The sequence below is a fragment of the Actinia tenebrosa genome, unplaced genomic scaffold (genome assembly GCF_029948245.1).
Source record: "Actinia tenebrosa isolate PJP-AT-01 unplaced genomic scaffold, QUT_ActTen_1.0 PGA_scaffold11__36_contigs__length_13525064, whole genome shotgun sequence".
Classification (NCBI taxonomy): Eukaryota; Metazoa; Cnidaria; class Anthozoa; order Actiniaria; family Actiniidae; genus Actinia; species Actinia tenebrosa.
This window is the reverse complement of record NW_028292571.1, coordinates 83789-136721: the sequence shown is the minus strand read 5'-3', so window position 1 is coordinate 136721 and position 52933 is coordinate 83789. Positions and strand designations below refer to the sequence as shown.

At 35.9% G+C, this 52933-nt stretch overlaps 4 protein-coding genes and 1 long non-coding RNA gene across 5 annotated transcripts; 3 read left to right on the top strand and 2 right to left on the bottom strand.

Annotated features, from left to right (window-relative positions):
* Window positions 1–282: 282 nt before the first annotated feature.
* On the top strand, window positions 283–9389 carry LOC116292221 (uncharacterized). The gene is made up of 7 exons (XM_031699489.2): window positions 283–529; window positions 771–1001; window positions 2702–2887; window positions 4919–5473; window positions 7051–7270; window positions 7830–8053; window positions 9176–9389. Exons 2-7 carry the CDS (start codon window positions 776–778, stop codon window positions 9361–9363), a joined length of 1599 nt encoding a protein of 532 aa, XP_031555349.1. The 5' UTR covers window positions 283–529; window positions 771–775; the 3' UTR covers window positions 9364–9389.
* Window positions 9390–9765: 376 nt separating this feature from the next.
* LOC116292230 (uncharacterized) lies at window positions 9766–14723 on the top strand. The gene is made up of 7 exons (XM_031699508.2): window positions 9766–9835; window positions 9889–10067; window positions 10155–10275; window positions 10775–10816; window positions 10890–11069; window positions 11462–11635; window positions 14004–14723. The coding sequence occupies exons 1-7, from the start codon at window positions 9766–9768 to the stop codon at window positions 14069–14071; spliced, it is 834 nt and encodes a 277-aa protein (XP_031555368.2). The 3' UTR covers window positions 14072–14723.
* A 2749-nt stretch (window positions 14724–17472) lies between these two features.
* LOC116292223 (uncharacterized) lies at window positions 17473–21029 on the bottom strand. Its single transcript, XM_031699490.2, has 2 exons — window positions 19921–21029; window positions 17473–18838 (listed from the first exon to the last, which is right to left on the bottom strand). Exons 1-2 carry the CDS (start codon window positions 20852–20854, stop codon window positions 18249–18251), a joined length of 1524 nt encoding a protein of 507 aa, XP_031555350.2. The 5' UTR covers window positions 20855–21029; the 3' UTR covers window positions 17473–18248.
* A 149-nt stretch (window positions 21030–21178) lies between these two features.
* On the top strand, window positions 21179–33287 carry LOC116292222 (uncharacterized). Its single transcript, XR_016119262.1, has 2 exons — window positions 21179–21442; window positions 33257–33287. It is a non-coding gene; the product is annotated as an uncharacterized LOC116292222 (long non-coding RNA).
* Window positions 27504–46506, bottom strand: LOC116292228 (zygotic DNA replication licensing factor mcm6-B). The gene is made up of 22 exons (XM_089027267.1): window positions 46370–46506; window positions 45925–46068; window positions 45039–45149; window positions 44572–44734; window positions 42223–42362; window positions 41961–42073; window positions 41831–41894; window positions 41683–41764; window positions 40261–40408; window positions 38745–38886; window positions 38293–38434; window positions 37108–37215; window positions 36943–37023; window positions 35013–35087; window positions 34653–34733; window positions 34067–34114; window positions 33539–33605; window positions 33299–33393; window positions 32541–32643; window positions 29148–29333; window positions 28771–28904; window positions 27504–28464 (listed from the first exon to the last, which is right to left on the bottom strand). Exons 1-22 carry the CDS (start codon window positions 46459–46461, stop codon window positions 28366–28368), a joined length of 2418 nt encoding a protein of 805 aa, XP_088883393.1. The 5' UTR covers window positions 46462–46506; the 3' UTR covers window positions 27504–28365.
* Window positions 46507–52933: the final 6427 nt, after the last annotated feature.

Sequence of the window (52933 nt, the reverse complement as noted above, 5' to 3'; positions counted from 1 at the left end):
AAATGTTTAATATTTTCCTTTTAGTTTTTCTTGTCTTTGCAAAATAATGTATAATTTAGGTTTTCTGGGGGGAAAACGCCAAAAAGCGTAATTCCCTGTGATGATATCATAATTTTTTTTTGCTAGAGCGGGTTGTATTTATCGTGATCTCGAAAACCCCCTTCGTTTTTACTTTCCTGATTTGAAATTAGCTTAAAATTTAGGTTTAAGAAGTTGTGATTCGAAAATCTTGGATTCTTCAAAAATAATGGATTTTTCAATATAACAGTAGGCAATCAAGCATTTCAAGGATACAGATTTAAAAGTTTTTGGTCACCCTGTGGATGCAGGTGCCGTTCACCGGGAATAGGGGACCGGAATGGAGTCTATTTCTAAGCAACCGCTGGTAACGTCACCGCTGGTCGAAAGAACTGTTTAAAATCATTTCACTACAATGTACACGGGCAGAGATCATGGAATGACGATGGGACTTTCCCTTTTTTGAAGAGAGGAGTAAAGTAAAACTGTCCTTGACAACGACTAATAAAAGGTAAAGATAGCTTTTTTTTGTCTGATACTTACAGTAAGCTTAAAGAGAAAACCTTGAGAGTTTTTGGCTAGGCGGCAATTTGTAAACTATACCTGGAAAAAATATAAATATTCAGTCTAGTGTCCAGTTTGAAAATATTTGTATAAAATTCCGTCCTCACCCTTGTCTTCTTACTTTAGTCATTACTGAACTTTACGACTTATATGGTGATGTTTACTTTGTGAAATTTTTCTTTACTTAGCTTAAATGGCATCCATGTGCAAATGCTGCAGGAAAAACGAGAGAGTCCATGATCTGATTCAAGTTAGAGAAGCCCTAAATGTCACCCCACAGCCAGAACAGCCACAAGAAGAGGTGGCAGAACAATATGGATGCCTTACGAGATTTCTCATATATGGTCTACTAGGAGGCTCTGTAATGATAATTCTAGTTGTGGTGTTATCAGTTGCATTGACTTTGGAAAATTCAAAAGGTGAGTTTCGACGTGCATACAGTGCATGTCACAAGGAAACTTTTCTACGCCACAATCTCGAGCGATCGCCGCTCAAATTTTATTTAAAAGCTATTAAACTATTATATATGCAAAATTAGTCTGATGCTAGCAATGTAAAATGTAGTAAAAGTAATTAACATCTCAAATATCTGAAGCGAAAAAAAAAAATGGCGACCTTCGACTGTTTCGCACGGTTCTATACCCTGTTCTTTCTTTGTCGAGCTTTTTTTTTCTTATATGAAGTGTGTTCTCTAAGGAACTGAAGGAATATTTTTACAGCGTAATCAAGTTTTTCTGGTCTTTAGACTACTTCTTCTCAGAGCTTTGAGTTAATGTACATTTGAACTTTCGATTTGAGCTCACGATGTGCGCGCGCACAAAACAAATGGATAACCTTCAATAGGGCAAAATCCTAATAAGACAGGAGGAAAATTGGGGCGTCCCTAGCTCGTTTTCCATATAATGAAAATTGAATATTACCATATGCATCTTAACAAGTTTTCAAAAGAAATATGGTGGAAACCAAGCTTCACACAAGGTTATTTCATAATTGAAAATCGTTTTTAAACGATATCAACCAAGGATAAGAACGGACCGGTAACGGACTGTCCCGGTAACGCTTTTTCTATAGAACTATTAAATTACGTTTTTTCCCTTCAAACTTTGACAAAAGATTGCCGTGTAAAATTTTACGGTTTTGATTTGTTGCAAAAAAACTGTGGCCGTATCACGAATAATATCCGACCCCAGATCATTGCTGGATTTCAATCATTCCCAAGAGAATGAAATAACAAAATACACCGCGGCCATGTTGGGTGATATAACAAAAGAGACTTACATCAAAGAATGCCGCCTCATTATCACCTGATATCCATTGTTTTTAATGAGTTCGGTGCATGGAAAGTTCGACGTTTGCCCTAGGCCTAAAATGACGAACCTATTGTAAAATTCATCGAACATGGCGGCTGTGACAACCTTGACCACTTATTGTTTAAGTGTTTTTTCATGTTTTATTCTACTCTGGTTCCAGAGGCTTGAGGAGGTCGAGGAGGAAAATTGCAAACTATCGCAACAACTTTACCAAAGATTACAAATATTTTTCTGAACACTTCTTTCCTGTTGATCAAACAAGAAATTCAATCTAGGAAAAGGACTAATTCAATTGGATAGCTTTTAAACACGGTCATTGAGTTACTAGAACACAGTCACGCACGGACAAGTAATGTAATAAGTTTAGTTTAGATATGATTACTCGTGACATTTGAGCTTGTCAATTAATTACTTTCATATTATGAGATTTTTTTAAAAAAAGCTTTCGTGACATTTGAGCTTCTTGTCAATTAAATTACTTTCATATTATGAGATTTCAAAAAAAAAATGCTTTCGGATGGGAAAATGTAATAATTTTCATAGTTTTTATTTATTATGCTCACTCAATAGAGGATACATATAATACTGAGTTATTTTTTGTGCCAAAATTTAAAAATCTTCTAAAAAATGCTATTATTGGTCAATAGTTTGCGATAGGCTATGCGGAAGTTAAGTCCACACTCCTTAAATCGAAAATATGCACAGTGAATTCCTCTTTTATTTTATTTTTATCATTCTGATTTTCAATTTCTTGGCATTTTATTACAACATTTATCCAAACTATTGGTATTTCTTACCTTTTATTAAAGATCTATCAAAACAAAGAGATGAACTGCCAATAAACAAGTCGTTAGAATGGTCAGAATGGGGAGTATGCAGTAGGACATGTGGCAATGGTACTCGTACCCGCCAGCTTGACTGTAGCACCACCACAGGACCTTGTAATAGCAGTATCCTCGATACACAGGATTGTAATAACTATGTGTGCCCAACAGGTAAGAAAAACAGGCTTCTCCGTCTCTAATTGAGGACTCTTATCAAAAACACTAAAAAGTAACTCCTTAATCCCATTTTGAGCCCCTTCCTTCACTTGATATGAAATCCTTTTAAGAAGTTATTATATCATAGTTTAACTATAATTTTAGACTTGACCATATGAAAAACGAGCGTTATAAGACTGGTAACGAGCACCACGAACAATTACTGGTTTCAAAAATATTTTTTCGATATTACAAGAAAGACCATGTTCAAATTAGTAATATCGAAGAGTTCTGTTGTCGTATATTAAAATCGAGTTATAAGCAGACCTACTATAGGTCCTCATATCTACCAAGAACTATAGAATTATGGAACAGCCTACCCGGCAACTGAGCTGAAAACCACGCCAATGTCCTTGGCGAAATTTAAAAAGTTAATTTCTGAACACTATGACCACAAATTATCATCCTATCAGCGAACTCAGTAACTCATTGTTATAGCTTTTAGACCATTCCTCTTTTGCTATTTCATACTAATTTTTTCATAATGCAAAATTGTTCTAAAAGTACTTCCTGGTATTTTTTCAGTTTTTATCATAATAACCTACTTCTTTTTCACTATTTTTTCCTTTTTGTCTCTATACAACTATATTTAGCTCACTTAATTTATTAGTATAGGAAATCGCACGATCTTCTCGTACAATTTGGAAATTAATAGACACAAGTAATGTTTTAAAAGTTCTTGTAATTGCACGAGCCTTTAGGCGAGTACAATTAAAGAACTTTCAAAACATTACGAGTGTCTATTAATTCCAAATTGTACGAGAAGATCGTGCGATTTTTTGTTTATAGTTCACTCAACAAAATTTCAGTAAAAAATGCGAAGCGACGCCGTTCATCTTTGTCTATTTGGCGGCCGATTTCCAGTCCATCGTGCAACTGAAATGCATAAAAAAGATTAGTTCTTACGGCTTTAAAATTTCATTTATGCTTTTTAAGTACAAAATGATAGAAAATAATTGTTTTGACATTGTTTTGGCCGTGTTGCCATAGCGACTTAATTTGGTACTCCTACGGAGTACAATTAACGCTATAATTGTACTCCTCTCGACCAATCAGAGTCGAGTAATTTTGTTGAGTGTACTATAAGATCACATATTGTACCTCAGGTTGTAAATAGTGACGAATAAACTAAACTAAACTAAACTAAACTAAATGTACCGAAAACATCACAGCGAGGCTGGTAGGCCCTTTTTTTCCATACAAACCTTTCTAATTTCAAACAGCTGCAGCTTTTTCTCATTTAATGTTATTGCACTAAAATGTTAGAAGATCACTAATTTCGATATATCTTTGTAATGAAAGCATTGTTGTCTTCTATAACTGATGACCTAAGGTATCTCAAGGTACAACACCTTGTTCATATAGTCTATAGAGTGTACACACACCGATACACACCGAATCGAAAGATGGTGACCAATTTGAATAACTACTGTTCTGCACTGACTAGCGACTGACTAGCCTGGACTCATACATGTGAAAGCGCTTTTGTGTTATCCGCGTGAACACGAGTTACAGCATTGCTGATGTGGTCGAGTATAAAAGCTGTTATGACGAATAATACCATTGTAATCCCTGAAGATGGGTGCTAGAATGCCCGAAAGCTCGGAAAGACATTGTTTTTCGTTGAAGAAACATTTATTTCACAATTATGAAAAAAACCTATAAAATAACACTAGACCTGATTTGTTAAAATAGGTTTTCAAGTTGGTCGCCATATATTTCGATACGGAGTATTTCCTCAATTTGAATATCATTTTCGTAAAGATATTCAAGTTTTTAATTTTCTTTTCTCTTTTTGTGGGGAAGGGGTGGGGGGAGGGGTTAGAATTAGCAAAAAGTATAGAAAAAAAAGTTACATACATCATGCGAAGTTTATGCAACTAAGTATTTGCTTAAATTCCGTTATATACATCATGCTATGGTGAAAGGTGAAATGCACTTTGTCTAGAGTCAATACTAAATCAAGGAAACTGCTCTATATTTTAGACTTTAGTCAGTGGGGCCTTTGGTCATCGTGTAGCGTAACATGTGGAGGAGGGTTGCAAGAACGTAATAGGACATGTATTGTTGAAGTCTGTTCAAATGCCAGAAAAGAAATCAGAGCTTGTAACCAACACCATTGCGACTTTAGTCCTTGGAACCTTTGGTCTTCGTGTAGCGTATCATGCGGAGGAGGGTTGCAAGTACGTAATAGGACATGTACCAATCAAGACTGTTCTGGGGTAAGACAAGAAAAAAGAGTTTGTAATGAGCAAACTTGTGACTTTAGTCAGTGGAGTCCTTGGACTTCATGTAGTGTGACATGTGGAGAGGGATCTCAGTCGCGTATTCGAATATGTAGGATTCAGGCATGTTCAGGAATCAGTGAAGAGAACAGAGCTTGTACTCAGCAACCTTGCGAGTTTGGTGATTGGGGCCCATGGTCTACTTGTACTGCCTCCTGTGGGGGAGGTTGTCAGTCGCGTAATAGGACGTGTATTGTTCAACAGTGTTCAGGAATCACACAAGAGAACATGATTTGTAATGAACGATCTTGTGAAGGTAAGCATAAATCAATAAGTAAGGTAAGTAAAGGAAAACATCTGCAATCAGTTTCAACGATCTACTGACTGAAAACTATGTTTGCGGATGATTCAAAATGCTTAAAGCCTTTTTACTCAATATCTAATTGTATGGATCTACAAAACGATCTATATGCCTTAAGTGAATGGTCAATCAACAATGAGCTTTATTTTCAGCCTAGAAAATGCGTAAAAAAAACTTGAGTATTTCGCGTAGGCGCTATAGCCCTCAGCGCGTTTATAATGTTAATAGTTGAGATTCCAAAGTTGTTACGGTGGCTAGAGATCTTGGAGTGCTAGTCTCCAAAGATACTTCTTAGAAGGAACTTAAAGAAACTACCCTGCAGTAGAAAACACTAAGGCTCTTACCTTACAATATATTGAAGAAATAGAAAAAAGCGCGCGTGTGCTGTGTGTAGTTATAAAGCATGCGGGGGGTTGGAAGAACACTAGAGAAGTGTTAGGAGAAGCACGACATGTAGCGGAGTGTTTCTCGACACCTCTCGACTGTTTTGCCAATCCCCAAGTGCTTTATAACTCAACACAGCATAGCAGACAAGTTGTTTTTTCTTTTATGAAGTTCAAATTGCAGGAACGACGAAATTGAAAGTGCGCTCGCGTGCTCTGCGCTCTCATAAAGCACGCGCTCCTAACCAATTAGGACGCGAGATTTAGAACAGTTATTTTATGAACCTCTTTACTAGAGTCCGCTCGAATTTATGCTATAATTCTCAACTCTGGGGTTCCCAGACGGTTATAAGTGATGTCATTCTCATTGAGAATGTGCAGAGAAAAGCCAGCCGCTTTATTTGCAAGAACGCAAATTTATCCTGTAATGAACGCCTTATCTATTACCTCTTAACTACTGGTTTGAATATCTAGATTTAGGTTATTTGTTTAAGTGTAAGATAGACCTTGTTAAAGTTAACTCAGAATTAAATAAGTACTACTTTTGTTTTATTGAGGGACGTTCTAGTCGCACACAGTCTGGATTTTACTTAAATACTCTGTTTACCTGATGATATAAAAGCTTGCCACTCTCTGGAGTCTTTTGAATGTTAACTCAAGTTTTTTTGTTTGTTTTTTTTTGTTTGTTTGTTGTTGTTTGTTTTTTTTTTTTTTTTTTTTTTTTTTTTTTTTTTTTTGTTTGTTTTTTTGTTTGTTTTTTTGTTTTTTGTTTTTTTGTTTGTTTGTTTTTTTTGCTTTAAAAAAAGTATTTGATGGCAATAATATTAGATCCCTCAAAATAATTTGTTCAAAATGCCGCCGCACTAATCCTCAGCCTAATTTTGCTAGACAACCCCACGCATATCTTTTAAAGTTAAGTTTACGCTAGTATATATAATTTGGTCTTTTTTTCAGCTTTAGTTATGCTTTTTCTCCTCAATTTATAATCTTATCGTATCTTCATAATATATTTTTGGGTCATTGGTTGAGAAGGGGGTGGAATAGTTCTTTCGTATTAGAGGTTTGGTTCGGGTGAGTAGCCTTGTAAGGGACAAATAAACATATGATTGGTTCATACTTGAAAGTGACTGTCTTGCCTTCTTTCGACAGGAAATTTAATTTGTTCAAGAAAAACTCTCAATATCTGTTCAAGCTACCTAAAAACCTGGAAAGTTAGGGAACTGAACCCAGCTTACATTACATTAGATAGGTGCACTCTTGATGATATGTCTGATGTGTCAGAATTATTACTGCTAGTTGGCCGATCAGAAAATATCGATGACTATGGAAAATACGAAGTCGTCAAAGTAAACACGTGCGCTGCGCGAAGGTATGTTCTTTTAACAAACATGCAAAATTGGGCTGAGAAAGTCTTTTTATTCCTTTGCTTGGTTTCTCTCTTAAGCGACCATTTTCAGTGTCTGCTTCCCATTGATACTTCAAATTTTTATCGAACTCTCACGAAGACTGTAGCGACTGTTGTAGTGCCTAAACCGCGCGTAGATAAGAAAAGCTTGCAATTCCAGTGGAACAAGTAACTTGGACGGTTTTCTTGTGTAGTTTGTAAAATTCTTTATAAATTAAGTGAATGTTAGATGTTTTGTTAGCTTGGCACCAATGGCCAGCTATCTCTAAATCTATTCCTTTTTGTTGATCTCTTTTGAGATTCATAGACAGACGTAATAAAGGAATCCCCCCTTTTTTAGAATCGCTTAAATAGTGGGCATTCACCTTAAAGATTTTTATCAGCTGATTGATGTCCATCAGTTACACCACCTTCCCCTCCACCAGAAACATTGCTTTATCGCTAAAATAGACCATTTACTTCCATAATTTCTTTTCTTTTCTTTTTTTTTTTTTTTTTTTTTTTTTTTTTTTTTTTTTTTCAGTTGTGTTGTTCCTTTAGCTTCCCCATTATCCAAGCTGTATAATTTATCAAGTAAGCCATGTGAAATCATTGCTCAGGGTCTTGTCAAATTTGACAATGTAACTCTGACGCACTGGTGTACGTTGACTTGCCATACACAATCGGGTTCCTTGGGAAGTATTCTGGCTCTACGAGCTACGAATATGATAATTGATAGCACTTCACAGATAGATGTCACTGGAAAAGGTGAGTAGAAAGAATGTGATGTAATAGTATGATATACATACTTGCTAGCCATAGAGCTACCTTTATCTTGACTCAGTAAGACCGATTTGTTCTGCCGTTCACCCAGTCGAATATCAGATTTTCAACTGAACTCTACTGATCATGTCCACCTTATTTCGTTTTTAGTGATCAAAAAATAAACGGAAAGAGCGCGCGCGCAAGTTGATGACGCAGACGGGGTAGGGGTAAGGCGAAATTTAAACTGCATCCGGTTACTAAAAATAGCCCAACAGGGAATTTACATTGCGAGCGAGTTATTAAGAAGTTTCCCTCTTTTATTTATGCTCTCTTGCACTTGCAAAATATGATTTTAATGACATTTAGTTTAAAGAGCGTCTTTTTATCTATCTAAAAGTTAGTTTCATCGTTATTGTATCTCGGCTACGCCTCGTGGATCCACACTACTTTGACAACGTGATGACGCAATTTATCGTCAATGGAGAGTTTTAGATTGACTTTTTCTTTCTCCCCGCAAACGGCAGACGTGACCACGTTTTCATAGTTTTCCTTTATTTTACTTTACCTTTTACAAACCTTCTCACCAAGCGCAAATACTCTTTTGTTTTTGTACTACTTGGACTTTTTTGCGATTCTTTTTCAGTATTTAAAATGATTTTTTACTGGTCAACTGACGTTTGACGTTTCCCGTGAACGTAAATCTAAAACTCTCTAATAAGAGGACAGACTATATGTTAAATCTCTCCACTGTTACAAAGTTCGTTACTTTATTTTAATCCTCTATCTGTTGGTTACAAACTTACAGGATGACTTAAAAAAGATTTAAAAAAGACTTCTGGTATTTGTATAGGTGTATTTTTAAACATTTCCTGACGAGCATACCCGATACTTTAACCCCGGGGTTCCCCTCCCCTTCCCCCTTCCCCCTTCCCCCCTCCCCCTTCCCCCGGTAAATATCGTTACTTTGTGTTATTCACTTGACTAACGACCCGGATTCGGGTTTCCTGTGTTTATGCCAATGAAAAAGCATAAAAGTACAACATTCACAAGATTTGCTTCATTACTCAGGTAAGCAGCTCACTGATCCTCAACTGTTTATTTATCTATGCCGATACCGAGTCTTAGGTTTCATTGGAGGAATTGGAGGAGGCACTGACGGAAGCGGAGGTCATGGAGGAGAAACTTTTAGATGTCAACGTGGATATATTGGAAAAGGGGGAAATGGTGGTCAGGATGGAGGAGGAGGAGGAGGAGCTGGGGACGGTATGCACAATATACATATATGTTATTTACCGGCCAGGAGGTCCGGATAGGGAAAAACTGTGCCCGTGGTCTTGAATTTAAGAACCGAGGCCATATCGGGTTTTTTTTTTTTTTTTGTTGTTTTTTTTTTTTGTTTGTTTTTTTTTTTGTTTAGCGGCAAAGGATACCGGATCGCGAGCGCGGGCAGATATTAACAAAATACCGCCCGATCAAACAGCCAATCAGAACGCACGATTTTTTAGGATACCGGACCGGAAAAAAATAATTAATAATACTTATATACGCGCATTACAAACTAAAATAGAAATATAAAAATATGAATTACGATCTAAAAAACATACCATGTAGGCCCTTTGCATCAGCCCCAAAGCAGTGTAACCAGGAGGGCAAGCAACGAACTAGCAAGAATCTCGAGACATCTATGTTCGATGGCAAATCGGGTTTTCGGAAGCATGACAAAAAATGAAGCACTTGATCATGGGAAAGGAAGCTTAGCTGCAATAAACTTGATAATTTATAGCGGTATCTATGCACAGCACATCATTTAGCAAAAGCGTTTTTCTTTTGATTTCAAGGTTTACAGTTTGGAGGTCCAGGAGGCGATCACGCTGGGGGCGGTGGTGGGGTCTCAGCAACAGATAATGACGGTGCTGGGGGAGGAGGTGGAGGAGGTCATTTCTCTGGTGGAGCTGGGGGAGGAAGTGGAAATGGGTGTGGAGGGCCTGGAGGAAAAGGTGGATTTGCTGTGCAAAAGGTAAAGTACTTTTCATGTTTATTTTAAGAAGAAAGCATCGAGTCAATAAATATTCCGTCTCCGATGCTACTGTTCCTTGATTTGTAGATTGGTAGGTTTGCAGGAGGGGGTGCTGATGAAGAATGCCTTCTAGGTCATGACGGTAGAAATAACACTCACATTCATGGTGGTCGTGATGGGACAAGCCAACGTGGTGGCAGAGGAGGAGGTATTGATGAAATGACTGTAAAAAAACTTAACTCTTTACAGATTATAAAAGCAGCATGGTAGAGCAGCGGTCTGGAAACCCAATGGTCGTGAGTTCGATTCCCACTCAGCCCGGATTTTTTCAATTTTTGGTTTATACACTGGTACACTTTACTGACTTGGCTTTAGTAGGAGTGTCCTGAGGAGTATTTCAATTTGACAGAGATGTGTCATTATGAGCCTTGTGCTTTTTTATTTACAGGACGCTCTTCAATAATCCCTTACACAGTTCCCTCCGCCATCTTGAAAGGTAGCCGTGCCTTTGCATTGAAGGGAGATGAACGGTGAGCTTGCAATGATAGAGATCTTTTTTTAACACTTGGACAATTGTTCACATGTCTCTATCATTGCAAGCTCACCTTTTGTCTCGCTTATTAAAGGCACGGCTGCCTTTCAAGATGGCACAGGAAACTGTGAAGGGGACTATTATTGCATGTTCTTTATTATCATTGTATTGATAGATACCAAAAGAGGATCTAGCTATGGAGCAGCGGGCGGAGGGGGTGAGTAATAACACATACGCTATATCAATAATTAATGAATAAATTAGACTAATGTTATATCCATCCCGTGAAGATGGCCTTCAATATGGCAGTCTTGATTTCGAAAACAAGTTAGGTTATGGCGGAGGAGGAGGTGGGGGAGGTGGAAGCGCCTTTGGAAATGGCAACACTGGTGGTTTAGGAGGAAATGGAGGTGGAATTGTACTCCTGTTTCTCAAAAGGCTGACATTAAATGGCAAGATAGAGGCAAATGGTAAGATACGGTTTCTTTTCCTGTGTTTCACTTTTTTACTTACGTTTTCGTTCTTTGCCTATGTAAGCAAGTCGCTAATTTTTTATTTTTAGATATTTGCAAGCATTTAAAACTGATAATAAATCCTCCCAAATGTAATAGGAAAAATTTCATCCTCTTTCTGTCTAGCCTGTGCATTTTAGTCAGCAGTTTTTCCCCACCTTCCTTATTCTTTCCAATCCCATTTACCTTTCCAATCCCATTTGGATCGTTGCGCAGGTTATCCTTTGCCGGTTCAAACGCACATCCACGTCATAGGTCACTATACCAGTCTTCTGAAGCTGTGGACTTGTTCGATAAGTGTAATCCGCTTCATATCGTGCTGCATATTATGAGATTATTTTTTGTTATAGGTGAAAAAGGGCGGTGTCCATATGAAATGACAACAGTTAAGTCGGGGTCAGGAGGAAGTGGTGCTGGTGGAAGTGTCGTAATATACACTGATAAGCTGTATGGAGATCCAAGTACGAAAATACAAGTCAATGGGGGTCAACCAAACAACGATTGCGTATTTGGTAGTGGGGGAGGTATGTACATTTATGCCGGCTACATGCACGACACCTTGTGCAGCTCTTGTGCAGCATAGCGCTTCTCACATCCCGGCAAGAAATGTCAAAACTATTTAACGCAATCATGTCAAGTATAATATCGAGTCAGCACAAATAAAAATTGGTATGCTGATTTACTATACGACTCACTCGATTTTCCGTGTATTACGACCATTTTCGAGTGAAATTATGGAGCGATATTATAATACACTTACTGTGAACCGGTTTTGAAGGGGTATTTTTGCTGATGTCAGGGCGAGGAAATTTTCTTCTGTTCCTTAGGGTTAGGGTTGGAGCTCGCGACTTTTATGTTTGCTTGATTACGAAAAATGGTTGTCTTTCAGACTTTCTTTATCAGGTTACGCTGCTATAGTTGTGTATTACGGATAATATTACTGTGAAGCTGTATTTTTTGTCGCCCCCACGGGGCTCGAAAAAATACGGCCGCTTTCACTCTTAAAATAATCCGGCTGTAATCCACAACTATAGCAGTGTAATAACCTCTATGAACTGCTGGCCAGAACTTCGATGCTTGGTTCCTTTTTAACTGATGGATACACGAAGCGTAGTGAGGGGTCTGAATATGCAAATGTGTTAGTTACTCGCTCACTCACTACCATAGCACTGACTTTTGCAATGAGGGAGGTAAAAGTTCGAGTTACGGGCTTCGAGTTACACACTCCGGCGGACACACCATTGCTAAAGGAATGCAAAAAAATAAATTATCACGATCATTCCAATATATTTTTAAAAGTGTAATTCGAAAAAGTATTTTTCGACTTTTAGGCATCATAACCCGAAAATTAAGTTTCAATCTGTCGTTTTCTAGTTACTCTGTCGTTTTCTAGTCTAAGAACTTAACAAAGTAGATGGCCGATTGCCCATATTCCCGTTTAGATTAAATGCATTTAATCGAGGAAATACTTTGAATCTCAAGTATAGGCAACGGACTTCTGAGGGAGTTCGACATACGGCGCGTAAAATTTTTCTGTGTCGGGCAGGTTATTTTAAGTTATCGGTTATCCATGAAATAAAATCTAAATAGTTACTATCTAACAGTTTTTTATTTAGTGACTATCACTCAACTGGAACAGCTTTAGTAACAATACACAAGGGAGACCAAATACTCAAGACAATAGAATAATACTTTGTGTATTGTTACTAAAGCTGTTCTAGTTGAAAGATAGTGACTAATAGTCGCTAAATAAAAACTGTTAGGTAGTAACTATTTAGATTTTATTTCATGGACATAGTGTAAGCACTCTATTTAATTTAATTTGTCGAATGATTCTATCGTGGCCTCAGCTTCATTGCCAAGGTGTGCTTCTCCTCCCGATTTCTGTATTAAATGACTGGCGTTTTTCATCTTTTGAAAATAAAAAAAATGTAAAATAAAATAAAATAGGTTCTTTACACACTGATAAAATAAACACTCTTTGTTTTCCCAACATCACTATCGTAATATGTTGAATTAAAGTGTTTAATTATACAGCTTCTCATTGATTCCATATAGGTAACTGTCCATGGGATTAATTAGGCTGCTATATGATTAATAGGTAATGGATTTCATGCTCCCCAATCAAGAAATAATTAGACACGAAAAATTCCTCTGACTGCCAAATTGGACTCGGCCTACGGTCTCATCCAATTTTGTCAGTTCTCGGAATTTTCCTTTCCCAATTATTTCTTAATTGCACAGCATGGAGTCCTATTACATATACTAATTTTCCTGCATGATTCAACTACATCTTAGGGCTAGGGCAAACGTCGAACTTTCCATGCACCGAACTTAATTACATCAAAGAATGCCGCCTCATTATCACCTGATATCCATTGTTTTTAATGAGTTCGGTGCATGGAAAGTTCGACGTTTGCCCTAGGCCTTAGTGAGCGAATGAGTGAGTGGGTAGTGTCTGAGTGAAACATTTGCATATATTCAGACACGAGTTAAAAATAATAAACGTTGTTGTTCAAAGCAATATTTGAATCAATAAAGACCAAAGGTAACCCAAAACAACGGCTAGCTTGTGATTTAGGCATGCGAAGTAAACTTTTACGGTCCGGCCGGATTCACCAACTGGAACTAACTCGAAATTGGTTATTGACGACTCTTAAAACTCCATTGTATGCGGGCTTCACCTCACTTCTGAGGTCGGTAAACAAAAGCAGAAATTAGGATATCAAAACAAGCAATTCCTGGATTCGAGGCTAAGCCCGCATACACTGTAGCGTTTAATAAGAGTCGTCAACAGCCAGAGCAGCTCGTTTCTCGGTACTGGCCAAGAGGAACGTGGGCTCTGGGTACGAGATAAACTTTGGCCCTTAGTTAAAATATTTTGTTTTGCAGGGGGAGGTGGAGGAGTTGGAAGGTGGGTCATCAAGACTAAAGACTCTCTTCTCAAGTCGGGTGGTTAACGCTCATGTTTTCTGTACACTGCACCCTGTCGGCTATGCCATTAGTTCCGAGAAAAGATATGCAATATATATGTCTTCAATCTTTATACACGACAAAAAACTTTTAAAAGAATTGGGAGAAACTGCGTACGATTTCATATCTCGCTGACAAAACTAATATATCTGTACCGAAATTTAGCTCCTCTGTGTGCCGTAAGGTAAAAATTGCTTCCTATGGGTGAAAATCCTTTTACGGAAATCCTCCAATCACAACAGGTAGCTAAATCCTTTCCCACTCATACAAAAAAATCGCTCTACTACAACCTCCGAGTACTTACCATTGATGCATGATAACGAGGCATGTCAGTGGAAATGCCCGTAAAAAAACGCACCTTATTGGAAAACGTCCACTTTCAACACTTTTGAGTGAGTTGGCCTGAATGCCAGTCTAGATCCTTTACCAGAAAGCAGAAAAACGTTTCAAATCAAAAAAGGGAGGAATGTCCAAAATTCTAACAAAACATTCTTCAAATAAAAGCTTTGATTATTACCTTGATAATGGAGTCAAGATGACTCCGAAACGTCGGATTTTTGCGTTAATTTTCATTTCAAAAACATTCTTCAAACTTTTTATTTTTTATCATTGATTAATAAATCTAGTACTTTAACATAGTGCTTCATTGTTGTTTTTTTAAAATGTGCATTCTGTTTTTGTTTTTGCCTTAGCGTTATGGTAAGCCTTATTATGAAGGCTTAATAAGTGATTTCCTTTTTCTAATTCTCTCCTCTTTCATAATTTCCTTCAATAAAAAAGTTTTTAAGCCCTGCTTTTCATGTGATATAAGACACAATACGACAAAAAAGCGACAAAAAGCAAAACAAAAAACGATATTTTGGTTTCCGGTATGCAAATGTTTTAAATAAATTATCTTACAGGTCGTTTTGATTGCTAATTTATTCTAATGCTAGGTTTTCACAATAAACATCGTGATGATATTGCTACAAATTGCGTTGGCAATTCCCTGATGCTGATTGGCCGGTCACATATTTGTTTACTTAGGGACGACCAATAGATTTTTGAGGTGGGGGTTGGGCAAAACCCCAAAACAATTTCGAGCACAGCTTTAAAGAGTGAAAAAAAAAATTGTGCATAAGAGAAGTGCCAGAAAAAAATTCCAAATTATGTCCAAAAAAAAATTTCCTGCACAGCCATGAGGCGTAAAGAAAATCCTGGACAAAATAAATTGCCCAACCCCCCTCAAAAATCTAATGATCCGTCCCTTATGAGTCGGCGCGACTTTTAAGATAAAATCGCATGCGCTTCCATTCTTGTGGTACAATTAAGGCCCCGTCCACACGTATCCGGAAACTTTTGTATCCGCAAATTATTTTTTGAAAAGATTTAACGAAGCCATCATAAAAACGTGATAGCATAGAGAAACTGCAGGCGTATAAAACACAAAAGCCATGAATAACGCAAAACCCAACATATCATGACAAACAACTAGCCATGAAAAGATTTTTAAAGTGCTTATAAGCCTTTACACAATATTTTCAGAATTGATTCTTTAGATAGTGAATAGTTGATTGTGAAAATATTTTGTCATTTGAATGTTGTGTCTTTAAGATACGAAGGTTTATATTCCCAATATGTTAATGACTATGACGTAACATAAGGGATCATTTAATATACAACACTGCACTCGTTCTGGAATACAGTATTTTAAAAGCATCACCCTTTTACTTGTGACTCACGTAAAGGTTCTTACAAATTTGTTTTCAAAAATTGTCCAGCGTTCAATATTAAAAGTTGCCACAAAATAACTCAAATCCCTTATGTTACGTCATAGTCAATAACATATTGGGAATATAAACCTTCGTATCTCAAAGACCCGACATTCAAATGACGAAATATTTTCAAAATCAACTATTCACTATCTAAAAAATCAATTCTAAAAATATCGTGTAAAGGCTTATAAGCACTTTAACGAAACCAGCATAACAAAGTGCAATTGAAAGAACAGCAAACTCATAGCAAAAACTGCATGCGTAAAAACACAAAAGTCATGAATAAAGCTTAGCCAAACATCTCATGACAAACAAAAACTGGCTCTGGATAGATTTTTTAACGAAGCCAGCATAACAAAGTGCAAGTGAAATCACACCAAACGCATAGCAAAGCGGACTGCATGTGTAAAACACAAAAGTCATGAATAAAGCTAAGCCAAACATCTCATGACAAACAAAAAATATTGAACAGAATTAAACCACGGAGTGCAGAATAAAACAAAACTGGCCGAAAAGCAAGCATTGACAAAAAGCAATGAATAACGCTGAGCCAAATAGTTCATGACCAAACACAACTGGCAAATATTTTAAAACGACGAATGGCCAAAAGTGACCAACAACTGACTAGCAAACATTACTATTAGAACTACAAAACGTACAAACCAAGGGAAATTTACTGCCACCGTAAGGAAAGTTAGCCAAGGTTAAAATCGAGCTACCGAAGAGGAACATACGTAGAAACTGGGTACAGAACGTGGTTTCTCACTGTTTATATACTCGTGTGGCGGAAGACCGCTGAATATAGTCCCGTGTACCTCAGGTGTACCGAGGTGTACCTGTAACATCAGCTTTAAAAACAGTGGTATGCATCGAATGCGAAACTGGTGTATACACGAACAAAGGTTGCAGGTGGATTCAGAAAACGAAACCGAATGTTTTCATTTTACACTAAGTAGGTACATTATTTTCTCTATAATAAGTAAGTAAGTATAATGATTTCTAATAAGTCTCCTCCCCTATTCTTCGATTGCACGTTACGTCATCGCGGCCATGTTGGTGCCATTTAACAAAGGATTTCTCATTAGCACCCATTGTTAACGGCACCAAAATGGCCGCCATGTTTTTGTCTTTTGACTCTATAGAGAATACTTGCAACCATCAATTAAGGCCGTCGTGGTCCTTTTCCCTAGGCAGGCCTTTCCAAGTCATTTTACCTGTCAAGACTATGACATGAATAAAGTAATCCGTTGGAAAATACGGTCAAAGCCTGGTTCTATTTTTAATAAACCTGGATTTATTTTTTCCTGTTTTTAATCCTTGCCTTTTGTTGTAAAATGCAGTAAATTTACTTGGTCCTTCGAAGAAAAACGAGGTAAGTTGACCAAATTAAATATGGGTAGAGGCAATACCCACAACTGGTAATTCTTTGAATGTTATCACGTTCTTGCACTCGTGTCAAGAGATGTCGCCATCAACTGCACAAGTTCAATGCTAAATTAGCTAAACAGATAAAAACTTCAACTGGAATTGATTTACTACAAAGTTATTAGTTTAGAGGTTGCAATCAAAGTTAACGAAGGCGTTTGGGCTGCTCATTATAATTATGATCATAGTCAAAATAATAGTTATCCATCTATTTGTTTACTTTTTTATTTACAGTAATTTCACTTTTGTTTTGTAAATTTTCTTTCTTTGTTTCTCTCTATATCCTATTACACCAATATTTTGTATAAGAACTAATCCAAAAAGTTACATGTGATGATGTTATCCAATGATTTGAAGCACTCAATGGCACATGATAGTTAGTCTGGACAAAAATTATATACAGTAGTATGTTAAAACATATTTACACTATTATATCTAAAGATCATTTAACCCTTTTTAATAAATACATTTTTTGCTACTTTTTACTATCATGAATATTTTAGTATTCCAGTGTGGGCAAATCCAAAAACAGATTTATCATAGATAGACCTATTTCATACAAGTGTGACATTACAAGAGATTTTTTTAATGGTAAAATTTTGGTAAAATTGTAAAGTTCCGTAAAGATTGACCTTAAACTGAAGAATATATGAATCTTTGAAACTAATATAAGCATCTTTGCACAGCAAGCCTTTTTTTCAGGCACATACGTTTCCTTGTTAAAAGTTTCACAAAAATACATAGTTTCGAAAATTCATATATTCTTCAGTTTAAGTGCAATATTTTCGAAAATTGGCAATTTAATATAATAGATATGGCAAATTTGATAGACTCTTTTCCACAATAAATCAAATATCTTATAATGTCAGGCTAGCATGATATAGGAGTATTTATAAGTGCCAAACATGTAGCTAATATTGATTTGTTTAAGAAAGTACAAAATCTGCAAATATTACAAAATGCATCTAAACTCTTGATAGTTCAACTAGCTTGTTTTATCGTTGTTACTTATTGTTTTTACTACATACACAGCTTCATTTGGTCCTTGAAATATTGAATATTCAAGAGGTGACAATGGTCTGCCACTCTCATCCCTCAGGCTGCTAATTACACTACTTTCAAGTTCCTTTATTTTAGACTTCAATGAAGCAGTCTCTTCAAGAATAGCTCTTTGTTCTTCTAAAATTCTTTTCTTTTCATTTTTCATCAATTCAAGGTCATCACCAAGAGAATCAATTACATCAATCTTGCGCTTTCGACAGATTCTTGCTGCTTCCTTATTTTTACCTCTTCGGCGTACTTCTCGAACAATCTTTGCTTGTTCTTCTGACAGCTTTTCAACAAATATGTTAAATTCACTGACTGGCATCTCAATTATCTTCTGCTCTGATAATCCAAAAGGCATATCATCATCCCTCATTGATTTGGTTCTTGTAATTCCTTTAGATTCTCTCTTTGCTTCTTGCTTTCCATTTATTTGGAAGGAAGACAAAGTATTGACTTTTCTTGTAGTTGATGGTAATGAAACAGTAGCAGATTTTATGCCATTATCAGCAGTTACAGATGTTGCAAGAGCTTTAAAAAAGAGAGATCATGGTTAATAACTTACTTACAAAAATAAAAGAAGTGCCATTTCTATTAAAAAACGTTTTTCTAGGGCCATCAATTAATATTGGTCCCTTCAGATATACCCACTCAAGTTTGGTAATTACAAAATAACAAAGAATAATTTTGTTACTTCTAAGATTAAAGGAAAACATGCCTTGTTGACAATCCATCTTGGTATGCTAATCCCCCCTCATAGCCAAACTCATATTAATATTGAGGGCTACATATTTAAAATCTATCCATGTTTTTATAAAATTAATTTATTGACTTATTTCAGTGTTTAATCGTTCTAGCACCACTACATTCAATATCCTATGCATACAATGTTCAACTAAAGCCGAATCTACACAAGTTTTCCATGACAAGTATCCTTAACAATTTTCATTGCTCGTGTAGACCACCATCAGTGAGTTTTCCTTGACAATTTTTCCTTGACAAGGTTTTCTTGCTCGTGTACATGATGAACAAGTTTTGGCTGTGTCTGCAATGCCTTTTAATCAGTGGAGTATTAACAAAAAATTGGTTCCAGTCTTTATGGATCAAAAATCAAAAACAGCTTTATCGCTCCAACTCATTTTCCTTTTAGCTGCCATTTTCTATGTCTCTTGACAGGAGAGCGCGGAAAGGCTGAGAACTAAACTCATTAATATTCCTTGCCACATTTTCCTTGTTGTCCATCTACACAAGCAAATTTCAGCCTTGACAATTTTTCCTTGACAAGAAGGAAAAGCTAGCATGCCAGCTTTTCCTTGTCAAGGAAACATTTTCATTTTACTCCATCTACACCATCGTTAAGGAAAACTTGCTCATGTAGATTCGGCTTAACTTACACAGAGGGAAGAAACCAGACTCTCATAGCATGGGAGAACACATAAAACAAACTCAATTCACGTATGGTGTCAAACCAGTGACCTGAACGTTTGGAACCACAGTGGTGAAAGACGACACATTAGCAGTGTATTATATATGCAAACCGTGCTAGTGTGTCGTCAACCATAGCATACACACAAGATAGAGTGAAGAAAAATTACCATAAGGGAATTATCTACCTTTATTTCTTGTAGTTACTGATTCCTGAACAGGCTGGCTAATTTTGTTTTCAATATGATTGTACGTCTCCAGTGTGGGGTTGAGGATATCTAAAGGTAAGCCTAAGTCCAATGAAGCAAGGGAGTCTATTTCTGTTTCCACATCATCATCAAATATTTCATAAGAATCGTTAGTTATAGTATTTCCAAAGTCAATAGTAAATGGGTCAAAAAACTTGTTTTCCAGTTCCATTTCAAGGGGATCTTGAAAGTCACTTCCATCTGGAGATGTTTTGAAATCAGGCAAGTACAACAAGGTGTCACTAGGGCTCAGTTTGTTTGGGTAAGAGTTTAGCTCTTGCTTCCCGTACCCAGAGAAATTCAAATGGTTTGAATCTTGAACGTCCAAAATCCCTTTATGAGGTTCAGTAGTTTGAAAAGAGTCTAGATCAACATAATTTTCAAATGTATTAAGTAGTTCAGTAAGATCGGATGGTGGGGTGTACCCAGCTGCACCAAGTTCAGATAGATCAAGCTCAGAGTAGCTGGAAGTAGACAGGGGCGACTTGGCATCTTCGGAGCTGTACCCACTTTCAGAATCTAGTGATCCAAGTTGGTTCCTTGGGGTGGAATCACTAAAAATCATTGCTACAGCATCATCATTAAATCGTGCATCGGGCATCCAATTCAAATACTGTGAAAGTGGGTCTAAATCTATCCCGGCCGTCATTGCTTCTTTCGGAGAAAGTAAGTTGTCAAGCTCACTTTTAGTTCCACTTGATGTACCGAATGCTAAGCCGGTTAAATTATATGGACTCGAGCTGACCGTCACTGGACTGATTGACGCTTGATCCAAAGTAGTGATCTGTTCTTGAAGATCTGGTCTTAGAAGAGAGAAGAACAAGGCCAAATAAGCCATACTTTCAGGGATCGAGGCCCTTCTTTCGGCGACCATTATATCCAATTATTAGTTAACGCGGCTCTAAATACTTAGCAGACTTGTGAAATAAAGATCTTGTGTTCGATAAAACTAATCAGAAACACGATTTCTAGCGTTTTTTTTCTCAACAAAACAAGATTCAAGATCAACAATAACGCCAGCCAGATACGTGAAAGCGAATAAACATGGCAGTGACTCAGCGAAATCGGCTTTTATAATTCTTGAAAACTTACTTTTAGAGATTACGTCTGAATACATTATGAAAAGATTGCCCAATGAAACTACAGTATACGACAACATACTACAAACAGGCTATTTATATCTAAATTTCTGATTGGTGGTCTTTCTATTGACGTCACTGCCTTAGGATAAGGACATGATATGTGAGCCGATGTTCATGGTTCAGCAGAGAATAGCTTAGAATTTCAAGATGGCGTCCAAAGGACAAGGAGTGACTGCTAACGAGGAAAAGATATTGAAGCATGCCGCACAACAAATACAGAAAGCAAAGATACCACCAACTTATAAAAGAAAGAATGCGTTTGTCTTCATAGGGCTGTTATCCTCAGTCATCGGAATATGTATCCTTGAAAGTACTGTTACGTAAGTACTGTTATATAATATGATGTATATACATATACATATAATTACGTTATTATATATTATATTATATACTTATTTCAATAAAGTTAGCCACCAAAAACCTAGAAAGCTGTGATCGCTGAGAATCATGGGGAAATGTTTTATATCCAACAAGTAAAGCTTTTGACACAGACTTCAACAGTTGAGGATACTCAGAGGAGGTTAACTTATCTCAAGTCCATCAACAGTTATCAAGCGGTTGAAACATGTTTATAAAATAATTGGGATACTACGCGCGCTATGATTGGTCGAAAACCATGTTTGATGAGAGTATCAAAACACGCTATCGTCATTTTTAATCTATCGCGCGCGCTCATTGGTCAGTTTGAATAAGACGGCACGTAGGGAGAATTTACTTAGACTTTGCTTTTTTTCGATCTTTTCGTGTGTTTGTTATTTTATGAAACAAATCAAAAACAGTTTTCTGTGTTTGATACTCTGATCAAAACACTTGGGATGTTGGGAGAACACTCGAGAAGCTGGAAACCACTCCGCTACGCGTCGTGGTTTCCTACGCTCCTTTCGTGTTCTCCCAACATCCTGCGTGTTTTGATCAGAGTATCAAACACGGAAAACTGTTTTTGATCTGTTAAAAAATGTATCTACCCATAATCCTTGTCGGTCTCAGCTTTGTAGCTTTTCGGGTGACTAACTTTATTGAAATAAGTGTATGTATATACATATACGTAATTATATATATATATAATATAATAATAATCTAGAAATTACTAGACTTAGAAATTATGGGATAGGTGACTAATAATTGTAGTGTATTCTGTTCCTAGATTTTATACTCTTGGCACTTGTAATATGAAATAAGAACTCAGATATATATAGAAGGGATTTGAATCGCATCTGTAGCTCAGATTTTTTCTGAGTTCTTGTTTCATATGGTTATGCCACTCCATGGAATCTACTATTAATTGCCATATATTTTGCAATTGATTGATTTTGTAATTTTCAATATGGCTATAAAGTGGAAAGAACAAGAAAGACAAGCAGCACTACTGTATTTTGTATGTGCTGGACTGTTATGCCAAACAGCAAACTATTGCGATATGTAATATATGCAGTAATTAATGCATGAACTAGTGTTTGCGTAGTGCCAATAGTTAAGTATTTCCTGATGCTCGTAATATCATAAAAGTGAAAAGGTTTTGTGGATTTTGTTTAAAACCCTAAAACTACTTTTTGGTAGCCCACCCTTTACAAACCTGCTTTTTGCCCCCCCCCCCCCCCCCCCCCCCCATGAATTGTAGAAATAATTGATATAATATGACCCCCATTTTTGTGGCCTCCTCAAAATCCAATTAGGTCCCCTAATAAATTATGAATGGTGTAATGATAATGGAAATAGAAAAGTTTATTAGTTCATACACAGGGAGCCCAATTTAGATTAAAGTGGATGGTGAAAATAAAATCGGAAAAATTAAATAATTAATTATTTTTTAAATTCGAGATCAAGTGTCCTCCGTATTGCAAAAGAGTAAAAAAATCAATGAAATAAGCACTAGAACATTTTTTCGCGCGCGCCTTTGTTTTCTTATATAATTTCCCTATGGTATCTGATGTTGATCTTATGTATATATACTATGACAGGGGATGAAACTTCAGTCGCCATATTTGAACAAACAACTCACTTTAAACCATGATTTCATCGTCTTTTAAACCTCGAACTTCACAAAAATCGATTCTTAATTTTTATGCTTTTTGCTTTAGGAGTCCTGAATGCAAATGAAAATATTTTAATGAATGAATTATCAGCTCTCACCAGTTTGGTTTCATTGTTTCTAGGGCCTGGCAAAAAATAAATGATTCAATAGTTGAGTAATCAAGCTCAGGAACGACGTATATCTTATGTCCAGCTTATTTTCTGTTTTGCTGCTAATAAAGTAAGCTTAGGCCTAGGGCAAACGTCAAACTTTCCATGCACCGAACTTAATTACATCAAAGAATGCCATCTCATTATCACCTGATATCCATTCTTTTAATGAGTTTGGTGCATGGAAAGTTCGACGTTTGCCCTACGCCTTATCTATTTTATTACTTTCATTGCAGTAAAAATACTAAAATACTCTATACAAAAACAAAACTAGCCCTGTGGGGTGGCTGGTGGTGGGTTGTGTACACGTTACAAAAATCCTGTGCAGGAGAGTAGTAAGGTCGAAATTCGTTCTCGCCCGAGTCTTATGCAGGACGCAGGTAGTAACCTTGACATAACATGGCAGAAAATTTTCTGTAAGCGAAAAATTTTCTGCACAAAAATTTCACTCATAGAAATCTTGGAGGTAGAGCCAAAAGAGTTTTAAATAAATGAGTCCCCCATGATAGGCATCATTTTGATCAAGTTTTTTGTGGAGTTCGTGGTTTAAAAGACTATGAAATTGTCACTTTTAAAGTGAGTTGGTTGTTTAAATATGGCGACTGAAGTTTCCTCCCTTGTCAGAGTATATATACATAAGATCAACATCAGATACCGTAGGGAAATTATATAGGGAAACAAAGGCACGCGTGAAAAAAATGTTCTAGAGCATTTTTCATTGCAGATTTTTTTGCTCTTTCGCATTACAGAGGACATTATCTTGATCTCGAATTTAAAAAATAATTAATTATTTAATTTTTCCAATTTTATTTTCACCATCCACTTTAATCTAAATTGGGCTCCCTGTGGCTCATATACTTGAATGCCATTTTAGGTGTCATTTTCATTCAGCTTTGCATACTGCTGTATATAATAGACTATCAGTATTCAAAAACATGTGACATATCTTCATGAGTGTTTCCTTTACTGAAAAAAGATGCATATTCTATGTATTCGATTAAGCAAGAAAAGATCGACTTTGATAAAGATTAATCTTGTAAGATTACCACTGGAAAAAGGAAGTAAAAGAAGCCAAACAGAACAGGAGTTTTTTTAAGTACTCAGATGAAATAGTACATTTGAAAGAAAGCATTTTTTTACCACAATACTATCAAGGACAGAAAAAAAGAATATTCGTGCCCTATGTTGAAGGAAAAAGGAAAATTATACAACTATATAATGATCTTCCTGCAGTAAATTTGTAAGATTTTCTTTTTTTTTTTTTCATGGTTTATTCAAAAGAAACTTTGGTGGAGCGATATCTGCAAAAGTTTTTAACATTATAAATAATATAGCAAGGTTTTTTGGTTTTCACACTTAAATAAATGGAGCTTGACATTTTGGCAACACTGGTGGCTGCCTTCATTTGTAAAAATGGTAAAAAAGTAGAGCAGGAAGTGATAGGTGAGCAGAGGAGTAAAAACAATAAATGTGAAGAGTATTGCTGTTTTATTTTTGTTTTATTCAAAGATTTGCCCAAAATCAGGTGAAGAGTACAATAGCACACTCTTTGTTACCTACTAGATATTAAACACCTAACTGTCCCGTCTCGATCCCAAAATAAGAATGATTAACCAAACCTGAAAAATCCCTGGTATATTTATAATGGAAAAAATGATAAATAAACAATAGAAAAAGGAAAAAAATCAAGAAACTATCCTACATAAAAAATTACAACTGGCCATACTATTAATACAACATTTCACACAAATCAACTTAAGAGAACAGATATTATTTACTATATTCTTTGCTCCGCTATGTTGGCAGTAAAGTGGTAAGTAGTAAGTGGAACAAAGTTGCAGTCCCTTAAGAATCCCTGAGAGATCTATATTGCTTAATGCCAGGTTGAGGTAATTAACTGAGTCATTAGTTTATGCTTGAGAAGGTTAAACCTTCATACAAAAAATTTTCCCAAAAAACATCATTAATCTCATCATTATTGTTCCTTATTTGCTACAAGGGAATACTAAACAAATACTTATAAATTCTGTTTAGTGTATAATGTTAATGAGTGGGAAAGGGTGGGGATAAGCCTGAGTTTATTATGTATACTCAATTTTTTCTATTTTTTATGATAAAATATTAATAAACTTGCAAAAATGTACAAACATTGTTTAAGATCAGTAAGATGATAGACACATTGATGTGACTGAAAGTCTGGTAACATTTGTTTATTTAATTATGTTATATTTATTTCAAAATATTTATACAGAGACATATCATCTCATTGAGCAAGTTAGTTTCAAAAGAGCCATGTATCTATGTTATATATATTTATAGCAAATGTGAACTAATTACTCTTAGTCAAATCCAACTAGTGGTTTATTGTCGATGCTGCATTCTAATTGGATGAGCTACTACTAGTCTATATAGTTACTAGTAGCAAAAAGCGTGGGCTTTGAAAACCCAAACATCTACATGACTGACTGGTTGAATTTGACAAAAATCCAACTTCAAATTCAACTAGTGGTCTATATGAAAATTGGAATTAGCATATGACTTTTGGATTCTTTTTGAAAATTGCTAAGCTCTTTTATCAATCTGATATTTAGGAGTATGGTGTTAAGTGTGTGCTATTGTAAGGTGCATACACTAAAGATAGTTTCAACAAAACTGTAAGTTGAACCATAGTTAATGGAGCTGAATGGTTTGGAAACTCCATAGAACAAAGCTATTGTTTTGCCTTTGATGTTGAACTGTACCATCACGTGTTACTGACGGTGCACAATGAAACAAAGCAAGTATAGCTGAAAATACTCACTTATTATTTTTCATGTATGAACATTTTGAAAGTGAAAACTTTCATTCAGTGATCAAAAATCATGTTGATAGATATTTCTGCAACAGATGATAAATAAGGAAGCATGAAAAAAGGCAATTCCCTTTTCAATAAACAATATTAATCATATAGGATTAATTAACAAATTACAATTTTAAAACGATTTTTAGGGGGAAAAAACTTCTATATTCACTAATACTGTGAAAACATGGAGCAGCTTTTCCTTATCTGTGCAAGGTCAACATGATATAACAATAAATTAATAACAATAATAAGTTCTTATAAAGTGCAAACACTATATCCGTGAAACAATAATTACTAAATTGTTCAAGATAGTGCTAATTAAACAAAAGAAAACAATAGAATTAGCATAAAATAGTGTAAGTTAGTATTACTAATATTTCACGGATATATTCTTTGCACTCTATCGCGTCCTAATAAATCTCGAGGCACTTTACAATTTATTAACTAATTTTTGTATATGATATATATACATATATATCTACATATAAATAAATATGTAGATAAAACTAAAAAAGTTGCAAGGATTTAAGATATATTAATTAATTAATGAATTATTAAAATGGATAAAGTTGAACAAAAACCTAGAACAATATATAATAGGTTTCCCAACCATTCCGCTCCATTAAGGTAATTCCCTTGTTTTGTACTGCGCATTAATTTTTTCTGCGCATGCAACTAAATGCATTGAACTAACAAAGTTTAGGCATTTTTCTTTCGGAAGCTAAATGAGTCAAGAAACATGTTCAAAACCAATTTTCTCTTTTTTGAGTAGAGAAATTGCGATTTTTGCTGACTCGCCCCAGTCTCCACTCGGAAAAGTGTCATTTTTCGACTATTTTGAGATGCTTTTTCAAGATAAATCAAAAACAATAATGGTGACCCCCATTTTTTATTTCAGATTTTTTGATAAATGCGATGCTTGTCATTATATATCAAAATATGAAGGAAAGTTTATTGGATAGTTTTAAAAAAATTTTGATGGGAATAGTTGGCACGTTCAATTTTTGGATGTTCGTAGAGGCAGGGAAGGCAGAACCGGGAAGCCGGGGAAGCACATGCTCCCCCAAAATTTTTTTGGGGGGAGCCTTTTACTTCCAATTTGTGGAAAAACTAAACCTGTTTTTTAACTGATATTAATTAAACTTTCTTTCTATGTACTGCTTATTACAAAGTTTGTCTGCATATCCTTTCCCCCATAGTTTAGCAAATCTATTTTTAGTAAGTGAGAAAAATGCTATTTCAGGTATTTCATTGATCTTGTTTACAATTATGGTTGCATGCCTGTTGAGCTTGTCAAGGTATGTTGTAGACAAAACCCAACAGCTATCTTACACATTTGCACAACAGTTGAACAGAGGTAAAAACATGGCATTTTATTAAGTGATATAGGTGAAACTTGGTAAGACTTTGTGTCCTTTGGCCTGTTCCCTCCCTATTGAGGGTATGGTTTTTTTGGCCAAATACTTTCAGTGAATTTTACATTCAACAGAAATCTGTGCATACCCACATTATTTTCACTTTTCAAATTTCAAAAAGTTCATGAATGAACAAAACGTTTTTCTTATAATCAAATTAAAGTAAATTGTAGATATCGGAGTTACACTCTGTTGCCTTCAAACAATTGTTTCAAGTTGAGGCATTTGGGTCAATACAATGAAATGTATAAAAACTGACCCAAATGTAACAATTGTCTGAAGGCAATATAGTGTAACTCCAATATCTGCTATTGATTGGAGAATCAATTTCAAACTTTCAAACAGCCAAAAATGCAATTTCATGCCAACGTTTAATTTTATTTGGAAAATATTCCTTAACTTCCAAGCAACAGTTATTAGAACCTTTATTTAAAATCATATAGCAATTTAAGCCCTCCTGAAACGATATTTTCAAACCACATGAAACATTTATTGCATTAAAGTTAGAAAAGATCATTTTTTAAATTGTGATTACTCTTTATCCACTGCAACACAAAACTCCACATCACAATGAATATGACAGAAATCAGTATGTGGTATGGAATTCACCATGTGAAATTGAATTCACCATGTCTGTCAAATCAACCGCATTCAAGACTATTGCTAAGGTAAACTCTACATTAAATTTTATGTACAAAAATAGCAACACACAACTAGCTTCTAACAAAAGCTTTTTTCTTTACTTGGTAAATTTTTACAACACTGTTGAAAATGGGCCTTTGGGGTGAAATTGTTCTTTCTTTCTTCAATCATCACAATAGTTTGGATGAACAACTAAGTATGGATCCTCTGGTTCAGAAGCCTTGTCTTCTTGATATTCTTGTAAAGCTAGAATCACTTTATCCTACAAAAGATCATCAGAATATTTTTTAAGGAAGGAAATATTTTTTAGGAGCTGTAGAGCACTTGTAAAGCAAGAGAAAATGAGGTCACCCCATCATTACCTGTGAGCTGTGAGCTGTACTGTATTCACGAATGAGGGATGTTAGTTAATAACGTCCCTCAAAAGACAATGGATTTCAAGGAGATCATATTATTTTGTTTATATTAAGGGTTTAAAAAGTCATGATTTAAGACCTTATTCATGGATTTTTTTCTATAGTAGGTAGCCACCTTAAATCAAGGGTGTTTTAAAACTATAAATACTCACATGATCAACCAGCCGGTCAAGTACTCTATCAACCAGGGTCTTTTTTTGACTCAACTCCTCTTCACTTTCTATCTCACTTTCAATTTCTTTCAGGTACCAGTTAACAAGATCGCTTCGACGAATTTTTTCCTCAGCTAATGAAGGAACACAATCTTTGTCAAAACTAGATAAATTAATGATAAATTCAAGGAGTAAGAGCTTATCCCATTGTTTATCATTCTGATAGCCCAAAATGGGATTTCAAAAAAAAGACTAAATTTCAACAAGAAATCTAAATAATAATAATTGGTTAGATTTTATCAAAGGTACATGTTCAGGAGAAACTATATAGTCAGCATATTGAAAAAGCCTGAAATCCTAAGTATACCAGGACATACCAGTTTCCGACTTTTCTTCTTCCTTCCTTAGACGTCTGATGAGCAGTTGAGCTAATCTTTTATACTCTTCATAGGAGACTCTCAACAATGATTTGCTTGGCTGTCCAGTTTCACCATTCACCATGTCATTGCTTGGTGTTTCTGTCTGTGCACTGCTTCTATCTTCATTATCGTCAATGTCCATTTCTGGTTAAAAGCATCATATCATTTAATAAATTATAATCATAATAAAACCTACTAATTAAGGTAAAATATAACTTTCTTTGACCAAAGGTCTCTGGCAGGTTTGACCAAGCCAGATTGGTTTCAGGGGAGAGGTAGGAGGGTTGGGCTGAGGGCTAATAACCCACTCCCATAAAAAAAGTTTATATATTATATAGACTGGAAAAAAAATTGACCAGTAGGTTTGTATGTTTAAAAGGAAGTTGGGGAGAAGAGATATCACACAGTCAGAATACTAATGTTAAGGCCTTTTGCGACTCATGACATCAAGTAAAAAAAAAACATGGAAGGACATAGCTTGAACATTTCAATCAATAACAACTGGACAAAACATCATGTTAATAGTCTTAGCTTTTGACAGAATAATTTTATTGTGTGTTGTAGTAATACTCATCTAAGGAGACCACACCATTTTGTACATCCACTTCAAATCCTTTATTTTAACGACAAGGCACCGAATGCTACCGAATTTCGAAAGCTTTTAGAATGGTTTTGTTGCATCTCGCAACTTCACCATTGCTGGCTGGCCAGTAAGGAACACCCTTCAGGTGGCTCATTCCCAGGTGGTCTAGGAATTGTTCAAAGTCCTTGGATGTAAAAGGGGGTCCATTGTCACTTTGCACAGACAGGAGTAGACCATGCGTTAAGAATATAGCTTCCATAGCGGCAATAACGTGCTGGCTGTCTGTCTTTTTTAGTTGGATCACCTCTGGCCATCGTAAGTAATTGTCCACTACAACCAGGGATTTATTCCCAGTCACTTCCACTATGTCAACTGCAAGATCAATCCAGGGCCCCTTAGGCAACTTGGTGGACTGTATTGGCTCTGGCCCACCTCTAGGGCCAACCAGCTGGCAAGGGTAACATGTCTTGATGTATTGCTTAACTTGCTTGTCCATCTGTGGCCAACACACCTTTTCCCGGAGACGAGCTTTAGTTCGTGCCATGCCTTGATGTCCATCATGCGCTAATGTGACCATTCGCTCCCATAGGCTTTCAGGCATTACTATGCGGTTTCCTCTCATGACAATTTGTCCTATGACCTACAACTCATCAGACAAGGCCTTGTACATTGTCCCAGACAAACGGGTCCAGTCTCCAGTGGCAACTGATTCACGAATCATTGCCAGGCATGGGTCTTTGGCTGTGGCAATCTCGACTTTTTTTGCAGTGAGGGCAGATGGTACAGCCTCCTTCACTACACTGCAAGCATATTCTTTACTAGCTGCTGAGTCTTTGTGCAGGGGTGCTGCAAAAGGTAGTCTACTCAGGGCATCAGCAGAGTTCTGCTTTCCTGGTATGTGATTGACAATGAAGTCAAACTGTTACAAGTACAGGAGCCATCTCTCAATTCTAGCTGAAGGTGGTTTAGAATTAGTTTCCTACTTGCATAATAGACTGGTCTGTAGTCCCTGTCAGGTTGCTTCTGCTCTAGGATAGCTCCAAGGTCAACTGGTGAGGCATCTGTGATGAGTCGGGTCTTGGAACCTTGTGAGTGGTAAGCCATCACTGGTGCCTGAGTAGGCTTTGTCTTCAGGGTCTGGAATGCGGCCTCCTCCTTTTTTCCCCACTTCCACTGTGTGCCTTGTATGGTTATGTCCCACCAAACATGGCAGTTTGTCTGGACTAAGTGGCCTGAAACCATGTGGTGACGTTATGCCAGCAGCTAAATGTCCCACTTTATCACATTTCCAGCATTTGCCGCTGAACCTTGTTTTTGGAGTTGGTGCCTTGACACTGTTTACACTCACTTCAGGAAGAAGGAAGAGTGCTTCTTCGTTATGATAGCTGCTGACAATCTCAATCATTTTGGTTAGGGTTAGACTGTCCTTACGGTATAGCTTTGCTTTTAATGCCTTATCAGCGATGAACGTTAACACACGATCTCTAACTTGATTGTTTTTTTCATCCTTGTAGTTGCAGTGTTCAGCTAAGCTCTGTAATCACATTATAAAATTATTAATCCTTTCCCCAGGCCGTGGGATTGCTGTCAAGAAAGCTTGCCGGGCCATTGGTACGTTTTTCTTTAATGAGAAATGTCCTGACAAAGCTGCCACTGCTTTATCGTAGTCTTCTGCCGTTCCCTCAACCGATCCCGCTAGGTGTAAAAGGAGTGACCTTTTTTGAGTGGCGTTGCTTACTCCTGATGCAATCATAAACCGTTCAAACTCTGATAGCAAAGTTGTCCATCGCTGGCATAACGTCACCACATGGTTTCAGGCCACTTAGTCCAGACAAACTGCCATGTCTTTTCGTGAATGAAAATAACCAGTTTTGTACTTTTTTTCTTAAATTCTTGTCAGTTTGTTGTTGATCCTTGTGGCCAAATGTAGTAATACTCATCTAAGGAGACCACACGATTTTGTATGTCCACTTCAAATCCTTTATTTTAACAACAAGGCACCCAATGCTTTACAAGCGCATGCCATTACGCAAGAAGTGATTGGCTCCAAGTAATCTTTGATTGCACCGACATGACATGACATCTCAGAAAAGCTGTTCGGTTGTTTAGAATTAATTTTATGAATTTTTAAACATTAGCTTTTAATGGTTCTGGTAAAGATCAAATAGCATTTTTGATGGTTTGTGTCGTTAATAAAGTATTTTTTCATTCAAAAATTATGGATATTACTGATAAGGAATCAACACAGTAAGCCGGAGTTACATCAAACTCAAAGGCAAAGAACTGTATTAGCCTGATATTTACCAAGTGAGCTCATAATATCATTTCTTCCCAAAAATTTAATGGGTTAGGTTTCTAGATGTAGCTAACCCAATTTACCTGTTGACTGTAAATGATTACTATTTTTATCATATACAGGGCAAAATTACTTGACGCTGATTGGCTAATTCGGGGCCGAATTACTAGAAAATGATTGGTATTTCACTTGCCTAGAAACGCTCATAAACTGCAAACTTTTCTTTTTCAAAATGTCTTCCCGTTTTGCATCGGCCGATGAAGAAAGCATTAGAAAATTAAAAAGTTCAAGGGAAAATCAGAACACTAGAAAGAGTACAGGTGTACAGTAATTGCTTTGTGACTTGGGCAATTTCAAAACTTTGAAAACACTAGTGAAATTAATCCTTAATTTTACTCAGCCCCATACAATTACCTATACTAATTACTGCACTCAAAGACATTTATTTTATTTCTTAACCCATTTACTGTACCTTCATTGTGGTCTTCTTCATCAAATTGTATATCTGGTGTTTCTACACGGATGATAGATTTGTTGAGAAGTCTAAAAGCCTCTTTGACATGCTTTGGCTGAACCTAGAAGTGAAAAAGGTGAGTTATGAACCCATTTACCACCACTAAATCCTATGCATTATTTATTTCAAAAATAAACTTATTTGTTCACAAAGACAATGGTGTGCATTGTGAGGGGTCTGAATAATATACAAATGCCTCACTCGTCACATAGTAAGGTATAGGAGATTGATACATCATTGTGTGCTGGATATACAGTACTAACACTACCTGAATTTACTCTTGGATGTAATTTTTATATCAAAAGAATAAAGAAAAGACGCAGATTGAAGTAAAATTATAAAATAAACATCTAGAGTCAAGTCTATCTTCATTTGAAGTGAGCGAACCAAATAGTTCATAATTATACAATATTATATTATTGTAAACATTGTTAAGATTGTCTGCTGAGTTTCACAGAGCCTTTAAATCTAATAGTTTACTCGCCACTTAATTCTTATCGTATTATTACTTTTAAATACTCGTAGGTTGAAAAATTTATAGCAAAAAGAACTTTTCAGAATCATAAAAAAACAAGACTGACTTTGCTTTTTAGAAGAGTTTACTGCTTAAACAAAGCGACTAAAGTAGTCTTTCCTGAAGTCTTTCATTTCCTAAAATGTTTGAATATTTTCAGTTTATACAGCTGTTAAATACATGTACATGTAACAATTCACACCTCATCTGAACAGCACAGTCTTGCCATGGCTTCTGATAGACGAATCATGCTTTCAAGTTGCCTTACAGTAATTCTCCAAGCAGACCTTGCAGTACCTTTAATTATGAAAAACAGAAAAATGAGAAAGCAGTGCAATTACATAGGACATTGTTTAGTGCCAGAACAATAAAGGTAAGATGTTGGTATAATAAAACCCCACAGAAAATGATGGGTCTAATTCTTTACTATTAATGTACTCACTTGAAGTATCTCTTTCTCTTAGATGCTTATAATGTTCAACCATGAAGTCTTGTGCTTCTTTGGTTATCTAGTTCATAAAGTAAAGATTTGCATTAAAAATGGATGTCAAAATCAATAGATACAAGAACATCCCAAATGTCCTGTCAACAGACTTTTGAAGGTAATTTTTGACAGTAGTGTTTGACAGTAGCTTGTCAGGCATTTGACAGTAGCTTATTGGGCATTTGAAAGGTGTCATTTTTTTTTCTATTTTAATTATAGATTTTCAGGACACCAAAAAAAAGGTGTTGCAAATAAGCACTTGATATTAGTATATTAGTGACACAATAATATTACATATGACAATGAGTTTCCTATTTTATTTTTATTTTTATTTTATTCATGTTTTTATTTTTCACTGGTCATTTCTGCAGGCTTCATAACACCTCACTTTTGCAATGGCTAAATATATTTCTATATATGTCCCTATTTCAGATCAGGTGGAAATGGTTCACAATGCAATTAGTATTATGTGAAGTAGGTACTTACTGTGGGTTTGAACTGCCTGGCAAAAGTAATGTAGCGTTGCACCTCATCCTGGAAACAAATCATCAAACCAGATTAAATTGTTGTTACTCAACAGAATAAATGGCCTTTGAGTTTGAATGACATAACGATGCAATTTTATAAACTACAGCTGTGTTTATACTTGGACTTTTAATAAGGAAATATACATAACCATAGTTCAAAGAGTGTTTCATCCTCTATGCAAACACCTAAACATTGGCTGCAAAAAAAACTCAACTCACTTGTGTTTGAAAATCAGATGTAACATTCTTTAACATAGTACATAAAAGGGATAGCATACATATATGTACAGTATGTTACTATCTGTATGTCTAATGTGTTTGCGTTTATGGAAGAGTGCGATTGCACTACCAAAGCGCAAAGGCGATTACAATCATGTGGAGTGACAGAGTGTCGAGCGGTACTGTACATCCTTGAAAATATAAGTTTCCCAGCCATTATGTATGTATATAATTATTTTATATAGTGTGTTTGTGTGTGTGTGTGTATGCGTGGGTGTTTAAATGGCAAAGCTAAATAAATAAATGAATAATGAGTCTTTGCCTACCACAGAATAAACTCTTTCCACAGACTCTTCTAACCGTCTATGGAGGTCGACTATCCTCCTTGCAATGGCATAATCTGTTACCTGCAATAGAAAATATCAAAGTACCAGTTATTAGAATGCGTTATTATTCACAAGTAGATTTCCGCAATATTCCACAATATTTCCACCTGCAGGTGGTCATAAAACTGGTAATAAAAGTATACAATCACATTTTTACTGTATGACGTCAACCCAACCAGTGCATTAACACCAATTTGACAGACAGCCAAACCTGTAAATAGTATGTTAAGCTGTAAAAATTGATTTTATACAGTCTAACTGTAAGTTTTATAAGAAGCTAGTGCTGGTTAGAAAACTCACCTCATTACTCTCATCAACTAATATGAAGAAAAGATCAAATCGAGACATGATAGGAGCTGACATGTTTACATTTTGCTGAAATTTAAAACATTTAAAGTTTATCTTCTTTGAACAAAATTAATTACAACAATATTAAAATCACAAAATAAAGAATACCATATAAGATACACCATAATCCTATAAGAATTCAAGTTTTGAAATGGTTATTATTTTTAATCTGGAGTCTTCATGTTCTCAGAAAGAATAATAGATTTCAATAATCAAATACTGAAACTATTAAAGAAATCTAGGGGGTAAGCTTGAGCCATTTTGACTGTAAGCAATTCTGGGTATTAGTATTACACATATTATTCCAGATTTCATCATCCAGGATTCCAAATTTCCAGATTTTAGACAAACCTCACAAATACTTAATTGATGGTTATTTATTTACCATTATTTCATGCATTGATAATCCTTAAATACGTTTATTGTCAGCAAAGTTTGCTATGCTGCTCTGAATTACTGTCAAGTCGACCGAGAGTCAAGTCGCCTGGAGTTGTGGTCAAGTTGCCCACAATGTATGGTCAAGTCGCCCGGACTTTTTTACTTGAAGGAATTGTCAAACCAGTAACACAAATATAACTTATTTAGCAGTAGTAAAGCTTTTGTAAGGCATTTGAGACTAGTTTTTGACAACATTATTACGATGTACAACCCCGATCAAACAAAGATCCAGTTTGTCATGATCGACTCTAAAATATTCAATTTGTAGCTGACTTTTAATCGGCTTCCAAAGTTACAAAAAACTCTGAAAAAACTCTAAAAAAGGATCAGGTGTAGTTTGTGGCTCAAACACATTAAATGCACACTCGTAAATTTAACTGTTGTGAGCATTCAGTATTAAATAAGCTTATTGACTGTCTTTATTATTACTAACCATGACACTTCTATCGTGTCTAGATTTCAGACGAAACCTTTCAGACACATAAAAAAGAGTTTAAATGGTCGAAAATCAAAAATTTTCTACTTAATAAGCCGTTCAACTCTATTCTCTACTACCTCTGATAGATTTTCTTGATTCCCTTTGATTATTACCTACGAAATTAGAAAGGACTGCAGCCATGAAAATTTCTTGCATCTATCCCATTGTTATAAAGACAACAGTTTTAGATCGCTTAGCTTGGTGACGCCAATACCAAAACCATGCCTAAAAATTTCGGGTATCACATAGCAGAAGTTAATGGTTTCCTCTTTCTTCAGAATATTCGGTTAATAAACAACACTTTTGCGCTCTTATATGGAGGAATTTTCTTTTAATTGTGATTTGCCCCTCAAGACATCTCAAATAAAAACAATGTGATGCGACAGTACAACGAGGTGTGACATGAACACTTGAGTGACTGCCTTGACTACCGAAGTAGCTTTCTTATGAATATTATATGAAAATATATATGGTATATTTAAATGGCTTACATGAAATTTGCACTTGACTTTATTCTGATATATCCCATCATAATAATTTGAGAAGAAGTTTAATAGGTGTTCAAAAATCAGTTCATCTAACTTCTGACACTTTATAACATGTATTGTCGAGTCCGGGTGACTGAACTCATGTGTGCCTTTACGGATTGTGAAAGCGGTAGATTTCATGTGTTTAATTGTACGTTGTAATAACTGCCGAAAACTAATTTAAGATGCCTTACAAATGTTTAATAAAGCTTTACTACTGCTAAATAAGTTATGTATGTGTTACTGGTTTGACAATTCCCTTAAGTAAAAAACTTGGGCGACTTGACCACAACTCCGGGCGACTTGACTCTTGGGCGACTTGACCGGATACCGCTGCTCTCTATGAAAGCTAAACTTTCCACGGTTATCAGTCATCCTACATTATATAACAAAATACAACTGTTACAACCCATCTCAAATGGGACCTCAAGTACCATACCTGTAATGACTTGCTTCTGTCATATCTACCACCAATGGGATTAGCTGCAGCTAAAACTGACGTTCTTGCATTTAATGATGCCTTTTAAAAAATGAAACCAACCAAAATAATACATAATTCAAATGAGTCAAATGGTGTTGGGTATCGTTTTTCAATCTTAATTACCTTGACACCAGCCTTGGTCAAGGAAATAGTTTGTTGTTCCATGGCTTCATGAATAGCAACTTGATCCCTGGGATCCATCTTATCAAACTCATCAATACAGCAAACTCCCTAAAAAGTGAAAGAAAAAAATGAGTTCCATAAGCAAAACTTGTTGAACATTTTTCAGGCACTGGATTCCCAATAGGTACTGTTAACTATTATTGATCTATGAAGATACACCATAACTATTTTTTTAATAAACAGAAAAAAGGATGTTCACCATTTGTTGGTGAAGTATCACAGGGAAATAGTAATTATTTGCACCCCAAACCATCTGTTGACCAACTATTGGTCAGCTATTCCAAAGCTTGCTATTGGCAAAACACAATGACCACACAATGAAGATATTACAGAATGTCACCTATGAAAGCCATGATGGTATTTAAATGTTGTCAACATTTTGTTGATCATTTGTCGCCCATTTGCTGACTGCTTTGCAGTAACTAGCGATGACCTGCTGACTGTCAAGGTAACTGGTGATGATGCCCCAGTGTATACCATTATTTCATAGTATAAATCCAAGAGCAACAAAAAAATAATGAAAAGAAAAAACAAAATTCTGTATGTCCAATAAAGCATTCGTAATTCAAGTTAGTACGCCGTAGTTGTGGTAAGAACGCTAGTGATATTTCCTGTTATTGTTCCGCTTAGCATAAGTTCTGAAACCTATGTATGAGGAGTTTGACACTCAGTAAATATACTACAAAAGAAAAAAAGAAATCGAGTGCTGGTGAATAAAGTAAGAGAAACATTAAGAAAGAATCAAAACCTTTGACACAAACGAGTTGTCTTCCTCAGTTGTAGTTCCCTGGCTTGTAACCTAATAGTTCTTTGTATGCGGCGTATGAAGTTTGACTCATTCGTAATATTTCTCATTCGTAATTTTAAAACGTGTTTTTGCTAAAAATTTTGGTAAATAAGCAACGAATCTTACGAAAATTGGGTACACACTAGGGGGGTCATGGTATACACTGGGTTGTCATAACAAGGGGGCGTCATGAGCGTAATTCACTGTCAACCATTAAATTGCCAATAATCTAATGATCAACAGCCAGTCAACAGATGGTTTGGGGAGCTAATAGTTAGTATTACAATCTAAGAGCCCTTAAATGCAAATACAACCCCTGATGCTGATGATCTACTCACATTGTCTGCAAGCATTAAGGCACCAGCTTCAATTACAAATTCATTAGACTCTTCATCCCTCACAACAGCAGCTGTCAGACCTGCTGCACTTGATGCTTTTCCTGAAGTATACACTGCTCTTGAGCTGAACTCTTCCACATGTCTAGATATTATGTGTTAACAACAATTTGTAAATTAAGAAAAAAACATAATTTACATAACTAACATAAAATATTTGAAAAAAATTGACTTAAGAGAGTACAGGCAATGGTGGAGGAATGTTATGTTTTTTGTCCAGGAACACATCTTTAACTGGTAAACGAGCAAACAAAGTCAAAATTGAGAAAGCTTGAATTTTCAAAAAAGGTTCATTTTTACAGATGGTGTCAGGAATCGTAGGAGTCATAGAGTTGATTCATTCTTGACTTAATACAAAAATGAAAAAGTAATATGTCAGGAATCTTTTCACTTACTTAAGGAATTGACTCTTTGCTGTGCTTGGGTCACCAACAACACATATGTTGATGTCACCTCTAAGGCTTGTCTTCTCTGTGGTTTTCTTGGGAACTCCTCCAAACAACATAAGCAACACTCCACGCTTCACTTCATCATTACCTACATTTCAGACATGGATAAATATGTACAGTCTTAGGTATTCCAGTTATCTAAGAATGCAGAACATTCCATATATACATTCCACTGAAAATCAATAATTATAATCCATTAAATAGAACTAAAACAAAAGTGCATTTTGTATATGTTCTTCGAGATAATGCTGATTGATTTACAGTGGGTTTTACATTACTTTATCCGATCGCGTTCCTAACCAAGTTCGGAAATTCCGAAGGTCAGCGCCAACTTTGGAACTTCAAAGCAAAGTTCGTTATGAACTTCTGAACTTCCCGCCAAAGTTTGGAACTTAGTTCTCACCAAAGTTCAGAACTTGGCTAGCGAAGATTGGCTTTAGAGATTCCCTGGCCACAATTTGGATTTTCTTGGAAGAACAAGTCCTTCCTTGAAATATGGCTAATTGACGACAGAGATGGAGTTTTTAGCGACAAAGAAACATTATTTTCAACCAGTAGCTTCTGGATTCCTTGTCATACATGCTTGGCTTTGTTTGCTTACAGTATTCGATATATACAGAGACATCTTTGGTTCTTGCTATTCTACTCTTAGTATTCCTATTTACATCATGTCTTGGTTCTATTTTTTTGGTCTTTATGAAGTTATCAACAATCTTTATAAAAAACTGTTTTTCTTGATAGGTTAAGTTCACAACCAATTTGCACTGGTTTTTCACCTTGTAGATACGAATCAATAATTTTCTCCCTAGCTTCTAGGGGAGAGCTCACTCTTGTTTGGTGAAGATGTTCATTACAGAACTTCAAATTCTACTAAATCTCAAGTTCCAAAGTTACCAAACTCTGAACTTCGAAATTTCCAAACGTAGTTGGGAACGTGAATAGCTCTGAAATCTTCATTTTTTGTAATGCCTCCAAATCAAGCTGCCGTTGTTTCGTACAAGAAATGTTTCTTTGCTGGAATATCACACGACTGGTGAACTTTGTACCTCATTTGCATAAAATGCCGACAATGTCAATCAAAACTCCATATATGGTTTTGCTAAGGCATAGAGAATGATTAGGTCCAAAAAACACCAAAAATGCCCAGGAGCCAAAGGGTTAACCTGCCATACATTTCCTTAGAATTTAGGGCTAGAGAACTGTAGTTTTGTCCTTAATAACCTTCTTCTTATTTTTATGATTACTGTGCAATTAAAAATGGTGTAAAAGGCTTATGGTCATGGTAAAAAAAATGATAATAGTACTTCTTGCAATAGCTTTGTCAACACTGTAATCAGATTACAAAAGGTTTTGCTTTTCTACACCAGGCATCTTTTCATAATACTTATCTTGCAAGTAAATTGCAAAAAGAACACATATTGCATCATGTACCAACACATACATCAAAGCTTATGAAACTCACCATGAATTGTTGGGAAGATGCTGTTTAAAATGTTTTGGTATAAATTCTTATCTTGGCTCATCTCATAGACTTTTTGCCATTCCTGTTCTGTCATTTGCTTTTTAATTGATTCTGCTGTCATGTCTTCATCCAAATCCTTCCCTCCGAACTAACATGCAACAAAATGACCAACAAGAACAAGAAGAAAGAGATTTAGTTATGGTTTATGCACTTATGATAAAGTACTTAAGATTCAATCACAACGTTTTTTTAAATTGGTTTATCCAAAATGTTTTAAAGAAATTAATCATTTATCAGTTATTACTAGAGTTCTGGGAATTACAGTCTTTTCGCTACCTTGCACTTTCGCTACTGCACATTTGCTACTAATAGAAGTCAATTTGCTACCTTGAGGTAGCACAATTATTGCTACTTTATCTCAAGATACCTGTAAACCTCCTCCATAACATTTTGGATCGTTTATTATCAGCATTTCTAAGTAATTTGTTATTATTTGAATGTTTTTTTGAAGAAAGAAATTTCAATGTGTATTTGGCGTAATGGACAAGTTGGCCGAATATCCGTCTTGTAATCTGTCATATCGAACAGGTTTCTTGATTTCTCTCTTTTCTTAGTAAAATTTTTTGAAGGATATTCATGTCAAGGAAGAATTTTAGTTACGAAAAAAGCAACCTAGTGGAGTTATTTTAGCTTCGTTGTAAAGTACGGAACGGATTTATGGCGTTGTATGACAACAAACAAATAAATACCACACAACGCCTCACGTCGGGAGTCCATTCGCTACTTTACTAAGAATCTTAAAAAAAACTCTAAAAAAAAGCTTCACTAGATTGCTTGTTTCGTAGCTAAAATTCTTCCTTGACATAAACCCTTTTATCTTAAAGTCACACTTTTAGTCATCGAGCAAAAGCAGGGGAAAAAATAAGCCTTCGTTTCTCATAGCTTTTGATTTGTTTGTTGTCACACAACGCCGAGAGTCCAATCGCTACTTTACTACGAAGCAAGCCAAAATAACTCTGAAAAAGTCGACTAGATTTCTTCTAAAACTAAAACTAAAACTTTTTATTTATCAGAAAAGTTCTTCATTGAACACAAGATTTTATTTGTCATTAACTCGCACATAAATGAGATGTAAATATCCTCTCTTAGCTAGGTTTAGGTCATTCGATTGACAGCTGACCAGAAAATTTATAAGTTTCAATGCCGTAAAACACAAGTTAAATTTATCGATATATACTCCAAATTAATATATATATGTAATACATATTCCTGATATTGTGATATTTAACATTTGATACGAGATAGCAAATCGACTTCTATTAGTGGCGAATCGACTTCTATTAAGTAGCGAATCGACCTTTTAGGTAAAGTAGCGAAAGTGCAAGGTAGCTAAAAGACCGGATACCCTAGAGTCCGACTCACCCTTGGGTTGGTTGACTGCACACTGCAGGCCAAGAATGCCATCCTGTATGTTAAGTCTCTTACACCAAGAGCCTTGAGGCCTCTACAAAAATATACATTAGTTTTAAATGCACAAAAAATGTAGATTACAAACTGGTATTTATCTTACCTTATTCCTTCTGCTTGATATCCATCACCAGATCTTTGACGTTCAGATGATTCTGCTCTTGCACCTAAATTAACAAAGGCAAGTTTGCTTTTTTTTTATCTAAAAAAGGCCAGCAACTTTATTTACAAACCTGGAGTAGTTAATTGTCCAACATCAGGCACAACAATCAGAGTTCCTGTGAAGTCACATTTGTCTCCAGCTTGAGCCTGCTCTACTGCCTCTGCTCTAAGGATCACTTCCACACTAAAATGTTAAAAGATATCTCAAATTATAATCATTGACATGACACATGAACCTAAATCTGTCCAAATTACACACAGGGAAACCATGACAAACTTCTGAGCTGTACTCAATAGTAATTTCTAATTAAATCTAACACAAATGGCTCATACCTTCTAGGAATACACCCTCTTGGGAGTTCTGCTTGAGTTTCCTGGATGCGAACTTTTTGGAAATCCACATATCGTGACTTGTTTATGTCAAGCATGAACCTTGCTCTGTTTTGGCAGATAGGATTCCGACAAACGGTAGGCTAAGAGAAAAAAGAGAAGTTATTTCATTCAGGGGACTGTCTATGTTTATGACTTGTTTATGTCGAGCATAAACCTTGCTCTGTTTTGGCAGATAGGATTCCGACAAACAGTAGGCTAAGAGAAAGTAGAGAAGTTATTTCATTCAGGGGACTGTCTATGTTTATGACTTGTTTATGTCGAGCATAAACCTTGCTCTGTTTTGGCAGATAGGATTCCGACAAACAGTAGGCTAAGAGAAAGTAGAGAAGTTATTTCATTCAGGGGACTGTCTATGTTTATGACTTGTTTATGTCTAGCATAAACCTTGCTCTGTTTTGGCAGATAGGATTCCGACAAACAGTAGGCTAAGAGAAAGTAGAGAAGTTATTTCATTCAGGGGACTGTCTATGTTTATGACTTGTTTATGTCGAGCATAAACCTTGCTCTGTTTTGGCAGATAGGATTCCGACAAACAGTAGGCTAAGAGAAAAAAGAGAAGTTATTTCATTCAGGGGACTGTCTATGTTTATGACTTGTTTATGTCGAGCATAAACCTTGCTCTGTTTTGGCAGATAGGATTCCGACAAACAGTAGGCTAAGAGAAAGTAGAGAAGTTATTTCATTCAGGGGACTGTCTATGTTTATGACTTGTTTATGTCAAGCATAAACCTTGCTCTGTTTTGGCAGATAGGATTCCGACAAACAGTAGGCTAAGAGAAAGTAGAGAAGTTATTTCCTTCAGGGGACTGTCTATGTTTTATAGCTTTTACAAGCCCACAAGTGTGCTGACACAAATGCTGTTGAATTATCATTGCAACCTACAATATCTCATTTGAGAACCATACAAGTGAACCCAGGAGACCCTATACGTTTTCCAGTTTCCAAAAATAGCAGGATTTTGAGAAAAAATATAAGTACTAGCACACATATGTGTACATCTTGATGAAATGACAGTTTTTGAGTTTGACTGCCTGTTAACGGTAAGACCCTGACTGTATTTTGAACAATTACTTTGTGTTTTTTTCTACGTATTTTGGTAAAGCAATGTTTTAGTTGCTCTGTAAAAATTACTTTGATTGCTTGATTAGTTTTAGTGTTTTACCCCTTTTTTGAAACCTTTTCGAGGGGTGAATAATTGTTCAAAGTCTTATATCTCCAAAATGAAAAACAAAAGAAATAATATATTAAATATTTGGTACAGTGGCCGACAAGTGTTTTGGCAAACTCACACTTGTGACAGGAACTGCAAACTTTCCATAGCAATTCAAGATTGTTAGATGGGACACCTTGGAAGAGGAGGACAGTTATGGGCATGTTGTAGAACGTGGACTGGTCTCAAAATGCATGTCTAATCACAATATGTTTTCATAAAAATGTGAGAAAATAAAAACATTATATGTTTTAAAACTGAAATTAAGACAAATAATGAAGTACTATGGAAGTGTTGTGAAAGACAAAATGCATTAGGTTAAAAAGGTAGAAGATATTTTTATAACAAACCAAACTTGAACCCATGAACTTTATTAATCACTCCCCATAAGGGCTTTTCAGTTGAATTACAGTGAAGTCGACAGGGGTTTGGTCACCTGGACTCAAGTCCCTCGGAGTCATGGTTCACCTATAATGCATGTTTCAGATGCCAAGAGTTAAATGAAAAAAAACTCTCCAAAGAAAAGATCGGCTTAAGATTGCGAATCAAAACTTAATGTACACTTGTAATTTAACTGGTGTGAAACAAATAAGTTATATTTGTATTATTGGTTTGAACCATTATTACAGGCGACCGAACCAAAATTATATATCAAAACCTAAGAAATTCAGGGAATAAAAATTATAATAAAAACAACAACAGATATAACTCATGCATTCGGTACCATTTGTAAACTATAGAAATTGACTGCAATATAGAATTATAAGTTTAAGCAAAACTGAGCATGAAACTTTGCTGGGCTTCACAGTCAAGTCCAAACAACTATTTTTTTTCTTCAAAAAATGGAATTATTTTATCATGTAAAAACTAAGGTAGATAATGAATTACTAGTATAAAGCTAATGCATTTTCCTGAATTTAGGAGACTATTTATTAGAGTCCATTTTAAGTCCATTACATTTTTCATATTTTCCAACATGCCCATACAGGTACCTATGGTCTTCCCTTTTGTAACCATGGATGTCCTATCTAAAAATCTTGATTTTGAAAACATTTTTTCCCCTTAGTAAAATTGTTTACCTGTGTATATTTGAATTGCTGCTCAACATCCTTGATTATTGTTTGACAATCAAGACAGACAAATGTACCAGTGACCAACTCTGGATGTACAGGATGGGTACGCACAACTTGACCACTAATTCTCAGTAAACTTCCAATCTTCTGACTGGTCAATTCCCTTATTCTAAATCATGATAGTATTTGAGTAAATTTTCTTGTAAAAAAATATTAAACTCTTCTACCAACTCTCCTACATATTAAGGGTTTTATAAATGGTACTAAATATTTTGGCTCCTGAAACTTGTATGATCGTTGACTAGAAACATTAAACTTTTTTTCAATTGTAAACAATTAATACTGCCTTTGAAATCGGCAAACATTGACATTTTTAGCTGACAAACATAAAAGTTTTAAAAGCCCATTAGGACATGTTTTGATGTCTCGTGTTTGTGTCTAGATGCAAATGATGGTAGTAGTATTAAACTTACTTATGTCTTGTAGGTAAATCTACAAAACTGACATAGAACTCCTTGTTGGTTGGGACTTCTCCTCTATCCCTCGCAAAGTTCCTCACACCACGGCAAAGAAATGGAAAAACTCTAAATATTCAAAAGTATGAGAAGTTAAGCTTATTAAATTGAAACAAGTTTAAGTTTTCTATTTAAATAATAAAACAATTAATTTCAAATTTTTCAACTTATGGTGAACCTAGCTCATTTATTTGCATTTTATTAATGATGTGGATATTGAATTCAAACCTATGAAGAATAATGCAAATATATTCAAAATATAAATGTTTCAAAGTCATCAGGACTTCATTTTCAAGTAATTTAATGGTGGTAATTTGGCAATTTATAAAAGTGATTTGAATATGAAGTCATGGTGACTTCAAAATGTCGTATTTTTGCATTATTCTTTATTTTGAATTATATAATAACAAGAACCACGGACAAACCTAAAAAGTGGGGGGCTGAGATTGGAAAATATAAGAGGACTAGTATGGGAAAAGGGAAAAAGTGGGGAGGTGGGGACATGCTCCCCATCCCCCTGTCTCAGTGGTCCCTGATTAAACTTAATATAAACCAGTTTCAGCAATCCCCAGAGCTGTTTACCTCAGAACACAAAACAATAGATTTAAGTTCTCATGAGAGTATGATTCTATTGCTTTGTCCTCTGAATTGGGCTGTATTGGTAATATCCTGAAAGGAGTCTATTATATGGCTGATTGGAGATACGGATTTTATCGTGTTGAGAATATTTTACTTTCACCGCTGAGCTCACTCGTAAGATATGACCTCAGCACTCAAAGATAAAAGCCGTTTCTCGACGAGGCCATGTAATATCCTCTATGTGAGCTTACTTGGTAAAAATTACCTGTAATATTCTTCTTGTATGATAGTCGACAGCTGTGCATTGTAAGCTTCAACATCGCTGTAACTTACTACAAGAGTATTTCGTTCTGGACGAATAAGTTCCTGTGCATCAGCTAGATACTTTAACTCTCCGTCTTCTTTGAACCTTAAAGGGGGGGAAAAGCTTGTTAAGACTATGAACGACAATCTTACATTTTGTACAAATAAAAACGTGCGTACAAAATCGAGAAACTTTAAGAGCTGCCTTAGTTAAGAGGCATCAATCTCTAAACTATAAATCATAAGCAACAAAAGATATCGCTGTTCATTTGCACAGTTAGTGTTGTGGATTTACACGAGCCATGTGCTTTGGCTTGGCTTCTTTATAACCTTCGAGAACTGGGGAGAACCAGCCTTCAGATTTAAAAAAAGCAAGGCCTTTAGAAATCAACCAAATGTCAACTTACTCTTCCAAGAAGTCCTGAAAAAGCTTTTGGCATCGTTCAGCTAATTCATCACGCACAGTAACAGTACCAGAACTGCGATCAGCTACGTCCATCTTGTCTTGCTTCGTCTTCCAATAAACTTTTTGATCATGTGAGCAAATTTGGCGGGAAAGTTTAATACAAAGTCCCGGATGAGAATAAGATCACAGGGAGCCCACTAACACTATTGAACACGAAATAATCGTTCTTTGGTTACACTCTTACACTAGTCTTACACTACCTTTCTGATTTATCGATTCAAATTAACAAATCCTAAAACAAATCCTTAACAATTATTCACTGAAGATGAAGTGAATATCGGGGATCTGCATCATAATGCGCAAGAGCAAAACTAAACTATGCATTTGTCAACATGGCTAGCTTCCCTGTGACTTGATGTTTGATAGACAGCAAAAACAGACTAAAGCACAAAAACCGAAAACGAGAAAAAAATCATTTGAATGATTAAAAAAATATTGAACTCGGTTACTTATAAAATCGTGATTTGTTAGTGTCTTGCAATGGCTATATAAATGAAGTTGCTGGCTCATAACAAATCACGATATTTTACTCAACCTCAACCGGCCCCATGTTCACTGAGCCTGAGGTGAATATTTGCTCCATTGGGATTCCTGTGTGCTAGATTCCAGAAAAAATCGCGATTTGTCACTCACATCCTCGGATCCCCTATGGTTGAATCGACGTTTCGATTCGATAGACTGTTTTATCTGTTCAAGCAAGCAAGTCGTGTAATCTCAACATGTCAAACTTAAATTTATTTGCACGCGCGCGATTGAAACCGTTTTTCTTTCAAAATTTTCTCTTGTTTTTGTAGTAAAATTGTTCATTTTTTGTGGCAAAAAAATTTCCCCAGCTTTCCTCTTATTTACCACTTTTTTTCGTCATATGTAGCCGTCAAAATATCCCGGGGGGGACTCCGGGAAAAAAGTACCGGGGATGGTCGTCGTATCTCTTAGGGGTAAAAATTCGCGATTTGGTATCTTTTAAAGTGTTAAATGTGAATTTTTGAAAATCAGCATTTTCTGGTATCTCTTAGGGTGTCGGAAAAGGAGAGAAGCGCACATCGATATGGCTTATCCTAGGCGCTTTTTATATAAAATTTAATATTATTTGTTGTGGTATCTCTTAGGGGTTAAAAATCATTCAGCCACGCTCTTTCTTAAAGACGTCCGGTATCTTTTAGGGGTCTTTTTGAAAATTTCCGACGAGCATCCCCGGTACTTTTTTCCCGCACCAAAACCGTGAACCTTAATTAGTACTATTTAGTACTATTTCATACAGAATCCTTTGTTTTCTATTGTTTAATTATCACTATTTAGTGCTAAAAATTAGTATTTGTTTCACGGATTTATTGTGAGCACTCTAGCTACACTGTGGTAAATAAATCACATGTAGAGATAGGCATTAGATCAATATGCAGCAACCATATAAATACATAGATATCACTTCATGCCTAAATCGCAGCACTTGCAACAGCTTGATTATAAGTACTATATATTCCACACCATAGAAAATACAGCCACAGCACAATTTTTTGTACTATTCAGAGGATGGCGTGCATAAGGCAATAAAAACAATTGTCAAAACAATAAACACAACTTGTAAATAGCTGGGTTCCACAAGAATAAATTAAAAGACTAAAAGTCGTCTACAATTTGTCGAAGACTCGAGGTTCGGTAAATATTCATCAGTAATGATTTCGCCATAATGTCGAATGATTATCCATTAATGTTAAGTGTTATGGGTCCCATTTTTTATTGTTTGAAGTCACGAAGGCCAAAACATTTTCTGTAAACTGTTTGTGATACCCTATCCTGGGCAGATCACACGAACAATTTCCCCGTTAAATCTTTGATGAGGATCAAGTCTTAACCAGGGTAAGGAACTGAAAAAGACGGCAAACAAACAAAGAGCAATTTGAAAACTTATTCCACGTGGCACTGGGTTACATTTACGTTTTGGTCGAAACCATTAAAAAAGAGCTAATATATTTAAGTACACAGCAAGGTTATTTTGTTCCCATGTCTTAATCTAAGCGTATTCAGGTTGCTGATATATCGCTTATGTGCTTATGAATTGTATTACTGTAAAATCAAATCTGAACTGATGAAACATTCAGTGAATAACCGGAATGACCTTGAACAGTCAGGAAAATAAAAACTTTATCAGGCAAGGCTTCTCAATTATCATTGACTTGCTTGTCTTGGGATCAAGTAAAATAGAGGAAAGAAAGAAAAGCAAAACTAAAAGGAAGGAAAACGGGCAAAAGTATTAATGGGAAAAATGAAATTCGAACTGAAACAGCTGAAAGCCTGAATGTATGAATGAGAGTTGGATTATTTGTTCTCATTGAATCTGTCCCTTTTTTTCCTCTTTCTCAACGAACAACTTCTAGACTTAGGGTTATATGACTTTTTGCGTAAGATCGAGCGGCACACGACTTTTCCGCAGTTGATCACCACTTATTCAGCTAGTAACGCTTTTAAATATTCTACGACTTTTTTTACTGTCAGTCATTATCGTTCCTATACCGAGTCGGTAATCCTATGCAACTGTTAATCCCTACCGCCTATTCGACAACGCGAGTAGTCATTCACTTGTGCATATGTTGGCTAGATAGAATGATTACCACGAGGCACTGAATAATATATCTATGTACCATATTTATTATTAAGCCGTGATACTAAGCTTAGTTGATCCAATCGCTTTCAACTGACCTATATTAGTGAATATATAGTGACAGTGATTTTATAATTTTGACATTTCTGGAGGTCAAAAGAACGTAAGAGTAATTGATGAATTTTGGAGTATTTATTTTGATATCGAGAGCACACTATATAAAAATCAGTTACCAATATACCAGAAGCTGACCTGACCTGGTGATCTGCATGAACAAAAATACTGATTAAAATATGTTGATCAAGGGATTGATTCTGTTGAAAAGTTTAGAAGCCACGGAATTATAATTATTCTTTCATTTTCTCGTTTTCATTTTACGATTATAGTTTATTGTCTCATATTTAATAATTCTTACTTTTAACATTTTAAATTTATGTCATTTGTTCATTTATTGTTCTTAGTTTCTTGCTCGCTTTATTATATTCTTCTTTTTCTTAAGTGGCTTTCCTCTATTTCTAGCTCGTTTCACCATCTTCTCCTTATGGCTTTCCTCTATTTCTAGCTCGTTTCACCATCTTCTCCTTATGGCTTTCCTCTATTTCTACTGAGCTCGTTTCACCATCTTCTCTTTATGGCTTTCCTCTATTTCTAGCTCGTTTCACCATCTTCTCCTTATGGCTTTCCTCTATTTCTAGCTCGTTTCACCATCTTCTCCTTATGGCTTTCCTCTATTTCTAGCTCGTTTCGCCACCTTCTCCTTATGGCTTTCCTCTATTTCTAGCTCGTTTCACCACCTTCTCCTTATGGCTTTCCTCTATTTCTAGCTCGTTTCACCATTTTCTCCTTATGGCTTTCCTCTATTTCTAGCTCGTTTCACCATCTTCTCCTTATGGCTTTCCTCTATTTCTAGCTCGTTTCACCATCTTCTCCTTGTGGCTTTCCTCTATTTCTAGCTCGTTTCACCACCTTCTCCTTATGGCTTTCCTCTATTTCTGGCTCGTTTCACCATCTTTTTTGTTCTTACGATTCCTCCCACTATTTATCTTTTCATCCCACAGTGCTCTCTAACAAGCCGAGAGAAGATGAAACTGTCAAGCGCACCTGTCCACACCAATCCCGCCATCACGACATGTGTAGAATCCACACTTATTTTTCATAATTGTTGCAACACGGTTCTGCCAATTTAGTCTTTTGTAATTAAAGACTTTTTTCAGATTTTATCATATTTATTGTTTTTCTCTTAGAATGATTTTGACACTATAAATTAGAGTTAGTATTCGTTAGTGTTGGTCTGTATCACGTCTTGCATGTATGTAACTGCAAAACAAATAGGAAACTGTCTCGTTATTTTAATAATCCGGCATCAAACTGTTCAAAATGAATTTACATTCAAGGACCTTTTATTCAGCAATATTTCCTAGCTATTGTACATCAATTTTATAACTATCAAATTAAAACTATTGATATATCTGTTCCATTGTTCTTTTCGCTTTCTCAACCGAACTTTAATTCAAATGAAATTTTGAGAAGAGAATTTTTAGAGAAAAGAATTGACAAGAAAAGAATGAAACGTTTGGTTCATTTGCTTCGGGTTTGTTTACTCTGCTGTCTCCCGTGTCACTCAAAACCAGCTCTCATAGGACAAGAAAGTAGTAACGCCGTATATCAACGTAAATCTGGTCAGCTAAGCCGGCCATGAATAATTATCAAGGTCTAAATCTTGATCTAGACCATCCACCCACCTGTAAACTAAATACTATGCCTTAACTCTATGATGCGGATTTGTAATCATGCTGTCTAGTTAAATTTTCCTTCCTCGGTTTTAGGTCCCAATTGTAAACCCTGGTAGCTGCACTTCATTTCCTCCACCATCTGACCGAAAGGCTTATCACTTTTGGCAAGTGGCGAAATTTCTTGTTGATGTTGCTGCTTCGGTGACCCTGCAGTTTCTCTACCAGTCTGAATTCCCAAGAATCTTCTTGCAGCAACAGCTGCTTTACCAATACGTTGAAAGTTTTTGCGCGCTTTCAAAGCAGCTTGGTGCTCACCGTCATTAGGACCGAATTCATCCAGATATTCCCCATTATTCCCTGCTTGTTTACTCTTAATCCCCAGTAAGAGATTTGGATGAAGGTCGTGTCCATTTGCTGTCGGTATTTGCTTGATTTTCGTGAGCTCGTTAGTGAGTTTTGGCGAGATTTTCCACGGTTGGGATTCAAAGATATCCGGAACAGACTTGTCTTCAGCAAAACTAGCCAAGTCGCCGATTCCAGGAGAAACTTTGCTGTGAGCGCTATTGGTTTCGCCTTCATTCGTGGTGGCCCTTGGCGATTCTGTCGCACTAGCTGATTTCATTTCCGCGGCGTATAAGTTTTGTGAGAGAACAGTCGATATTTTTCTTTTTGGCCAAACCAAACCGCTACTACCACAATCCTTACGAAGTGCCTTTTCGGCTTTATAAGATTCAAGTAAAGTTTCTTGCTTCTTATCAAGGTAAAATCCCGGAGGTGGTGCGGGCAGCGAGACGTGCCTTCGTCTTTCCACTTTATGAGGTTGAAGTGAGCTTTCCGATTCCTGCCAGGCTTCTTTTATATTAGAAAATGGAAAACTTTCTCGTGATTGGGCTGTTTTTCCATTGTTTTCAGTTTTTCGATTATCTACAGCACGGTTTATTGAGCTAATTGTGGGGGCGTTGAGCATATCAAGTGATCTTTTGGGCCTTGGACTTAAAGATATATCTTCCAATCTTTTCGTCGCTTGTGACGCTCTCCCATAGTCATTAAACGATATTTTGCGACTTTTTGTTTTACCTACTTGGGATTTTGACTTTACGGCTTCGCTTTCTTTTGGAGGCATAAAACCTCTAAGAACAAATTGGAATTCTTGAGAGCCAGGACTAACACCAGATTGAGAAAGCCGTCGTAGAAACAGAGCGTTACTCGAAGATTTACCATTTTCTCCCGGCTTCGTTGACGTCGAAATCGGAGTTGAGCTTTTTCGAACCCGAATGTTCTGTTTTTGTCCAAGACCTGAAAGTTCGTGGCTTTTCGTGTTGTTTGGAATTGGTTTTGTAGAATTAATGTCCTTGGCTTCAATTACTACTTGTCGCCCATTTTGTCTGGGTTGTTTTGCGACTCTTTTAGGAAGTAAATTGTCTCTTGCATTTACCTTCTTTGAAGAGTCTATAGCTAAACGATCCATTTAAGACTCGAAATTTGCTAATGTTCCATTTTCTTTGTAAAAGAGCATGTGTTTATGCTGTAACTTTCCAATAAAATCGACAATACCCTACTGAGATTAGTCATTTTTAGTTATAGATCGATTTTACAGCATTCAACCGACGTACTCATGGCCATTCATAACCGCGAGTATCAATGTTCGGAAGTACTTTACACAGCGTTCCTTGTTTTTGTGCTAACTTACTACAAAGTGTACTCGTTCTGAGTTTCCATGGAAGTCAGAACATTCAAGGATTACGACATTTTATCGCCATCAAAACAAGAATATCAAACACTCAGATGTTTACTGGCAAGATCATAGCACTATGTCAACACAGCCGCCTTCACAGCATTGAAATATTGCACTCAACATCACTGTGCTTGATGGCTGAAAGAATGATATTTTTTCTATTTGTATTTAAGGCACACACACAAAAGAAAACCTTAATCAAAATAAAGAACAAACAGTCTATTGTCAACTAGTTTCTTGTATCTGGAAAAGTGTTTCTTTTTCCCCGAATTATAGATATCCTAATTTTTGAGGTGTGAAAAGGGTTATGATTGTTCTTCCCAGACTGATATATTCAAAGTTTTGCTAATAATGATTTCTCAGCTAGAAACGGACAAAAAGGTAAGTATTGTTTAACTGTGCTTTCCTAATCCGGCACTGCTTTCTCCAGCCGTTACT

What these genes read in the sequence shown, in the direction of transcription:
- LOC116292221 (XM_031699489.2), top strand. Translation starts at nt 776, where the DNA reads ATGGCATCCATGTGCAAATGCTGCAGGAAAAACGAGAGAGTCCATGAT. An exon ending in GACTTTGGAAAATTCAAAAG is followed by an intron (nt 1,002 to 2,701) that starts GTGAGTTTCGAC and finishes CTTTTATTAAAG; the next exon opens with ATCTATCAAAACAAAGAGAT. An exon ending in TAACTATGTGTGCCCAACAG is followed by an intron (nt 2,888 to 4,918) that starts GTAAGAAAAACA and finishes TCTATATTTTAG; the next exon opens with ACTTTAGTCAGTGGGGCCTT.
- LOC116292230 (XM_031699508.2), top strand. Translation starts at nt 9,766, where the DNA reads ATGACAAAAAATGAAGCACTTGATCATGGGAAAGGAAGCTTAGCTGCA. An exon ending in AAACTTGATAATTTATAGCG is followed by an intron (nt 9,836 to 9,888) that starts GTATCTATGCAC and finishes TTTGATTTCAAG; the next exon opens with GTTTACAGTTTGGAGGTCCA. An exon ending in GTGGATTTGCTGTGCAAAAG is followed by an intron (nt 10,068 to 10,154) that starts GTAAAGTACTTT and finishes CTTGATTTGTAG; the next exon opens with ATTGGTAGGTTTGCAGGAGG.
- LOC116292223 (XM_031699490.2), bottom strand. Translation starts at nt 20,854, where the DNA reads ATGGTCGCCGAAAGAAGGGCCTCGATCCCTGAAAGTATGGCTTATTTG. An exon ending in AGTAACTACAAGAAATAAAG is followed by an intron (nt 18,839 to 19,920) that starts GTAGATAATTCC and finishes TCTTTTTTAAAG; the next exon opens with CTCTTGCAACATCTGTAACT.
- LOC116292228 (XM_089027267.1), bottom strand. Translation starts at nt 46,461, where the DNA reads ATGGACGTAGCTGATCGCAGTTCTGGTACTGTTACTGTGCGTGATGAA. An exon ending in TGGACAATTAACTACTCCAG is followed by an intron (nt 41,895 to 41,960) that starts GTTTGTAAATAA and finishes TTGTTAATTTAG; the next exon opens with GTGCAAGAGCAGAATCATCT. An exon ending in CATCTTCCCAACAATTCATG is followed by an intron (nt 38,887 to 40,260) that starts GTGAGTTTCATA and finishes TCTGAAATGTAG; the next exon opens with GTAATGATGAAGTGAAGCGT.